Consider the following 71873-nt stretch of genomic DNA (forward strand, 5'->3'; position numbering starts at 1 on the left):
CGCACGCCACGCCGCGAGTCTGCACGTGCCTGTTGTGACCAATCACATTCGCGAGGCACCGATATATGCCTTCCGGGTTGTCGTCTCGGAAAGACGCGGGGGAGAGGCGTTAGCGGATGGAAGCAACAGTACTTTGATACCGCCGTGGGTAGATGCGTGAAGGCTCATATGTGACATCGCACGTAGTGAATGTGCAGGCTCGTGGTGCCCTGGAGAGACCACAGCGACACCACTACCTTGGATGGCGAGCTAGGCCCAACGAGCCAGAACCCCAGCTACAACTTCCTGCGGTCTGGTAGGAGGCTGCTGCGGCCTACACTCTCCCCCCCTGGTTTTCAGTCCCCTAAATCTCACTTCCGAGATTTTAGTCTTGGAATCTTAGTGCTGATCATCACACTTCCAATTTCAACCTGTTACAGACTGTCATACGCGTTGGACTTATATCAATTATGAAATAAACTTTATGGACATTGTTTGCCAGAGGTTGGACGAGGTTGCTGCACCGCTGTGCAGCGGATATTTTACAAGTTTGAATTATGGTTTATCTTTTTCCTGTCTGCAGATTTTGTAAATATTGGTATTTGGTAATTGCACTTTATTTTCACTATAAATAATAACTGTAATCACAATATCTGTGGTTGTATGTTTTTTGTACTTCACTCACCTCCTAGAGCCGAATCTGATATCTTCTGAATTAGCCCAACTACTCATAACCAACTCAATTTACTCTTTAGCTTATGTACTTGCTACAAACAGGTAAATTAACATTTTTTTAAATTATTTGAATATATATGAGTGCTTGTGTATAAATACACAAACCATACACATATGCTTTCAATTGTGTAATTTAAGTGATCTAGGTAGCTCTGTTTTGGAAGTTCAGTTAACACTAGAAATGTCTTTTGGAGTTTGTACTTGCTTTGTCTCTAGGGGCCACCGCATATATTTAAATATAAACATATATAAATAAAACCACTTTTTTTTTTTTTTTACATTAGTAATTCCTTTTGTGCATAATTTTATATTATTGTTAATAATAAATTAATTAAAGCAACAAAACAACCTGAAGAGCCGGTTCGGCTCTTTTTAGTGAGCCGGAAATCCCATCACTAGTCCTATGATTTACCACTTAAAGACAACTACTTTACATCAATGTTATTTTCTTACAATGAATATTTTAGATGTTGTGTTTTAAAATCAAAACCTTTAAAGTGAACTAGATTGACAGTCTGGACCATCATTTTCAGTGAGAGGTTTGTGAAAAGACAGCAAGAAACGGCAAGTACAAGCAACAAAGCTCATCAAGTAGACTACATGGTTGCTGACTGACTGCTCACTGGTTCTTTCACTTGGTGTTGTTGGTATCGTATCACTTCCTGTTTTATGGCTTCATGGATAGATAAAATACAGGGATGTCTTAAAGACAAAGACCTGGACAACCTCTAATTTTCTGCTTCTAAATTGAGATAAAACTTGGGTTATTGTACTTGGCCTTGAAAAAGTAGAATGGGAGGGAGAGCCTTCAGTTTTCAGGCCCTTCTTCTGTGGAACCAGCTTCCAGTTGGGGTTCGGGAGACAGACACTATCTACTTTTAAGATTAGGCTTCAAACTTTACTGTTTTGCTAAAGCATATATTTAGGGCTGATTATGATTATTACCAACACCACAGTTTTTTTTTTTATTACTAGTACATCAGAAATATTTGCCTTATTTAAAACAAAAACAAATTATTAAAGTGTGACAGGGTTTTTTTGTTTTGTTTTGTTTACAACAATATTGTTATGGCGAATGATTTTAGCAGAAATAACTAGTTAGTATCTTATTTTAAAAGGCTAGATGCAACAAGTACCTGTGAAAACAAAATGTATAGAAGTAAACTGGCTGCTGTTTCACTCTAAGTATATTACTCAACAACTGATCTCATGTTTCTGTAAACTCAAAATACTTAATTTTAAACTGCTTACTACATATCTTGGGTACAAAATGTTGAGTAAATTGTTGAACCTACCGTTTGGTTAGGCATTTTCTGTATATATACACAAGCAGAACCCCATTTTAAAAACAAACAAACAAACAAAACCTACGGTTACATACATGTTGTAAAGTTAACAGTCCATGTTGTCTTTTGTGTTATTTGTAGAGATCCCCTGTGCGAAGGTCAGGAGGCCATGGAGTGAAGCAGAGAAGACGGCAGTGCAAAGACGGCTGGGAAAATTTGTAGCAGAGCGCAAAGTTCCAAAAAAAGAACACTGCATGAAATGCTTAGAAGTGGAAAAAGACCTAGCTAATCGCTCATGGAAAGATGTTAAAAACTGTGTACAACACGATTGTTACTCTGAATTGAAGATCTGCTTGTAAAATTCTTTTTTAAAGACCTCTTCTAAAATAAGTTTACCTTGATAATGTTAAGACGTTATTTAAGTTAAGATTTTGTTTTGTCTTCTCATGTTTGGTTTGTGACTGACTCTGCAACAGTATATAAAATGGCATGCAGAGGCTGGGGACCCTTAGTCAAAATTTGTGTGAATGGCAAAGCAAATGGGATGTGATTACCAAAGGTGCAGAAAGATGGCACATTTCCTTTAATGAACTGGAAGTGCTTCTCTGAGCCCTCACACACCCAAGACAGATTAGGAAGAGAGGGGAACCACCTTGCTGCATGAGTAGCTCCGCGGTCAGGTTGACTTCCATATGGTTTGCTGGGGACGCTGCCAGGGAGGAGAATGTCAATTTTACAAGAGCGTCTCGTTCCTCTGGGCTGGAGGGTGGCGGATAAAGCTTTGGTGCATTACCGTGAGGCGAAGGCCATCCATCACAGCTTTTTTGGGTTAAATAAATGAAAACCATGTTTTTGTAATAATTCCTGTGACTCCTCCTGCTTTTTCAACTCAGCCCATCACACGTCTACGTCTCTCCTTGTTTTGTCTTTTATTTTGAAAGGGTTGTGTTTCCATGTTCAGTGTGTTTCATTTTGCTTCCCCTGTGGTGTCAGGTTCATTTGTGTCAGCTGTGTTTCCACTTCCCTCCTTTCTCTTCTGTGTATTTAAGTCCGCTGTCTTCCTCTGGTCAGTGTTGGTGCGTCTGTTTTCCTCCGTTCACGTTATTCCAGGTTTCAGGTTATCTCCTGATTCTGTTTAGGTTCATGTTTTTCCTGTCATAGTTGTACCGAGTTATTCCCAGTGTAGGTTTTAGTTTTCACCCCTGTTTGCTGGGCCTTGTTTTGTGTTCATGTTTTTTCAACCTAATAAATGGTTTGCTTTTTGTTAAGATTCAGTTCCATCTCTCCCTTGTCTGCTTTTGGGTTCATACTGCAATCACATCAGCCACAGTGACAATATTATGTATATATAAACATTTTGCATCTTACAATATAAAGCCTGGATCCTGCACACATTGCACTTTGAACTTGAACTGTGTTGTCTGTTTATTGGAGATTGTACTGCTTGAATTCATTATCCTGGTGATATAACACATTAATTCTCCATTTGGAATCAATATAGTATATAATACAGTATCTAATAAAATATCTGTCTATCCATCTATATAGCTATTGAATTGAACTGGAGTGAATGGAAGAGAATTAAATAATGGATTTCATGTTTATCTATGTTGTAACAGTGACGCCTTGAGACATCTGTTTGGCACTATATGAAGAGAATTAAATAAAATGTAAATAAAAATTATATTAACTGTATTTATACATTTTATATTTTTGTATGAGACACTGTCAGTGTGCTGTTATATAACTCTGGTATTTTTAAGGCCTGACTGGTGGCATTGGTGCCCATTGCTTTACTGTGCTGTTGGATGTGTATGTGGGCTATCCCTTGTACCTGACATTTGATTGGGCATCACTGTGCTGCTATGGTATGATCCTGGTAGTTGTTGTTAATATAACAAATTCAAACATTGCTGCATTCTTCTGTCACTGAGGATTCCAAACCTGCACTCAGTCTCCTCATTACTTTGGTATTGAACAGACAAACTTTGGAGCTCCTGCAAACTTTATTCACAAACTGCAACTATTTTACACAAATCTGCGACTGACAACAAGCACAGAGACTTCAAACAATCACTGAAGTAAGGACTGAAAGATTTACTTTTAAACAATAATGATTAAGACCTTTTTCATAAGGTTGTTTTCCCTTGATTGCCAGCTGTTACTGTTTTTATCTTCATATCTTTCATATTTGTCCACCTAAACAACGCTTTAATGATACAGTTTGAGAAGTTTGATATGAATTTATCCAACTGACTTGAAAATGAAACTGACAACTGTCCTGTAATGTTACACAGAGAAACCAAATCCTGCGTCTTTGCCTTGACAGACGCCTAAAATGGCTCGAGCTGTGGTAAGTTACCCTTCACTGTGTCTGTTTCTAAACATTAAATTGTGTGAATTTTTAAAGAAAAATCCAACAACAACAATAATAATATGTAACAGAGCAAAACGTCAGATGACTTGAATGTTTCTCTGCAACACGAGATCCCTTTGGCTCAAAGTCTGCCTCCTCCACGGGCAAAGGAGAAGCTCCCACACTCATCCAGTGCAGACCGTTGTGCTCTGGACAATGAAGTTCCCGCTTTCATGTTCAGACCTATCAGCGCACCTGCATGTGAGCTCCTAAGTCCACCACCTGCTGATGCCAGCTTTCAGTCAAAGGACACAGACAAGATCATGCATCCAGATTTTAAATATGATTGTTCATCCCTGGATGATGATTTGGCCTTTTTAATGTGTCCTCTGCCTCTGACACCTCCACCCATTGCAGAGTTAGGTCTGGGTAGAAAGCGCAGATATTCAAGTGTTATTTCTGTGGAGGATGAAGAGGAACATTTGATGCCTAAACGCATGAGGCTGATGACTTGGGATGTTCCAGTTTCTTCAAATCCTCCACCTGCTGATGCCAGCTTTCATTCAAAGGACACTGACAAGATCATTCATCCAGATTTGAAAAATGATCGTTCATCCCTGGATGATGAAGTGACGTTTTTCATGTGTCCTAGTGATGTTCCTCTGCCTCCGAGACCCATGCATCCAGATTTTAAATATGATTGTTCATCCCTGGATGATGATTTGGCCTTTTTAAAACCTGAGTTACCTCTCAGCTCCCTCCAAGGCGTGGATAACTGTCTCAAAGTGCTGCTGTGAAATAAATGTCTTTATTTTATCAGCTGCCTGAGCTGAAAGAAGCTTGATTTTACCACTGCCTTAATCTGACTGCCAAGCTTCAGTTCAGAGTTCACTTTGACCTCCATGTTTGTCACAGCTGGTTTAACGTACTGTGCCAAGGTATCTAAATACACATTGGGGGTCTCAGTAGGGCTACCAAGAGATTTGAGCCCCGGTGGAGGAGACCTTCTCAATAAAAGAGTGTTTAAAAAAACGTTTACAGGCTGCAGACGAGGCTGCAGTCAGTATGTGGTGCACTAAGAACAGAGTTAATGGTTTTAAATAAAACATGCAGGTTGCGACAGTTTGACGAAATAATGTCAGATAAGTGTTGTCTTTTGGCATCTTTTACAGTTTTTTGATATTGATGCCAACAGTATGGAACGCCAGGACTGCCATAATGAATTAATTAAATACACCATTAAATAATTAATTAAATGTGGCAATAATTAATTAAAATTGGAATTAATTAATTAAATAAATAGTTATGACACATTTAATTAATGTATGTATTTCACATTTTAATTAATTATTGACACATTTAATTAATTATTGACACATTTAATTAATTATTTAATGATATATTTATTTATTTCATTTTGGCAGTCCTGGCGCCTGGCTCTCATCATGAAATAATTTTATCTGTCAGCCTCACCCATCACGGCAAGGAGGCGGGGTTAACACCTATCGAGTCAAAAACTATTGCTTTGGTCTGGAGTGGCTCCTTGCAAAACATGGCTACCGTCATGGGGGATTTTCGTGAAATCACTCTCGAGTTGGTAAGAGATATTTTAGACCTAGCAGATAATGTTGAAGCAGGAATTGCTCAGCTGGAGCATGTGACAAATAAAACTGAGGAATTTATTGAAATTCTTGGACTTATTTCCGCACTCTCCAACCAAGACATTGATGGTAGAGTGACTGCAAACTTACATGAAGTACTCCAGCAAAGCATCGCAGAACAGCGGCAAACTCACGGAACGGGACGCCCCGCTTTTGATATACCGATTGACGTTTTAGAGCATCATGTTCTCTGTGGATTGACAGCGAGTGAAATTGCGACGAGGTTCGGAGTGTCTGAAAGGACAGTCAGGAGGCGTATGGAACAAAACGGCTTAAGGTATTTACTCACTGAGAATTGAAAAACTGTCTAAATTCTGTAATAAAATTATCAGCGTTGCTCCTTTACCAGGTGCAACAATTAAGTTTAACATCCAGGTAGAGCTGGGCGATACGAGATTTTTTCATATCACGATATGTTTTTTTCATTTCAGGCGATAACGATATATATCACGATATAAGCCAAATAACTATATTTGTAAGATTTAAATGTGCCGTTGCTCACAAGTAAAATGTGAAATAATCAGCAGCTTGTTTTTATTTAAATATTTATTTCCCATAATAAGTTCAACAGGGTAGATGTACTTAAGGAACATGAGACTTTTTCAGATAAATAAAGGCAAATATTACAAACTACACAAAAGGCAGCCGCTAAAGCGGTTAAGTTTCAAAATAGAACAAACGAAACAGACTACTAAATTGTCAATTCCACTTAGAAACAAAATATTAATTCTAAAAATAAATCTTAGTTTGTTTTACAGAAGAACAGACAAAACTGACTAACTTTTGTCAATATCAAATAAACTGAGAACTAAAAGGAAATTCTCAATCTCTCCTTGTTGTATAGCTTAGCTTTTCAAACAGTTTTAACAGTTACTTTAGTCTGACAAAAGCCGAATGACGAATTAGCGCTTCCAGTCAGAGACTGAGGCTACGTCCACACGTACACGGGTATTTTTGAAAACTGAGATTTTCCGTTTTCACACACATAAAGGCAGAAATGAAGGAAAACGCTGCTATGAACATGCCAAAGCAGCAGGTGGAGCTAGATTCCTAACCGTGCAGAAATGTTGGCCAATCAGAAGTCTAGAAGCCTCGGTGGGAAAAAGTAAAAGCTGGGGCATAGAAGCAGAACCGAGTCGTATGTGTGGAGGGACTAACTGTGTGTATATGTAAGCATTTAAACACTGCAGAGAGTAGAATTAACAGTAACAGTATTGTAGAAATGCATTTCACCGAAACAATAACGTGGCGCACAGTGTGACGCATGTACCAGTTTATTGTATTTCCAGACTTGCTTTCGGCACAATTTACAGTGCACGCTACTCTGTTTTTTGTCAGACTTGAAATAGCCGAAATACCTTCACACTACGGAACTTCTATGGCTCTTCCGTTCGACAATCTCTCCGGCGTTGGAACCATCATCTGTTTTCTCTTCGGTCACGCTCGGTTGATTTTTCTAGTCGGCACACTCATTTCCTCCATTACGCGCTGGCTCCATTACCCGCTGGCTGCTTCCCAAACAAACACACGTGCGGCTTGGCACTTGTGCTGTACATAACAAGTCACGCGACGTGACGCTGCGGCTGTGATTGGTTCGGCTCTGCGCTACTTAATTTGGATTGGCTGACCTTTTTTTTTTTTTTTTTTTAAGAGGACAAGAGCGGTGAAGTCTATCTAAATGACATCAGAAACAGCAGTATGCGACATTACGTGATGGCAGAGCTTCAGTTCATCCTTTGTTCATCCTATCGCGATAGTTTAATTTCTCTATCGAGTAAAAGTTATATCGCGATACATATCGTTATCGTTCTATCGCCCAGCTCTATATCCAGGCATCCATGAAAACAGAATTTATGAAATTTAACGGAGTTAGAAGTTAGCAGGAAGTTAGCTCGCTAGTTTCCATCTAAGTATAATATTGCATGTTCACACCAAGAGATTTTCTAAATCAAATTAAGATGTACAGCTCTGCTATCACTTCACATAAATGAAGACAGGAAAGTAAACGTTTTGTGGGGTTAATGAAGTTGGGCTAGCTGGTATATAATGATGTGCTATGTGATCGCTAGCTACACAGCATAGACACAGTGAAGCTGGAGCACGCTAACTTTTCTCGATGTTTAGGGCCAAAATGCAATCGCATTGCAGGATTGTAAATCAGGGGTCTCGAACTCCATGCCTCGAAGGCCGGTGTCCTGCAGGTTTTAGATCTCACCCTGGGTCAACACACCTGTATCAAATAATTAGGTCATTACCAGGCCTCTGAAGAACTTCAAGACATGTTGAGGAGGTAATTTAGCCATTTAAATCAGCTGTGTTGGCTCAAGGATAGTGATGTGCGATACCACTGATTTCCTTTCCGATCCGATACCAAGTAATATTCAGGGTGGTATCGACGATACTGATCCGATACCGATACTTTGTACAAAACGGATTTTATTTATTGTATCTCAAATTATAGCGTCATAATGATTACAGGACATCAGAATACCTTCTTCTTATCACTTAATAATGCAGAGTTCATCATATAGAAATAAAAAAACTAAAGTTGTGTGCTATTTGAACACCTTGCCTGCCTGGAGGACTAAAGGACTCCGTGAGAGACTCTCACCCTAGCAGCACCTGTCCCTCTCCTCCTCTTCAGTTCGCCTCAACATACGCTCGTCATATTTTGTGATATGATTTACTCTGAGGTGTTTGACAAGGTTAGTGATGTTGCCACAACCATACATGCCAACCCTCCCGATTTTTCCGGGAGAATCCCACCTTTCTCCAGATTTTCCACCCGGACAACAAAGTTGAAAAACCATATCGCAGAATTCATAGCGCGGCCCAGCCAATTCCAGTTTCCAACAATGACGGCAGCGACTTAGTTTTAATATCACTCTTATTTCTCTTTCTGGGTCGCAAAAAAACTTTTAACATATTTTCAGGTGAGAATGTAGCTGTGTAAACTTCAAATATCTGAGCCGACCGACACATCGTCTTCAAACCCCCGCGGTCTTTCACCACTCGGGTTAAACATGATATATAAGTCACTTTGATAACTTAAAAATGTTCTTGTTTGGCTTTTTCAGTGTTTTATTTGTTCGTGAGTAAATCGGTTTGGCTGAGATTAAAGTTATTAGATTAGATTAAATTAAATTAAACTTTATTATTCCCTCGGGAGGGTTCCTCCGGGGTTTTCACACAGCTGAATAAACGTCAAACAGAAAACTGATTAAACAGAGTTTACGTCAGTGTCCGGTTATATTTTAGACAGCAAGGAGCAGACGGCAGAGTTTCACTCCACCGAGGGAGCTCGTGACGTACTACCCGGCTTTCTTTAGACCGCGAAGGCCGGTCCTCAGGTGGAAGCAGCCTCTGAATTTGGACACCCCCGCTGTTTCCGGGCCGGCCAATAATAACGGTGACATTTAACGTATTTTATCCGATAAATAAACCCTGTAAAATATATTTATCCGCCCAAACAGCCCTTTTGAATGTCTCCCTAATTCTGAGGTCTCAAGATTGGCAAGTATGGCCACAACACCTCACTTTTTTTGCCACATTTATTGCAAACCACGGCTCAGCTGTTTGTGGAGGTAAAATACATCCGCACAATTACGCTCAGCCATTGTTGTGAGTGCGCACGCCAAGGGGCTGCGAGACATTTATACAGCTGTATTTCGCACATGACTATGAAAGGCGGAAGAGGAAGTAGTTCCTTTGAATGTAGGCAATCCGAATGTTATAGTTTCTTTCCACTGTGTTCCTGTTAATGATAAACTACAAATTTACTCTAAATTACTAAAATATCGATATTTTAATGTGAGAATCGATTCTAGAACATAAATGATTGGTATCGGAGGAATCGATATTTCAGGATCGATCCGCACATCACTACTCAAGGACACATTTAAAACCTGCAGGACATCGGCCCTCAAGGCCCGGACTTCGAGACCCCTGCTGTAAATGGACAAAACTTCAGTCAGGAGAACAATCGAGATAATCCACCCAGTCATTAATATAGGTTAGTCATTAATATACTGCTGCATGGGCTGGGCTGCAGTTACACCCAGGTTTTAAAAACTGAGTTTTAAAATCAACAGTGGTAATGAAACCCTAGAGAGGCCGACAGTGATCACTGACTGTTTTTAGGGGCTTGTTGAGATTAGATAGACCAAGATGCAAAGCATTAAAACGTGTTAAAAGCACAACAGCCTTAAAAAACACAGATCAGTTTGAGCGTGGAAGCAGGATTCATCACGTCATCACTTATAGACCTGATTGTCGACCAGTCTAAGATAATATTTCGTAAACTCCAACATTACTCAGTGTTTTTCATCTGTGTAGAAAGACAGACCTCTATTCATCTGTTACTGATGAGGAGTTGGATCGTATTGTAAGTGAAGTCCACAGAAGCCATCCAAACACCGGCTACAAGCTAATGCATGGATTTCTGAATGCAAGAGGTGTGCGTGTCCCTGGTGAGTATAATAAGCCTGTTATTGAAATTTATGAATAAGTGATCTGTTAGTGAGCTCAGGAGGAAGCATCTCCCAGCCAACCCAGAATTTCATCAGTTGGGCCAGCCAGAAAGTCAGAAATGGAGTTAAGAAAACATTTAGTTAATTGTTCATCATGCTGCAGAGAATATACAGTGAAATTGTGAATTTCATACATTATAACTTTCAATGCTTATTATCAAGCATTTGCAATATGAGCAATAGCTTTATTTAAAAAAAAAAAAAAGGTGCCTATACCGGTTTCAATGAAGATCCGTAGAAATCCAGTGATGCGGCACATGGACTCAACATCAAATTCCTCATCTTCATCACTATCCTGAGCTGCCCATGTGATTTTGTCTATTACCATCTGATAGAACATGGAAGAGGACAACTTAGTCTACAGTACTGGTGAAAAGAATATATATTTTATCATTTTTATTAATAGGAAACAACAATTTCAGTATATTATATCATGGAAAGTTCGCCAAATACATTTATAAATAAGGTCTCATAAATCAGTGGTCCCCAACCCCTGGGCCACGGAACGGTCGGTGAGTCATCAGGTACAGGGGCTGTGAGAGTTGATGCTCAGGTGTGAAATTTATGGTTTTCAGGGTTTTTATCGTTAACTCTGTTTCCTTGGTTCTTTACCCGTGTGCTATGAATACATCTTTTTTTGTTAGCGGTACTGGTTTTATTTTGTTGTATTAATCCACTACAGATTTAAGGCTGGTCTCTAAAAATACTGTCGGACATAAACCATTCCATGGTGCAAAAAAGGTTGGGGACCGCTCTTATCAGTGATGAGAAAGAACTGGTTTACCTGTGGTGTGAACTGCATTTCTGCCATTCGTGGGAGAAGAAGCGGGACAACATCTGGCCTACTCGTTAGCAGGGGCCATACCATGACATCCTTGATTCCCTTTCTCTGCTGTTTGAGTTGGCGCATGGTTCTCCCAATAACCTTCCAGGCAGAGAGACACAAGCCATAGTATAAGAACAAATATCCTCCTGAATTCTACACAAGTTGGCACGGTAGAGGAAATTTACATGAAGACACACTGACGTGCTTTGCCATATCTATTTACACTGTAGTAGACTGTATACACCAAAGACAAATATAATAAATTTGCACAGTTTACAGTAATATACACTCAACAAAAATATAAACGCAACACCTTTGTTACTGCTCCCATTCCCCATGGGATGGACGTAGAGACCTAAAATTCATTCCAGATACACAATATAACCATCCCTCCCAAACAGTGGTCACAAATCAGTCCAAATGTGTGGTAGTGGGCACATCTGCTATATTGAGATAATCCATCCCACCTCACAGGTGTGCCACATCAGGATGCTGATCTGACATCATGAGTAGTGCACAGGTGTACCTCAGACTGCCCACAACAAAAGGCCACCCTGGAATGTGCAGTTTTGTCTCACAGCAAAATGCCACAGATGCCACAAGCAATGAGGGAGCGTGCAATTGGCATGCTGACAGCAGGAATGTCAACCAGATCTGTCGCCCGTGCATTGAATGTTCATTTCTCAACCATAAGCCGTCTCCACAGGCGTTTCAGAGAATATGGCAGCACATCCAACCGGCCTCACAACCGCAGACCTCGTGTAACCACACCAGCCCAGGACCTCCACATCCAGCAGGTTCACCTCCAAGATCGTCTGAGACCAGCCACCCAGACAGCTGCTGGAACAATTGGTTTGCACAACCAAACAATTTCTGCACAAACTGTCAGAAACCGTCTCAGGGACGCTCAACTGCATGCCCGTCGTCCTCATCGGGGTCTTGACCTGACTCCAGCTCGTCGCCGTAACAGACTTGTGTGGGCAAATGCTCACATTCGATGGCGTCTGGCACGTTGGAGAGGTGTGCGCTTCACGGATGAATCATGGTTCACATTGTTCAGGGCAGATGGCAGCTGAGAATGTCCCAGTTCTTGCATGGCCAGCATACTCACCGGACATGTCACCCATTGAGCATGTTCGGGATTTGCTTGACCGGCGTATACGACAGCGTGTACCAGTTCCCACGAATATCCAACAACCTCGCACAGCCATTGAAGTGGAATGGACCAACATTCCACAGGCCACAATTGACAATCTGATAGACTCCATGCGACGACGTGTTGCACTGCATGAGGCAAATGGTGGTCACACCAGATACTGACCGGTTCTGGGTCCCCAGACCCCCAATAGCGCAAAAAACTGCACATTCCAGGGTGGCCTTTTGTTGTGGGCAGTCTGAGGTACACCTGTGCACTACTCATGATGTCAGATCAGCATCCTGATGTGGCACACCTGTGAGGTGGGATGGATTATCTCAATATAGCAGATGTGCCCACTACCACACATTTGGACTGATTTGTGACCACTGTTTGGGAGGGATGGTTATATTGTGTATCTGGAATGAATTTTAGGTCTCTACGTCCATCCCATGGGGAATGGGAGCAGTAACAAAGGTGTTGCGTTTATATTTTTGTTGAGTGTACTTTTCAATTCACACACACATCTTTTATGGGGGCTTTGTTATTTTCCCAACATCAAACCACATTCTGCAGTAAAAAAAAATAAATAAAAAAAATTGCTAAGGTAACCTTTTTCATTAACTACAATGTGTCTTTAATTCCTATTTAAGTGCAAAACGTGGTAATGCAGACTTGAGATAACTGTTCTGCTGAAGGCATAACTGATGGGTGAGTGGGCAGATTCCCTTTCTAAATCAAGTAGTGATTTGGAATGTGTTTATTTTAAGAAGGGAATTTTAAAAACACAAACATACAGTAAATTTTTTAACTGCTGTCAGTATACTACAGCCTGAAGATATTTTGTAACGGGATTTCTGTGTTTGAAGTTTCATCTTGTGTGCGCGCATTTGTGGAATTAGGGTGTGAGTGCCAACACTTCCAGGTATGAAGGAAAAGGTCAGCTTTTGGTTATGAAAAACTATGTGCATGATTTAAGAAGAAGAAGAATTTTAACTTGACTGGGAGAATGGTAAATTTTAGTGCTTAAAAACCAAATATTTACAAAACTAATTTCGGCACTAATAAAAAGGGGGGGGAAGGAAACATGACCATTGCCTGCCAGTGTTGAAGAAAAAGCTACTCTATACAAATCCGTCTGCTTATTAATTTCAACAACTACAACAATGTCTTTGATACTTAACCAGCAAGAACCTACCGCATGCACTAGAAGTTTGTTATGCAGCCATCTCCTATTTGTTTTATTTACTGCTGGGAGATCCCAAGACAGGGAAAGATCAGAGACTGTGTCTTGCTGTTCCTGAGTAAGTTCTTCGAGTTCAAGCTAAAATTAAGATTAAACAAGTTATTATGGTAGTCCACACACTAATTGTAATTCAATTATTTTTTTAATTTTACATACCATTTGTATGATACTCCGGATGTGCAGATCAGGACAGTCTTCTATAACAATTGTTGCCAATTCCGGGTCACCATTGAACAGCACGTGAATTATTGCAGGACTTAATCCTGTGACACGGGGACCATCATGCAAAAAGGTGTGGGCCAACATCCTTCCTGCAACCCGGAAGAGGCTGCTCTCGATAAGTACCTCTGATGTTGCTGGGACCAGATGGTCCGGTTCACCCTCAAATAGCAGTGTTCGACCCATTCCTCCTAGAAGTACCAAGAAAGCAGGGTTTTCTTTATTTTACTTTTTTAAATTTGCCAGTGCTTTATGTAAAACTGAATTTTCAAAATTATCACAAGCTTTAAAACAAGGAGAGTAAGGTAATTATGATAATATATACCAATATTATCCTTTAGTTAATTTAAAAAAAAAAAAAATCCAGACACAAACACCACATAAGAGTAAAATACATTTAAAAGTGGTGAAATACCGTGTATAGGAATTTATTTTACTTATGTATTAATCACATTATTTTATCGTATAATGCCTTGGTGCCACTGGATTTTAACAAGTCTCACACTCATACAGCAAGACAAATGATGGGGGTCTAGGTAAGGAAGTTAGGGGAGCAGACGACTTCACAGGAAGAGTCTTTTGTCTCTTCGAGGACTCTGGGAGGTAGCAAGGGAGTGTGAACCTTAAGGTGTGAAACAGTGTGTACTGCCTTTTGTTCCTGGAGAAGGTATTTAACTGAGAGCCATGCTGGGCTCAGAGAGACTCTGCTGACCGTCTGTCCCGCGGACATGCAGGCTCCACCAAGCTTGGTTGTCTGTTCTTTGTGTGTTTGGATTAAAGAATGTTAGCTACCGCTCGTCTGCAGGCTTTATTTAAATGGAAAAATTCCACAACAAAAGCATATGAAAATAGTGGTACACTTACCAAGATCTACTCTGAATCCAAACTGGAGTTTGGATATTATTGTTGTCACAAAGTACCGCATCACCCCTTGTCCAACAGCAGCATCACCTGGAATAAAATACAGATGATTACACTGTACAAAAAAAATTGCTGAGTATTATTGCCAAACCTATTTAATTAAAAACATTGTTTATTTATTGTTTTTTTTTTTTAAAGAGAAAGCAATATTATTTTGGTTGGAATCCTAGAATTCTGACCCTGCCAGAAAACAAAAAAAGAGGAGTATTGTACAATACACATTTATATTAATAGTGGTAAGGTATATTATTTAGGACCACTGGGCCCATTCACAACAAACTTATTAACCTGTAACAAATTAAATTTATTTAATATTCAATTCAGTTTTTCACTGTAACAGGGCTACTTCTGTGTGATAGAGTAAAAACACTATAACTGTCATTGTAGTTAGCATGATTGGCCAACGGAGCTCATCGTATGATGCATTTCAGCCACATGAAATCAGTAAGCCACTAAGACAACTCCATTAAAAGACATTTAACTAATTAAATTTATTTAACACAATATATTTCTATTACTTTTTTTTTGTCCAATATCCCTTATAAATGTAGACCTTAAAATAATCTGCAAAGCTCTCTCAAAGAGACTGGAGAAAATAACCCCCCTCTTAATTCATCCTGACCAAACTGGTTTCATAAAAGGTAGGCACTCATCAACAAATACATGTAGATTACTTAATTTGATAGACTACTCATACAGTAAAAACCTAGAAACTACAATATTCTCTTTAGACGCAGAAAAAGCATTTGACAGAGTTAACTGGAAATTTCTATTTGCAACTTTACACAAATTTGGTTTTGGATCCTCTTTCATAAACTGGTTAAAAATATTATATAATTCCCCAACAGCTTGTGTTAGAACAAATGACCAGACATCCTCCAGCTTCTGTCTCTTGAGGGGCAGCAGGCAGGGATGCCCACTCTCCCCTTCACTATTTGCAATTTTTATCGAACCACTAGCAGCAGCAATTAGACAGAATTCAGTAATTAAGGGCATAAAATGCAAGAACGTGGAACATAAAATCAGCCTTTATGCGGATGATGTGTTACTCTTTCTCCAAAATTCACAAACCAATATCTCTGGGGTGATTGAATTGATAAACTCTTTTGCAAGAATATCAGATTACTCAATTAACTGGTCAAAATCTACAGTCCTACCGATTAATTGCTCCTTCCATAATTCCTCTTCTACACCACTGCAATCGGGAAATATAAAATATTTAGGTATTAATGTTTCTCCCAAGCTTGCAGATCTAACTAAATTAAACCATATCCCACTTTTAAAGAAGGTAGAAGATGATCTGGCTAGATGGAAATGTCTACCCATATCACTCATGGGAAGGGTTGCCGCTATAAAAATGATGGTCTTACCAAAAATAAATTATTTATTCTCAATGATCCCAACTAAACCGCCACAAGATTGGTTCAGATCTCTAGATTCATGTATGTCCAAATTCCTTTGGAAAAATAAACCCCCACGTATAAGCTTAAAAACACTACAAAAGACCAAGGATAAAGGAGGACTAGAACTGCCTAACTTTCAGCACTACTTCTTAGCCAACAGGCTTCAGTTTATCTCAGGATGGCTAAAACACACCCTCTTAGATGAACCTTGGCTAGATGTAGAACAAGCACTCTGCAATAATCTAGAGATCTCAGACCTACCATTTATCAGCTCAAACATCCAACGACATGAATGCTTTAAAAGCATCAACATCAGCTCTTCTCTGACAGCATGGTGGGAGTTTCTAAAATTGACGGCGTCTTCATTAATCCCATGCAAACGTACACCTATCTGGAACAACCCTGACATATTACAAAACAATAATATGATAAACTTTTCAGATTGGAGTGATAAAGGAATCAAATATTTAGAACATATACTAGAAGGAACAGAATTTATTTCATTTGACGGACTAGTTACACAATATGGGATCAACAAGAAAAGATTTTTAGAATATCAACAAATTAAATCCATAGTAAAAAAGAAATTTAAACCGGGTCAAGTTGAACTACAAACACCACCAAGTGTGGTTCAATTTCTTACTCTTAAACCCCCCAAATTACTATCCAAAATATACAGAATGCTTTCTAAAACAGATGAATCAATATCACTTCCTATTGCAAAATGGGAAGCGGATTTATCAGTTAACTTAGACCTAAACTTCTGGTCTCAGATTTGCTTAAAAACCTTTCATCTAATTAGAAATCCCAGTCTTCAATTAATTCAATACAAAATATTACATAGAGTGCACTATACAGGTCATCGGATGTTCAAGATGGGCTTTACGTCTACCAACAACTGCTCACACTGCCAAACCAATTCACTGGACAATTATATCCACGCTCTTTGGTTCTGTCCACCAGTTCAGAAGTTTTGGCGCGAGATATGTGAAGACTTATCGAAGTGTCTGAAATGTAACATTCCAACTTCCCCCTTAGTGTGTTTGTTGGGGAGCTTAGATAATGTCACTTCAGAAAAGAATATAGCCCATATGGTTTTCACTGCCCTATGCATAGCCAAGAAAACAGTCCTCATGAACTGGAAAAATAAAAATAATCTTAATTCTAACCAATATAGAAATTATCTATTAGATTACATTAGTCTTGATACAGCCTCTGCCACCACATCAGATCAATTGCTCTGGGCTCCTTTGATCAGCTCCATCACCTAGTGGGGGTGGGGGGTCATAGTTTGGTCCCGCCTTCACTGTTGTGATTGGTGTGGGGGTAGGGACAGGCTTAGGGCGTCGGGGGGTTCCCCGGAGGCATCTTCCTTGGGGGGCTCAACCCGGGGTAGCGGTCATGTCCGGTTAGGGGCTCTGTTGGCTCTCAGGTGACTGTTTCCTCGCGGCTGCGTGCAGCGGGGCTAGGGGAGGGTCTGTGCTGACGGACGTGGGTTACTGACCTGGTAGCCTGGCTGCCCCTGGGTGGGTCCGGGATGGGCGTGAGGTTCTGGGGGCGCTCCGTCTCTGGGCTGGGACCCGGACCGGGCCTCGGGGGCTTGGGTCCTGGTTGGTGTGTTGCCGGGGTTGTGGGCGGGTGGGTGCATGGGGGCCCAGCCCTGGAGCAGGGTGCCGCCGGTGCATCGAGCCACCTGGGGGGCTCTTCAACTGGTGGGGGAGATTGTCACATCTTGCAGGAGCTTTCCTCTCCTCAGGAGCTCCCTCTGCAGGAGGGGGAGATACAGGAGAGGTGGAGGAAGATCTCAGCCTGGGTGTTTATTGTCTTATGTAGTCTGGAAGATGAGTGGATGGTGGGGTGGGTGCAGTTTTCTCTGTGGTGGGGTTGGGTGGACTGTCCCGGGCTCTGTGGGGCCGGGCGGCGCTGCTGCACTGGGCCCCGGTCTGGATGGGCCTGGGCCCCCTTTCCCTGGTGGGTCGCGGAGTGTGGGGGTGCCTACTGGGGTCAGCGGGGGAGCTGACCCCAGGGAGGGGTCACTTGCCCCTCCCTTCCTTCCCCCCCTATGTCCAGCTGCCTCCCTCTTCCCGCTCCACCACAACCACCCACACATGCAGGGCCTTGGAGTAGGGGTATGTCACCAGGGTGCAGAGGAGGCTACCCCCCCCCCCTCTGTCCCCTTCTGGCTGCCTCTGCCTCAATTTTATCCCACAACTTAGACATTCACATTACTCACACTCTCATTACACATACATATAGGATCTTGGGGGTGGGCACGATACACGGAATCCAAAGTACCATCAGGGTGTACACCCCACCCCTGGCGTCGTTGCCCACCTCTCAAGGTTAAATACACGTAGACATTGAGGGCTAGCAGGAGGGACCATGCGCTTACCTGCTGCTCTCTGGCAGGTAGCTCCATGCCCTCCTGGGTTTTAAATGCACCTTAAAACCATCATGCATCAACACTACAATGAGCGGGTGGAGGGAGGTTTGGAGTCTTCTCTCACCCCCATTCTCTGCGACCTGCTGGAGCAGGGGGGCTAGGAGGAGGAGTTGGCCGTCCGACTGCGGTCTGGAGTGTGGAGCCTTCCTGCTGCTGCGGAGTCGGGGCGGTCTGCCTCCCCCCACCGCAGGGAAAAGGGAAACACCACCTGGGTCTGGGTGCAGTTCCCCCCTCCAGGGGCGGGGGCACCTAGACCCGGTTTGTAGAGTACGCTTGGGGAGTGTGATCGTGTGTACAACGTCTCTTTATGTCTGTCTCCACGTTGGTTGAGTGTGGAGTAAGTGCATATGAGAGCATGAGGGTGGGAATGGATGTTTGTATCTGTGTGTGCCTGTATGTCTGTGTCTATATGTCAGGTTGGGTGTCAGGCACCACCTCTCTGGGGACATCTCAGGCCCTCCAAGGTTTGGAGGCCTATCTCCCCCTACCACCACTTCCCCTGCCAGTGGCGGACCCCCTCAGACATCGGTGCGTTGGTGGTTCTTTGTGTCCGGGGATGGGCGTCCAGGTACACACCAGCTCACTCCTTGGCGGCCGCTTATCGGGGCCTGGAGCCTGGGGCTCGCTCGGGCCACTTCGGAGGTGGGGTGCCCCCGGCCTCTCGGCCTGGGGCTCGGTCACTCAGGCGCAGCTGGCTGCCGGCGGAGCTCACGGGCGCGTCACTGCAACTCCCCCTGGCTTCTGCTCCGCGGCTGCTGAGTGAGCCCTCATCTGGGACTCTCCTCAGCTCTTTCCGGGACAGTGGCGCAGCTGCCCCTCTGTTGGTCTTCCTTGGTCTCTTGTGTTCTGGGGGCCTCTGGATGTCTGGAGTTTTGATCTCCTCCACACCTGCTTCATGCCCTGGAGGACGGGGCTGTGGCCCCCCCACACCCTCTAGCAGATTATTACATGAAGGAACCTTTTAAAAAACAAAAAACAAGCGCGTCCATGCTCACAGGTGTACACACAGGTGATCACACCCACAAACTACACCCTTTTTGGCTCCTACCTCAAAGCACACTGTGTTCTGTTGATCTTATGTGCTGCACAATAATGTTTAACATTTAGTATTTACTGTCATATTCCCATATATCATTGTGATGTTGTTTATTCTATTACTCTTGTTCTCTTCTGCTTGCTTTCTTTTTTCTTTCTCAGCAGGTGACCCAGGTGATTGATATATGCATTTTTTTTTCTCTGCCCGTTCTGTTGGTTTTTGTCTTTTGCCCTTCTCCCCCGTCCCTCTTCTCAGCTGTTTCTCTTTCCCTCTTTCTTTCTCCTCTTCTTTCCCCCAGTCAAGTCTGTCCCGTATTCAGTAAGTGAAAATAAAATAAACAATAAAAGGTGAATCAAATGGACCATTACGGCAAGGCTGGGATGGTCAGTTTGGTAAAGTAAATCCGTTGGGCATCCTTCTTTGCCTTTAGACAACAATTCTGAGGGCAAAAGAGCCAAACGGGACAGGCCAAAAAAAAAAAAAATAAAAAAAAAAAAAAATATATATATATATATATATATATATATATATATATATATATATATATATATATATATATATATATATATATATATATATATTACTAACCATCAAGGGTACAATGAAGTGGACATGCCCATTCTTGTTGCTGTTTATAGAATGAGAGAAGTGCCCGGTCTCTGTCCTCCTCAGAGTCCCTCACATCCATCCTCAGCTGAAGTGGTGTCCCAGATGCATGTTCCCGAAGTAGATTTTCTCTGAAAACTTTGGCAGCATGAGCTGGATCTTTAATCACCACCCAATCTAGACCGCAAAAATAAATGAAACAATTACACATAGAAAAAACCGTCTTAACATGTTACATGCAGATATGCATTCCTTTACAGTCAAAGATGAAGAACACCTGAAAAATGTCATTCAGTGCAGCACCAAAAGGCAAATGGCCTAGTACCTATATAGTGTTTTACCACGAACACTAAAAGGCCTTTATACTACAGTCGCATTCACCCAATCAATCTTCTAATACATATTACCAGAAATATTCTAAATATTCCATTTCTGCACAGAATGAGGTTTGATTCCTGGTTTCAGTTACCCGAGCATCACTTTCAGGGTTTCCAAACAACATTAAGAACCCAAGAAAGTATTTTAACATTAATAGTCATGAATTATATTGTTGATTACATGCAGTACTATTTATTTTAAAGTAATTTTATTAAAGGTAATATTTTATTACTGAATGAATGTAAGTTGTTTGCAAACTTATAGCAGCTCTATGTGTTTACACAAACCATTGTCAGGTTCTTTGTGAACAAATTCCTCAGTACCGGTTACTACTGCACTTTGAGCTGAGGTTTCTGATGTTTCAGGCCTAACTGGCACACTTTCACTGACTGTGGCTGGCTCTCTATCATTTTCTTCAACATGGCCTCCCTCTCGTTCTCTATGTGATTCCTGCGTGGATGTCCTTGAAGTTAACAAAATTGACATTGTCATACTCTCTCATTTTCCTAATGTAAAATGAATATGTAGTACACATATGTCTTTGTTAGTACTTACCCAGCACAGCTGTCTCTGTGCATTTTTATTTCAGAAAAGGAAAATTCCTTCTGACAAGTAATACAGGAGATGAGTGGACCAGAGGCATGACCTGAGCTCTCCTAAAAGATAAAAAACATCCATTTATAAATGTAAATTCCACAATGCTATTTATTTATATTATTATGTGTGAAATGATGACAATATAGATTTATGTACACAATCAAAGTGTAAGTCCTGTTGAAGTGGACGGATGTAGATTGTAGCCTGCCCAATCACTGCAGATGGGTCTTTCAGATACGCAATGGTATATCCAGTGCTGGGACATTGAAGCAATGCAAGATTTCGACTACGAGTAGATCCTGTAATTTTTAGAAACTCAGATCCTCCCCCTTCTTGGAGCTTTGGAAACACTTCCATCAGTTTAGTTCTTACAGTCTCGGGATCATTGTCATTCCCTGTATTTAAAAGAATAAACAGATAATCTCCATTCAATCAAACACCCACATATTTGAAAACAAGCCAGTACTATCTAATAGCCACAAAATAACAATCACACAGTTGAAATTTAAGTCCAATTTAAATTAAAATGACCAAATATTTATCACATTCACGGTAAAAATTATAAAAACAAAAAACAAACAAAAAAACCCTACAGTGAACCACAATCAAAACTGGGCTCTGGTAAATTTCTACTATCAGACTTACCTGAAAATGTCACTTTTTGCTCTCCAAGTCCTGCAGCATGGAGGTCTGCTTTAAGCTGAATGCTTGGAACTTTGTTAGCCTTGTGATCAGCCAAGCAACAGAACGTATGTGTGTAGCTTCTTCTAGGTACTAGGCTCTGTGCTGACCGTCTTATCATATTTCTTCTACTCCCACCATTATACGGAGCAAAGAGCCTTGCTAGCTCGGCTGCAACACAAAGAAAATATCCCAGCGGAACAGACCACCAGTCAGCTACAACAGTCTGAACTTTCAGCTTAGCATCATTTTAAACGTCACTAACGCTACACATCAGCACCAGGCATGGTGCTGCAAAATAAGGGCGTTTTACTGACTATCTAGTTTCATGCCCCATCCACACACAACGAAAGTGAGTCACACACAAAGCATAATTAGCTAACTACCACACATAAACCTAGGTGCACAACCCCCACCCACTGAAATTTAGATGCTCATATGAATTGCTAAGATTTAACTGTGTGCTAAGTCATCAATTAGTATAACACGTGGCTGACGTTACTTACTTTGGACAGGTGTATGTAATGGTGCCGCAGGTATCTGCTGTGTCTGAGCTGACGGAGTTGGGGAATTTGTCCTCAGAGCTTCTTCAATTAAATTCGCTGCTTCTCTCAGCAGCTCCGGACAGCTTTTTGACATTTCTCGTACACGTCGTGCAATGTATCAATTGAGGTACACAACTATTGTCAAGTGTCTTGATTTTTATGGCGGCAACTTCTTGCTTCCAACTGCATAGCGCATCCAAGCAAAGTTAAAAAATGAATATCACCACCTAAAGGATCGGAGTGAGATTTAATGGGAGTACATCAATCATCAGCTTGTGGGGATAGGTTAATTGGATAATCCAAATTGCCACTAGGTGTGAATGTGTGAATGAATGTGAGTGCGAATGGTTGTCTGTCCCTGTGTGTTGGCTCTGTGACAGACTGGCGACCTGTCCAGAGCGTACCCCGCCTCTCACCCTATGACAGCTGGGATAGGCTCCAGTGCCCACCGCGACCCTGAAAAGGATAAGCGGAAGCGAATGGATGGATGGATGGACGGACATCAATCTATTATCAGGGATCGATCTGTGTGGACTTGCTTTACAGTTTAACCAATCAGATGTCAGACAAGCTACAGGGAGAGCGTTAACCCCGCCTCCTTGCTGTGATGGGTGAGGCTGACAGATAAAATTATTTCATGATGAGAGCCAGGCACCAGGACTGCCAAAATGAAATAAATAAATATATCATTAAATAATTAATTAAATGTGTCAATAATTAATTAATTAAATGTGTCAATAATTAATTAAAATGTGAAATACATAAATAATTAATTAAATGTGTCATAACTATTTATTTAATTAATTATTGCCAATTTTAATTAATTATTGCCACATTTAATTAATTATTTAATGGTGTATTTAATTAATTCATTATGGCAGTCCTGGCGTTCCATACAACAGGGCTTTAGCATCTGGAATGACACTTGTAGCTTGTTTCCATTCACACTCAGCTCGACAGCACTTGCGTCTGACAGCCTTCAGCCAGGGGTCAGATTTCGTTTTAGGCTGCCTGGTTCTTAACGGAGCCACAGTGTCCAAAGCAATCTGGTAGTTGAAATAAAACCATGAGCTCAGTTCCTCAGTCTGGCTGCACAAAAACTCTGGGACTTTACAGTTCTGGTTAAAAACTGTTAAAAACTGCTCAGCAGTGGGTCAAAAATACGACAGCGGCGAGCAGCAGCGCGGTTTAACTGAGGTACAGACAAGAGGAACTTGAAGCATCACAGGACTGTGGTCAGAAAACACAGCATCACAAATCTCTACGTTAAAAACAGAAACAAACAGAAAAACCATGAGATAAAACAAGATCAAGTGTGTGTCCATGTTCATGTATGGGACTGACTGAATAACACAAAGTTAGAATGCTTAGTATGTTTTTTAGGCTATTTTACAGTATGAAAATAAATAACTTATTAAAACAGATCATATACACATCCAATAACTAAGTGAAAATGATTGTTTTTGTTTTTTTATTTGCTAATAAAAGTGTCAATGCAGTCAACCATCGTTTTTGTCCTCGTGCATTAGTTTTGATTTAGTTATCAAGTAAAATTTAATAGTAATTTTTTTACTTTGATTTTTGGGATGTAGGATGATCGTTTTCATTTCTGTCTAACGCTGTGACATCTTTTTGTTCCAGCATGATTTCTTTCTCATTGACATTTGATGGGTTTTCAAGGTGTTCCATTAACATTACATCTTATTTATTATAATTTTATATGTGCGTGACTTGGGGCATGAACCAGAAAATATGCAACCCTCGTGGAGGTTTTTTGTCTCTAAATGATCAAAATGAAAAATCTCGGTATCATTGGGACCTCATCCATCTAGTCGAGGAGCTGACTGCGGTCTAGACTACACTAAGCAGCAGCAGTGTATTCCTAGTATGTACAATGCATCACTATGAGACATAAATGCACACTTAGTGTAATGTATTCTTCTTTCAAAGGTCTTTTTATTAGACAAAGGTTCCAATACAATGTATACAATAACACAAAATGCTTCAGAATATTCCAAAATTTCAATCTTGTTCCCACCCTAACCCTTAAAACAACAAATAATTGGCAGCCTGCTGCCCAACTAAACCAAAAAACAAACCAAAAAACAAACAGAAAAAAACAAACAAAAGCAAAAAACAACAAACAGACTCATAAAAGAAAAGAAAAAAAAACAAGACGGGGGAGGGGGGGGGGGGGGTTCCTTGGACTACTCAGTAACAGTAGTTGTGGGCCTTTCAAAGAAGTCCAGAAAGGAAGACCACAGTTTATAAAATTTATTTTTGACCCACGAACTGTATATCAAATTTTTTCTAAATCCATACAAGACATTATATCTTTTAGCCATTGTGTGTGTGAGCGGGGAGAAGAGTCTTTCCACTTAAGCAGTATAGCTCGCCTGGCCAACAATAATGAAAAGTTTCATGTTCTGAGTCTGGAGTTGGACAGATTCAGATTCTGGACCGGACCAAACATAGCACAGAGTGGCTCTGGTTCAATTTGATGCAGCAGGACTTCAGACATGGTATGGAAAACAGATTTCCAAAAGGTGGACAAAGAAGGGCAGGACCAGTACATATGAAACAATGTACCAGGAGCACCCCCACACCTTATACAGGCTGGGTCCACCCCTGGGTATATGTGTGCCAGTCTATCCCTGGACCAATGCCCCCGATGAATCTTAAATTGGATAAGTGTATGTCGAGCACACATTGATATATTGTGAACCTGGCCAAGGATAGAGTCCCACAGTTCATCCGTAATATGAAAGGTAAGGTCCTTTTCCCATTTAGATTTAATAGCAGCTACTGAAGAGCCTTGTAAATTGGAAATTGAGCTGTACAAGGCTGATATTATGCCCCTTGAGGTTGGGTTTACCATTAAAAAATCATCTACTGGATTGTGTGGAGGCATTTGGGGGAATTCTGCTGTCACACTCTGCATATAGTGTCTGGCCTGTAAGAACCGAAAAAACTGAGTTGCAGCTATGCCAAATTTGGTGGATATTTGAGAGAAACTTACAAATTGTCCATCTTCATATAAGTCTGCAAAGGATTTTAGGCCCTTTTTATGCCAGATATGAAAAGCATTATCTGCCATTGAGGGAACAAATAGGTGGTTTGCTGCAACTGGGCTTTGAAGTGAGAAAGCCCGGAGACCCAGACTCTTCCTAAACTGAGACCAGATTCTAAGAGATTGCTGGACAACTCTATTGTTACTGGGTAGAGGCAATGCCAAAAGGGAGTGATGAACCTAAAGTCGCAAGTAGAGAAATTTTCCCACTTGAATATGACTCCATGGCAACCCAAACTGGTGGTGACGGTTCGAGATGGTAGTGTCTCCAATACAACAAACACCTGATATTGGTGGCCCAATAATAGTACTGGAAATTAGGGAGGCCTAAACCTCCAACCGGCTTGGGCCTTTGAAGAATAGATTTCTTCAATTTGGGAGGTTTACCATTCCAAATAAATGAAGTGATTAGTGAGTCTAGAGATTTAAAAAAATGATTTTGGAATCAGGATAGGGAGGCATTGAAAAACATATAAGAATTTTGGAAGTAGCATCATTTTCACCGAGTTAATCCTACCTATTAAAGATAAGGATAATGGGGACCATCTGGACAGCATGTGCTTGCACTGTTCCAGCATGGGGAGGAGATTCTTTTAAACAAACAATGAAATTGCTTTGTGACATATATCCCAAGGTAATCAAAGTGATCTGTGACTATTTTAAAGGGAACATTTACCAAATCCAGATTTCAAGCACTCTCGTTAATCAAAAACAGTTCACTCTTATTTATATTAATTTTGTGTCCAGAGAGGTGACTAAAAGCATTCAGTATATTAAGTACAGCGGGTAAGGAGGTAAGCGGGTTGGAAAGAAATAGAAGAAGGTCATCGGCATACAGTGAAACTCTATGCTCAATCCCCCCCTCCATATGCCCTTTATGTGCCCGCTACCATGGACTGCAATCGCTAATGGCTCAATTGCAAGGGCAAAAAGCAAAGGGCTTAAAGGGCAGCCCTGTGTCGCTCCATGGTGGAGCCTAAAATGGTCAGAGTAGCGACAGTTAGTTACCACTGAAGCTGTGGGGCTTGCGTAAAGAAGTTTGATCCATGAGCAAAATAAGGGGCCCATTCCAAACCTTTCTAAAGTAAAAAACAAATATTCCCACTCCACCCTATCAAATGCTTTTTCCGAGTCCATAGCAATAAGGCATTCAGGCACAACATGGCTGGGGGCATAGATAATATTAAAAAGTCGCCATATGTTAAAGAAGGCGTGCCGATTTTTTATAAAGCCAGTTTGGTCGGGAGATATTATAGCAGGAAGAATTTTTTCCAGCCTGTGCGCCAGCAGCTTAGACAGAATTTTAACATCCATGTTTAACAGAGATATAGGTCTATAGGAAGCACAGTCAGTCGGGTCCTTGCCCTTCTTAAGTAACACTGTGATACAGGCCTGGTAGCATGATGAAGGAAGTGCCCCAGAGTCTAGCGACTCTGTAAAAACTTCGCAAAGGAAAGGGGCCAAATCGTCCGAGAATTTTTTTTATAAAAGTCTGCAGAAAATCCATCAGGGCCTGGAGATTTCCCAGATTTCATAGATGCTATTGCCGCCTGAATTTCCGGCTTTGAGATAGGGGCTTCCAGAGTCTGTCTGAGCTCTGGGGAAAGCGAGGGCATATCAATGGAGTCAAAGAAACCATGTAAATCTTTTACATTAACAGTAGATTCTGATGTATATAAGCCTTCTGATCCCTAGTCACCACTCCATCGTCTGCCTTCAAGCCAGTTATAATTTGTTTAGCCCTAATACCACGCAGTTGGGTGGCCAAAAGCTTACCGGTCTTTCCACCGTGTTCGTAAAAATCGCTCTTGCTCCTAATCAGACATCCTTCCACTTGTCGAGTGGAAAGTAGATTGTGTTTGGTTTGTAAACTTAAGCGTTCTTTGTATAGCGCCGGTGATGGTGACTGAGCGTACTGCCTGTCGATGTTTAAAATCTGGTCTGAAATAAGCTTCTGTTCCCGCTGTGCACACTGTCTTTTAAATGCTGCCACTGAGATGATTTCTCCTCTCAGAAATGCCTTCAGAGCCTTAAAACAGGCGTTGAAAAAATTGCATATCATCAAAATTGGGTGCATAAAGATTAGCCAAAGTCACAGACCTGTCGCAGAGTTTGCCAGACACTATTATAAACCGTCCGTTTTTGTCTGACACAAGATTAGATGGAACAAATGGGATGTTCCGATCGATAAGAATAGCTGTACCCCTAGCCTTTGCTTTAAAATTAGAGTGAAACATCTGTCCTGACCAACATTTTGCCAAGCGTGAGTGATCTGAATCCTGCAAGTGAGTCTCTTGCAAAAAACCTACCCCGGGCTTAAATTGCTTCAGACGTGATAAGACTCTCTTTCGCTTTATTGGGTGGTTCAACCCCCTCACATTCCAGCTAAAAAAGGTAAGATTACCACTCATCAAGGAAGTCCCACATTTTTATGTACAGAGTTGCCCAAGGAGGGAAGGGAGGGGACCAAAACAAAACAAACAAAAAAAAAACCATGACAACCAACCCCACCCCAGAAAGAAAATGCAATACAATAACATATCACTGTGTAAAAAAAAAACCCTAAAACAATACCACCCACCAATATCCCCCAGCAGGTTGCATTAAAAAGCAACCGCGTAAGCCCCTGCTTTCTTCCCATATTAGTCAAGAACTCCCCGTACCACTAGCATCATACCTGCACCCTTGAACAGTAGCCCCTAAACTCGAGCCAGAGACTCAGTTTTCAGGCCAGGAAGAAGAGAAAGAAGAAAGAACAAAAAACAAATCAACCAAACAACAAACCAGTTTTACCTTAAAATGGACAGCAAAGAATATATTGCTATGCCAACAGCACGGCTGTATAATGTCAGTCACAACGAGGACGCCACTTAGGCTAGTCCGACCCGTTATAGTTGCAAATTAGGGTGAGTGCTCTAACCGGCTACAATGTCCAACTCAGGATGGAGAGCTTCGGTTTTCTTCCATGGTTTGAATGAAGCGAGAGGCCTCCTCAACTGACTCCAATCGCCGGATTTTCCCATCTGAAAGAGTAACGCGGAGCCTGGCGGGGAAGAGAAGGGAAGGACAAAGGCCTCTCCAGTATAACTCGGCCATAACATCCTTATACTGGGCTCGCTGCTTCTGGACGTCGGCGTTGTAATCCTCATAAAACTGGAGTTTATGTCCGCAGTACTCCAACATCCCTCGGCGTCTCCGTGCTTCCCTCATCAGCAGCTCCTTAATCTGGAAGCGGTGGAAGCGGATAATGACTTCCATCAGGGCCCGGTTTGGGCATAAGGCTACGGTGGGCTCTGTCAAGCTCCGGGGGGATGGCAAAGTTTGTGCGCCGAAGACCTCCACCAGCAGCCGGGAAAAGAACTCAGTTGGCCAAGGACCCGGCTCCACCGATTCCGGCAAACCCACCAGACGAATGTTCTGCCTTCTGCTTCTACTCTCCAGGTCAGAAAGTTTAGTTTTGAAAAGTTTGTTTTCCTCCTGTAGTGAATCATACTTAGCTTCGAGCGCTGCTAAATGCTGAACAACATCAACTGCGTTTGATTCAAGCTCACCAATACGTAGTTCTTGATTTGCAACTTCCGCTTGAATCTTGTCCAACTTACCGTTAATCACATCCGATGTAGTCTTAAAATCTGCGGCTATGGCTGTTCTGTGCTGTTCGAGCAGGGCGACAAGCGCCGGGTTCAGGGCTGCACTAGCATCGTCTGCTGCGCCAGCGTTAGCACAGCTCTCGCCAGTAAGGTTTTTCTCGGTTTGTCTCCTTCCCTTGAACATCCTTCCAGTGTGACACTTAAATGACCCAAAAAATTCGTATCGAACAGCAAAATGGGGCTCAGAGAGTAAAATTAAAAAAAAAGTTAGGCAGGTGCTACTGGCCGACACACCTTACTCCATTGCCGGAAAACAGATGTCCCCTGCAAACCTAACCTCGTGTGATGTATTCTTAACAACTTTGAATAATGGAGTATGAAGTGAGAGGCATTTAACAGCGGCCTCCCATGGACGAACGTGATAGAGCCTGCCTGAAACTAGGAGAAAAATTGAAACGGGAGTGGCATTCAGGGAGGGAAACGTGGGTGTACGGGGCGCAGGAGCCAACCCTGATGCGTGGCCTGTGAAATGCGACCCAGGGGTACTCTGGGACCCCCGGGGTCCGGAGCTGCCCCGAAGGGGAGCACAAGGGTTAACAGGAAGAAACCTCCGGCAGAACCAGGCTCAGGGAGGGGCGGCCATCTGCTGCGACCGGTTGGGGTGAGAGAAGGAAGACAGGATAAAAGACATGCTGTGGAAGAGAGACAGAGGTTAATAACAGATATGATTCAATGCAGAGAGGTCTATAGCTAGGTTTCATTTGACGTAGACGTGACGTCGACGTAAAGCGCGAAATTTGACTGGCGGTCGGAAGTGAAAAAGATAAGCGCAAAATCACAGACAGACAGTACGCAAAATGCCTATGTCCTGTTGTGTTTACGGATGCTCCAGTAGGTCGACCAGAGAAACTGATAAACGGTATTTTAGGGTACCAAAAATAGCCCAACGAAGAGGAGAAAAATGGAAAATTCTAACCGAAAAACGTAGGAAAAAATGGATTTTAAATTTACGTTTACAGTCGGTAGGAGCAGAGTCTGCCAATGCCCGTGTCTGCAGCGACCACTTCGTCAGAGGTAATGTTATGTTTGCAAACGAACTTATTAGCATTAGGTTGTCGTTAAATTCTCGTTTACTTAGTGCTTTTAGGTTAGTAGTCTAATATTGACTTGATTGGGACTATAGGCTGCCCAAGTGCTTTGGATGACGAAGACTGGGCTCCGACGGTCAATCTCGGCTACGAACGAAAACCCAGATCGGAATCAGTTCTCAAACGAGAGAAAAGAATGAAGCTTAAGGCAGAACAGCATCGATGTGCAGAGGCAATTTTGGATATGCAACAGACGGCTGAGAGCCCGGATTTGAGCCTAGTGACAGTGGAGAACCCCGAACTGCAGCTTCCAGCTGAGAATCCACAACCAGAAGACTTCAGTGTGAATGAGACATTCACTTATCCAGGTAAGATATTGTGCTGAGATGTAAAACAAACAAGAATCATGTCAAAGAGAAAAAGATGCCATTATCTGTAATGATTATGGTCCAAGTTATCACAGAGTAAATCCATACCATTTTATTCAGAAAAAAAGAAAAAGTGGCACTTATTACCGTCAGGCACACACCACAGGTTTTTGTACACTGCTATGGTTCTTATATTGCCAGATTCCAGACAGTCTCCTTTCACAGATAAGTAAAGATATCCGTAATGTAAGGTTTCTGTGGTGAGAAACATATAAATATATTTTTTGTTTAGACGCAACATGTTTTTTTGTTGATTAAAAAAAATAATTACATTAAATTAACATAGTGAATTAAACACATTACACCAGATTCTAATAGCCCACTAAAAAACTCCTACAGTGAAAATGAGTAAAAATTGAGGTTGCCTCTATTATGCTGATTATGCTCCCCCACTGTTATATTGCAGGCTGTGCGGATGCTGGATGCCAGACAGAGCTGACGATGGATGACATCGAGAAGATGGAGGATGTTTTGAGACAGAACACAGCAGAGCTGGTTGATCTTCGGAGCAAGGCTCTGGACACACAGTTCAGCCAGGAGGCTTTTGAAAAAAATGAAGACAAGACAAAGTTCTACACAGGGCTCCCCAACTTCTTAGTTTTAATTCAGATTTTTGAACTGTGCGAGCCCTATATCACCTCGGGACCTATGTCTTTGTTGTCCAAATTTGAACAATTCATACTAGTTTTGCTGAGGCTGAGACTAAATCTGCCCCTGAAAGATTTAGCTTTCAGGTTCAATATTTCTCTGTCCACTGCTTCTAGAGTTTGGCATAAAGTAATTGACATACTTCATAAAAGGTTAGAGTTCCTAATTGAGTGGCCAGAGCGACATGTTCTTCAAGCTACGATGCCACTGAGTTTCAGACAGGCATTTGGATGTAAAGTGGCTGTGATTGTTGATTGCTTTGAAGTCTTTATTGAGAGACCATCTAATCTTCTTGCACAAGCTCAAACTTGGTCCAACTACAAGCACCATCACACTGTAAAATTTTTGATTGGTGTTGCCCCCCAAGGCTACGTCACTTACATATCTTCTGCCTGGGGAGGGAGAGTTAGCGATAAGCAGATCACAATAGAGAGTGGCCTCCTAAAGAACTTGTTACCTGGAGATATTGTCCTTGCAGATCGTGGGTTCAATATTGGCGATAATGTGGGGTTTTACTGTGCTTCACTACAGACACCGGCATTCACTATTGGCTGCAGACTCCCATCTCTGCAGGACCTGTACACCTCCAGGACACTGCGGCGTGCAGCCCGGATCTCAGCTGACCCTTCTCACCCTGGACACAGTCTGTTTGACCTGCTCCCCTCAGGCAGGAGGCTCCGGTCCATTCGCACCAGAACCTCTCGCCATAAGAACAGTTTCTTCCCCTCTGCTGTTGGACACATGAACAATAACCACATGATTGTCCCCGCCAATAACACATGACCCTACGCTGTGTCACTGCATCATTTCATGTTTGGCACTGATCACCACCTGCACTCATGTATATATCTTTCTACGTAGCACTCACAATTCTTATTCTCATGTATATATCTCATGTATATCTCATGCACATATCTTTCTTTCTACATAGCACTTTAATTCTTATTGTCTGCACTGAAGCACCGCAGCAATTTCCTAATGTTGTAAACCTCAACATCTGGCAATAAACCCATTCTGATTCTGATTCTGATTCTAAAGGGAGAAAACAGCTGTCAGCCTATGAAGTGGCAGAGACAAGGAAAATAGCCAATTTGCGTATCCATGTTGAGCGAGTCATAGGTTTAGTCAGGAGGAAATATCAAATTCTGCAGAGCAGGGCTATGCCAATAGAGAACATGTCCACAAAGCCAGGTGAGACACATGCATTGATCGACAAGATTGGGGTAATTTGTTGTGCCTTGTCAAATCTCTCCGAGTCTGTTGTCCCACTGGAGTAAGGGGGGTGGGTGGTAATCAATCAGTTAAAAAAAATTAAATGTCTTGTCACTGTCACGGCTCACAGAAGGGGGTGGAGAGGAAGAGTAGTGTCCAGTATCTGCTGCTTGGCTCTGGTGATAAGTAGAACAGGGTAGAGTAATAGTAGTACCTAAGTCCTGACTCCTGATTAGTCTGTAAATGTTTTCAAATGAAATATTTTTCTCCAACTGTCATATTGTGCTGGCAGTTTGTACAGTATTATACTGTGAGATGGATTGCAATCTATTTTGTTTATTTGTTTAAAAGTCTAATCTTGTAAATAAACCACCAATGTATTATTATGCTGCCTCAATAGCATTTAATCATTGTGTAGTGTTACACAACACTTAAATGACACAATTAAATGTACAATAAAATTAAATGACAATTTGTGCTCTAATGCTACGTCAGAGCAAATACAATAGCCAGAACTCATAATGACTACCATCAGGTCATAACAATATTCAAAATGTCATTATGTTGTCGTCCTTTTATCACATTACACATGTATGTTTGTAACTTGCTGTCCCAGTATTTCTGGGAGTATACTGTTTCTAAAAAAACACTCAAATTTAGGAATCGCATCATCCCAAAACTCAAGGTCAGGCAAAATCCTTTCAACAAATATGTCATTGCGGTTCCACACAACAAAGTCACAGTACTCTGCATTTGCAATGTGAAGCTGTTCCTGAATTTGGTAATAGTAGTCATGAGTTGGGTCCAGTGTGACATTATCCCCGTCACTGATGAGGCAGAAGCCCTTCTCCCCAGCACGCATGCGCAGGTTGACCGCATCTTTCTGAGAGTGTGGGCACTAAAATCACAGTGATGAGAACAACAATCAAGATTTATCTGATGAAACAGTGAAGAAGCAAAGATGATGGGTGTGGTCTGTGTTATCATAATCTCTCATTGCCCAAAACAAATGTCTATTTGACACAGACAATAAAGCCTCCTCTTATCTTAATTGAACAATAGATTAGAAATTAGAAAAGGTATTTCCTGCATTTTTACTCAGTTCACTGATTCTTATGGAAAGATGTCACACCTATGGCCTTGACTACAACAGAGTCAATACCTTAATCTCGCAGATGCCAGTTCCATGACAGTCACAAGTGACTATCCCATCAGGGGAGGACCCCATGTATGGCCACTTGGGGTTCAGCCAGAGACCGCTGTTCCATACATGAGAAGCCTGCATGCTCCTGGCTCATAAGCTTCTCATATGCTCCTCTGGCTTGTGCTTCATGTTTGCATCCATAACTATAAACAGTACACATGCCAAACATGAAAAGGAAATTATTACTTAGTATTGGATGTGTAAAACAGTAAAGTGATGTATTATACAATATGCCATTACCCTAAACTATACTTAGTTCTTACCCTGTATAACCCTAGCCGTATAAGCCTATAACTAACCTCCATCTTCATAACACTTTTTTAGTTACAGTTATGGACAGTTTCATACCCCAAATCTTAACTCTGCCTTACCCTACATCAAACCCTAAATACCTTGTAGCAGCTGTGGTGAACCTATATGCCTCTGGATAGCATATGGCCTTGATCAAGCTCTTTGATGGTTGCTGGGGGTTGGTCTTAAGAACTTGTTTCAGCTTAGAGGCAGTTACGCATCCAGCTCTTTGCCTAAACCAAATACTGCTTGCACTCTGACTTCGAGTCGCCCTCTCTACAGCCTGGACTTGGGACAGGGTGAGCTCTTCAAGGTCTTTGGGGGGGAGCTGCAGTGTCTCTGGTGTTCTGTACTCAGGCACAGTTTTAGGAAGCATGCTAGACTGGGGGACAAATTCTTTGTGGTAAGGTTCCCTAGACATCAGTGCTGCACTCCTTGGACAGTTTTTGCTTAAACTCTCAAAAAACCTACAGTATGTCTCTGAATCTCTCTGCACTCTTGGGCATGGAAGTGATTTCCCAACCTTTTGTGTACTTGTGCAGCCATCAATGGAACACTCAAGCTTTCGTTTTTTTGACTTTGCTGAAGAGAAGTCAATCAGAGTTACTGGGCAAGCAGGAATCTGGAAAAATTAAGCCAAAGAAGATCATTAAAATTTAAAAAGCTCTTTTCCAAAACGCTATATATTCGTTTCCAAAAATATTCGAAATTGAACAGTGCTGGCAGTGGAGTGAGTATGTGTGTTTTAGGCTGGGTATAGTGGTTGGTTGGCAGTGAAGTGTGTGTGTGTATGTTGGGTGGGGATGGAGGTGCCATGTGCTGGGTATAAAAGGAGTGGAAAGTAAGCAGTTCCATGTTGATGAAAATGTGGTGTGAGGAGTTGTGAGTATTGAGGAATGCATGAGAAATGTGAATATATAAAGTGCTGCAGTCAGGTGTGTGTGTGCGCAGAAAACAAGTGCTAGGGTGTTGAGGCATGCATGAGAAGGGTGTGATATACAGTATACGGTTCTGCAGTCATGGTTATGTTAGTCATGAAAAAGGAAATGGCTTTTAAATGCTGTTATAGCGTTTTGGAATAGAACTCTTCATTTATTAAAGTACTGCCTTTTGTCTGACCCCTCACCTGCAACCTGCCCGGCTTGATTAGATCTACCAGGAGCTTGAAGCCCCCGCCGGTATAGCCTACAGGGTCATTGAGGCACTCAAGCTTCCCCACCACGACAAGGTAGCAGTATAGGGGAAGATATTTTATCCTACTGTCACATGAAGTCCCAATATAACATTCTTTATCCTACATTTTGCTTTTTGGCTTACCTTTTTAACATGAGATGGCATCAGCCACTTGCACTGCTCTGATGTGCATGTCGCTCTCATTTTCACCCCAGCTTCAACTGCAAAAAGAACAGCTCCAACGTGCGAGCATGATTCTGATAGTCTGGAAATAGAGCACATAATCTTTTTAACATGAAATGCAATATTTACAGTACATTTTGATGATGCATAGCTTACTAATACTAATGTGCAATGGCACTTTATTTGAAGTAACATGTTTATTCATTAACTCTTTCTCAACAGCCTATAGAGAAATCATTATCTAGGTGATGACATGACTGAATAGTTCTACCCTCTATCTGAAAAATGCATCTGAGTGTCATGAGGGATCTAAGGCAATCACACAAATTCTTAGCTGATGAATTCTTAGCTAAAAGAAAACACTCTCTCCCCACTACTACTGAAGTACACCTGCAAAATGCTAGCAGTGCCCTATGTGTGTGTGTGTGTGTGTGTGTGTGTGTGTGTGTGTGTGTGTGTGTGTGTGTGTGTGTGTGTGTGTGTTCTCATTGCAATAACATCCTACTTAATTAGGCTACTAACCCTGCCATACAATTGCAATGAGCTGCAATCACTTCTCCATCCTCCTTTGCAATTACCCAAGTCTTCAGAGGTGTCTCGTTAGACCGCTGAGAATGGTTTACCTTGAAACAAACAACTGTCACTCTAACGAAGTCCTAAGGATGTGGCATGTTTGTTGACGTTAAAGCCGCTACCGCTAACTGTTAGCGTGTTTAAGATAAAGCAATATAAGAACAAACACTCACCCTTGCAAACACCAAACTGTATCCATCACGGAGACGTTTTGTTCCAAGGTTGTGGACCCACCCGCTGACAAAAAAATTGTACGCCTCCAGACTCTTGAAAGCTTTCATTTGCTGCCTAGTGTAGTAAGAAGTCTGGAGGACCAAGTAGTTGGTGATATCCACAGCCTCGATAGTAGGCAAATCCTTTACTTCTGTGGTGTATTCGGACATTTTCAAAGAATACGGATCACGTCCGATATATTTTTTAACTATCTGTTTATATCTCTCCCGAGAAACGGGGTCTAAAGTTGCACAATAGCTGCTCTCCTGACTCTCCACAGTGTCCTCCATGTTTACTTCCGCCCTCCACTCAAAAATCGCGCTGCCTCCGCACGTCATCAGAACCACGTGACCGCAACCCAACTATTAACACATAGTGAGTGAGAAAGGTGACTGGAAAGGAAAAACTTTCAGAAAAACCGAATCCAAACTGGAAGCTGGTTCCACAGAAGAGGGGCCTGAAAACTGAAAGCTCTCCCTCCCATTCTACTTTTAAATACTTTAGGAACAACAAGTAGGCCTGCAGAGCGAGAGCGAAGTGCTCTAATAGGGTGATATGGTACTACAAGGTCATTAAGATATGATGGGGCCTGATTAATTAAGACCTTGTATGTGAGGAGCAGGATTTTGAATTCAATTCTAGATTTAACAGGAAGCCAATGAAGGGAAGCCAAAACAGGAGAAATCCGCTCTCTCTTTCTAGTCCCTGTCAGGACTCTTGCTGCAGCATTTTGGATTAGCTGAAGGCTTTTCAGTGAGTTTTTTGGACATCCTGATAATAATGAATTACAGTAGTCCAGCCTGGAAGTAATAAATACATGAACTAGTTTTTCAGCGTCACTCTGAGACAGGCTATTTGTAATTTTAGAGATGTTGCGCAAATGGAAGAACACAGTCTTACATATTTGTTTAATATGTGCGTTGAAGGACATGTCCTGGTCAAAAATGACTCCAAGGTTCCTCACAGCATTACTGGAGGCCAAGGTAATGCCATCCAGAGTAAGAATCTGGTTAGATACCATACTTCTAAGATTTTCAGGGCCGAGTACAATAACCTCAGTTTTATCTGAATTAAGAAGCAAAAAGTTAGCGGCCATCCAGGTCTTTATGTCTTTAAGACATTCCTGCAGTTTAACTAATTGGTGTGTGTTATCTGGCTTCATGGACAGATAGAGCTGGGTGTCATCTGCATAGCAGTGTAAATGTATGCTATGTCTTCTAATGATGCTGCCTAAGGGAAGCATGTATAATGTAAACAGAATTGGTCCTAGCACTGAACCCTGTGGAACTCCATAATTAACCTCAGTGTGTGAAGAGGACTCTCCATTTACATGCACAAACTGGAGTCTATTAGATAGATATGATACAAACCACTGCAGTGCAGTACCTGTAATACCTACAGCATGTTCTAATCGCTCTAATAGGATATTATGGTCAACAGTATCGAACGCTGCACTGAGGTCTAGCAGGACAAGCACAGAGATGAGTCCACTGTCAGAGGCCATAAGAAGATCATTTGTAACCTTCACTAAAGCTGTTTCTGTGCTGTGCTGAGCTCTGAAACCTGACTGAAACTCTTCAAATAAACCATTCCTCTGCAGATGATCTGTTAGCTGTTTGACAACTACTCTTTCAAGGATTTTTGATATGAAAGGAAGGTTGGAGATTGGCCTATAATTAGCTAAGACTGCTGGGTCTAGAGATGGCTTTTTGAGTAAAGGTTTAACTACAGCCAGCTTGAAGGCCTGTGGTACATAGCCGATTATTAGAGATAGGTTGATCGTATTTAAGATCGAAGAATTAATTAATGGCAGGACTTCTTTGAGCAGTTTTGTAGGAATGGGGTCTAAAAGACACGTTGATGGTTTGGAGGAAGTAATTATTGAAGATAACTCAGAAAGATCAATTAGAGAAAAAGAGTCTAACTTCACATCAATGGTACTAAGAGTAGCTGTAGATAATATTACATCTGTGGGATGATTATTGGTAATTTTTTCTCTAATGATAAAAATTTTATTTGTGAAGAAGTTCATGAAGTCATTACTAGTGTGTTGTCTTCGTATAGCTTTGAATAATTACACAGCATCCACTTGTGTTTCGCGAGCGTCTGCTCCAAACAAGGCAAGATGAATAATTTTTAAAGGTGAAATGTAGAGGTAAAATCATAAGTAGTCAAAAACGGCCAATTATACCCACTTTCAATTCAATTCAATTTCTTTATTGTCCCACAAGGGGAAATTAGTTTAGCAGCAGGAGGATAAGAACAAACAGAACAATACTATAAAACAATAATAACAATAATAATGATAGAAAATTCAAGGACAATTATTTGCCATTAAGGAGACAAGACGCAGTAGGGATAAAAGAGACCTGGAGTCTTTTAGTCCTCCTCGGAGGTACTCTAAAACGGCGGCCGGAAGGCAACAACTCAAACTCACTGTGAAGTGGATGGTTCACACAATTAATAATAGAATGAGCCTTTCTAAGCACATTTCTATTGTAAATGGCCAAAAGTCCATCTTGCCAGCGCCCTGAAATTTTGCTAGCAGTTTTTATCAGAAGTCCCAGCCGATTCTTATTCTTCACCGTCAGGTTACCAAACCAGGCAGCGATACAAAAAGAGATCACAGATTCGATAAAACTTCTATAAAACAAGGACAACATCTCAGATGAGACATTAAAAGATCTCATTTTCCTTAAAAAGAACAGTCTTTGTTGAACTTTTTTAGTAGTGGCATCAGCATGAGATTCAAAACACAGTTTATGGTCAAGTACCACACCTAGATATTTATAACTCTCAACGATCCCAATATCGGCAGTTTTAATGATAGTGGGTGATGAGCTATAAGAGGACTTCCTAAAATCAATAATCATGTCTTTAGTTTTTGACACGTTAAGTGAGAGGAAGGACTCATCACACCAATTCACAAAATCATCTACAACCTGTCCATGGCCTGACTCGTCCCCCGCTAGAAGACTGACGATCACTGTGTCGTCAGCAAACTTCAGGATGTGTCTGTTTGTGAAATTGCTGCGACACTCATTTGTGTACAGAATGAACAGAAGGGGAGAGAGGCAACAACCCTGGGGTGATCCAGTAGAGGAGGAGAGCACATCAGAAAAGACATGATTTACCCTCACACATTGTGACCTATTAGTCAGAAAGTCTGTCACCCAGCCGACCAGACTAGTGTCAAGCTTGAAATGATTGTAAAGCCTGTCAGCAAGTAAGAGGGGTTGAATTGTATTAAATGCAGATGAAAAGTCAGCAAATAATAATCTTGCATGGGTGTGGGGGGCCTCAAGATGCTTATACAAGAGATGCAGGAGTGTGACAGCAGCATCCTCCACACCTCTCCCTGCTCTATAGGCAAACTGGAAGGGGTCAAGATGGTGTTCAACCTGCATTAAAATCTCCTTCTTAATTATCTTCTCAAATGTCTTCATCACTAAAGAAGTCAGAGCCACAGGCCTAAAATCATTCAGTGCCTTAGGAGAACTGCCCTTAGCAACAGGAACAATGATCGCATGTTTCCAAATCTTAGGTACCGTCTGTAGCTCTAAAGAAAGTGAGAAGATATAGTGAAAAATCCCACTCAGCTGATCAGCACAAGTTCCATCAAAGTAAGTTTTCCTGACCATTACTGGATAATAGGTCATCACTGCACCAGATACATATTCATGCCATTTGCTAAGACAGGAGGCACCAATCACAATTTTCCCTGGGTTAGAGCCTTTGGTGGACATGGAGACTCCGTAGTACCTGGCTGAACTGTTATTGTTCTGAGAGATACAGATGGTGGATGAGACCAGAAGATTTGATTCCAAGCTGTTAACAAGATCTTGTAGACTGTTCTTTATTTGTTCTTCATTCTCAGGATTTTTCTGCCGGACGATCTGGAAATGGTTACAGATATTGATGTTACAATTCTTTTTCCAAATTTCCATAACTATTACTATCATATCAATACTTAGAATATGTTTTTTACCAGTTATCATGAAATGAAACTCTGTGACAGCCCTGTTGGATCATGACATGCTCACAAGTTTAAACTTTATGCTGAAATATTTTGCTGTGTCTAAGCTGATTTTAAAAAGAAACAAAGCAGTGGTATGAGTGCGTGAGAGAAAATGCACTGGATGGATTTGTGGGCAATGTAAATTCAGAAATTACACAGGGAACAGTATTGTACACATGGAGAGTCATGACACTAGCTGATGTCTCAGTTAGATCAAATTAAAGTCAGCTGGTTCAGTCCCACCTACCTATTAAAAGGTTTCTTATTACCAGATTGTCACACAAGACCAGTGTTGGGACTAACGTGTTACAGTAACTACATTATTATTGTGGTAACGAGCACGGTAACTAGTTATTATGCCAAAATCAGGACCGCGTTAATCGTTACTAGGATTAAGATAGGGTCGTTATTCATTACTTTGTGTGGTGGCTATCGGCTATCCACAGATTCAGTAACATTAGCAAGTGGTGAAGGCCAGCAGGTGGGTGAGGAAAGGGGACGCAGGAGGAGCAGAGACCCGAGGCGGCCCCCGGTCCGAGTGCCAGGTGAACTGAACTTCAGGTAAGAAGTTACGACCTGCAGTCTATCTGGGTCAGATATAAACCAAGTTTAGGTGGAGTTTATTTTCGTTATGCTGACTTTTTCGTAATGGGTATTAGCTAGCATGACAGAGTTTCTATACAGCTGGGTGGGTGCTATGATGTTACTGATGTTGAACTTTATTTTATTCATAAAGTTAATTATTAGAGTTTCCAACCGTCCCATAAAAAATGGAATCGTCTCGTATTCAGAGAAAATATTATGTGTTTCGTATTGAGGTGAAAAGGAACAGTTTGTCCCGGACTTCAGCTACAATGAAAAAAGACACAAAGCTGGAGTTATTCTGTGTTTATGCTGCACAGCTGCCTCTTCTTCTCTCATTCTCTCCCCTCTCTCTCCTGTTTCTACTTCAATCATGAAACTGATCAATGATCAGCTGATCAGCTTTTCTCTCGCCCACTTTGTGCCAGAAAGAGGAAACCAGCGGATGTCGCGCTAAACAACAGCAGCATGTTTAAGCTTGGTCAGCTGTTGTTAGAATTTATTTGATATTCATTCCTAGTATCAGCTGATGTTTGCTGGAGCCACAGCTGTAAAGCTGCTGGTCATGATGTCGGTTTGGTTATGTGGTGAGAGGGAAACATGAAGATGAAACCAGGAGATGTCCTTACTGAATCATCAGAGCTGAACAGGTGATGGAGAAACAGGTTTACCTTTTAGGTGACATGAATGAGTTGAAGGGAAGTTATGAACTGTTTCTGAGAGACAAATAACACCAGGATCCTTTTCTAAGTAGCTGACAGCTGGTAACTGTGCAGGGGCGGGTCTAGCAAAGTTTTGCCAGGGGGGCCAGGTAGGGAATTAACAGGGAAAGGGGGGCACAAGGAAATACTTTTCTTTCTTATTCTCATTTAAAAGCTTTTAAAAAATAATTATCTGAATCTTACAACAAACGATTGATAGATTGATACATATATAACATGAAAACAGTGTGCATCGCTGTCACAACAGCGTTTGTTTTCATTCAAAGGCTTTATGATTTTTCCTATAATGGTGGGCCGGTCTCTAGTCAAAACGCCCGGGCTTATTTTTTTGTCCCAGTCCAGCCCTGTGTGCAGCTCATCTGCAGTCTGGTGTTACCTACATCTTCCTATTCGGAAGGCAGAATTTCCGAGTTCTGAGTACAATCAAAGCACCACGACTGCAGTTTTTGTGTTGGATGTAAAAAGCGCACATGATGCTGTGATGTAGGCTAAAATCATGGCGGCGGTCAACGACGGTCGAGGCATGGGATTTCTCTCGTGGAAATATGCACATAATTTTTTCCTTTCTATTGGTAGAAAGGAAAAAATAATGTGGCCTTGTCTAACCCCCACAAAGACAAGGCCACATTCCTGTCCTGCCAGAAGAGAAGAGAAACTTCAGAGTCTTCATGCAGTTCAACCACACCTGTCATATTCCGTATGACAGGGGTCTCAAACTCCAGTCCTCAAGAGCCGGTGTCATGAAACTTTTCCATGTGTCCCTGGTGCAACACACCTGAATACAATTAGTAGGTCATTAGCAAGAGTATAGAATTTGACTGCATGCTGAGGTGGCAACCCCTAACCCCACTCAAGTAAATTTAAGTAAATGTATGTATTTGGGAACATATACTTCTAAAATAGTTTTATTGCACCATGTTCATTCACTCATGAGCTGCTGTAACATGAATGAAATGGCTGAATTGCCACCTCAGCATGCAGTCAAGTTCTTTAGTCTTGCTAATGACCTACTAGGTGTATTGCAACAGGGACACATGGAAAAGTTGCAGGACAGCGGCCCTCGAGGACTGGAGTTTGAGACCCCTACTGTATGGTGTTCATGCAGTTTTCTACCCAACAGTTACAGCATGTCTGACTGCCTGTTCAGCATGTGCAAAAATATATGAATTTAAGCATGTGATGACAAAGGCCTTCCATTATGGTGTTTGTCATCACATGTCACAGACATCTGGATGATCATTTGGAATAAACTAAAAACTAAAAACTTGTTACTTCATCTTTTATCTTTATTATTATTATTTTTCTTATTTTACATTTTACATTGTTAGGCATTAGGTTTATTTATAGTAGTCCTTTCCAACTTCGTTCCCTCTTCCATGTTACTGTGTCAGCTTGTCGCATCTATTTGGGTTTGGAAGTGGAACAGAAAGTAAAGAAATCCAAAGTGCCATTAAAACCAGGAGATGTTCTTATATTTCAGAAGAAGGGATTAATTCAAAAGAAATGACCTCAATGCCATATTTTATTTAGGAACCCTGGAGAGCACTTTGCAAAATAACACATTCTTATAATTTCACCCTCAGATGAGCCAAGCTACGACTGTCAGGGAAGGTGATGTAGGTACAGAGCATATGAGAGTGGTTAAGTTAATGTCTCTTGTCTAGATGAAGGCACAAGAGGGATGGATGGCAAGGCGTAGAGATTCAGTATCTTCAGTCTTCAGTGGACACTCCATTTCTGGCACAAAACACCTGTAAAAGATGGTCGATTTAGGAGGTGACCCGACAACTTCAGCCTGTCAAACATAGTAATGGAGTAGTGTGTTAAAATAAAACCTAATTAAGCATGCAATCAGTACCCTAAGAATTATTATGGTAGTTAAACACAGTGACAGTCACATAACACTTCAAACAGAGGTGATCCAGTAATGCTGCACTAATGAATTAGACTAACTATTCACTTTAGCTAAAGTTATTAAGTTAGCTAAAGAGTTGGGATGCTGTGTAAGACATAAATAAAGCTAAAATACAAAGGTTTGGACACCGTTTTGCATGTTTCTCTACTGTAGGGGTCTCTGCAAGCATACAGAGGGGTACTCTGAGAGGGTCCAAGATGACAGCTTTGGAATTCTACTAGAAACAGTCGATCATATTTGTTGTCAAAGCTGAATTCAGGGCAAACTACGCTAAATTACCGTTTTTAGCTAACAGCTACAATAAGCATAACAGTTACTGTACGGCTATCATTTGTTAACATGACGCTTGTTCTTATACATGTAGTACATTTATTACCAACCTGAGAGTTTATCCGCTGGTCATTCGACATGACGAATGACTTCTGAAGTCTTAATTCAGCTCAAGACGCTGTAGATTCCCGTCAGTAACACTTTCGGTCCGCTAGTAAAACGTAGTTCTATTAATCTGCGCTTGAACCGGAACTGGATGTAAGTTCCAAAAAACAGAATTTTGGAACTGAAATTGAATTGTAGAACTGAAACTGAATGGTGAGAAGTGAATCTGAAATTATTCGAGAGCTAAATTTTCAAAGGATAAAATGCAGTTTCAAAGCAAATCAATTCATTTTCAAAATATAAAATTCAATTTCAATTTAGTGATGATCATTTTCAAACCAATAAATTGAATTTCAAATTAGGATAATTCATATTCAGTTTTCAAAAGCATTTATTCAAGTTACAATTCAGATTCAATCTGAGCAATTCAAATTCAAATTTAACTTATTCAAATTCAGTTTCTAATGGCACAGATTTCTGCCCATATCACCTTCTGTTTGGCACTGAACCATAATGTACAGAAGGTGCTTTAGTTTTTCTTTGGATTTGATATTAATTTATACATGAAGTTTGAGTGAAAATGAATCATTACTGAATGAAAGTAGCAGTCATATTTTCTTACCATGTCAAGCACACAGGAGAACGGACTCCGCCTGGGCAGATGAGTGGAATAGAGTTCAAAAGGCCTTCGATAGTCTTGCCTTAAGTTTTGAAAGATCTCCGTATCAGGGATGATGTCTTCAGGAGAAACTGATGTTTGCATGATATTTCCCAGAAAGAAGATGCTGTGAAGCATCTGTTTGCACAAAAATATATCATTTTCCATGCTGTATAAAAATGGTGTGTTCAAAACACGCTGACAGTACCATTCATTATGTCCCCATCAGATAAAGTACCTCATCAATCAATGTTGTAGTGTCTTGTTGAATCGTGGTCTTCAGTTTCAGCATTTCCTCAATCATTATCAAACTGTTTTTCTTAGAATTATATGCTTCAGTGTCTTCACATTCTCTTTTAAAATGATGAACAACAGTTAATTTTTTTAGAGTTAAATAAAAAAGTATAATGCTCTGATAAACTTTTAAGACCAGTTAATAGATACCTGCTGTCTTCCATAGAAGTCTAAAGCAATACGGAAGAAAACAACACATTACCAAATTAAACATTTCAGTGATAACCCAAAAAGATATTGAAGATATTTGTTTTAAAAAATAAAATAAAATTGAAAACTGCATAAAAGCAGAAACTCACCATTGCAAGTGCACAGTAAATGAAACTGGAAATGTAGCTCTCCCACTTCAGTCAAACTATTCCTGCCTACATACTTTGACGTGACACGTCACATTACATAGTTGCTCTGGGTGCATTCTTGTGCAACATGTGGCAGGATAAACAAATGAATGCACACACAAATGTGCCAGTTGCTAAGCAGAGGAATTACTTTTGTTTTGTGAATAGAGCTTGAATGAATTACCATTTAAGGGCTCTGATCTTGCACAACAGAAGATTTGCATTTCAATTAAAAATTGTAATGCAGTGACAAAGTTTTTAAATAAGTTGACTTCAGCATTTGCCCACTATGGCAGTCTGAAACAATGAAAAACTAGATGATGCAATTGCTGAAAAAATTGTGGTGGGATTGTCTGTTGATCGGTGTTTGGAGGTAAACAGAATGGTTATAAAAGCTGAAGGGATGTTACAGCACTAACGGCAGTGATAACTGCAAAAAGTTCAAAAAATGTAATTAAAGTCTTTCATCTTAGAAATAATGTATTGTGGCTCAGACAAGGAGGAGACAGAGGTGTCGTTTGGTCTTGCTTCCCGCGAGTTAGCCCGGGAGCACAGCCGTTTATTAGCATTCAACAGAAACACAACAACAACAACAAAAAGGCGCTCTCTCCACCCAGAAACACACAGTCGCAGAGAGACAGCGTCACCTGTAACCATGGCAACATAACCTGCGGCCTGGAACAACAGAACATAGCTGTCCCACCCCAAACAACCCTGACCCACTACAGTATGCTGATAAACTCCTATAACACATTGATAGCTTATATTGTACAATTTACAACATGTGATGTATATTGGTCGTCCATTATAATAATGAGGGCCTTAAATTTGAAAATCTGACACATGAACAGTCCCTGCTGTTACTCAGCTGTTGTCTGGTGTCCATTAGTATGTGTGAGAGAGAGAGAGGCAAACAGAAGCTATTTTAAATTGTGGTTGTCAGCTTTAATACTTCACGCTATGATAAATAGGCTCCCAATTTTAGTATGACACAAACTGACTGAAAAAAAATATATATATATTTTGTTTCCTACACTAAAATCAGTGTCAATACTCAAAATCACATGACAGTCAGGGACACTGACAAAGAAATAGATATGTTTTCAAATCAAAGATTTATCTTTCAGGTAAATGGTTGAATATGATTAAAGAACCACGCTTGAAATGAACAAATTTTCAGTTTAGCTAAACCACCATTAAGTGCATCCACCCGATTTAATTTTTTATTTATACAGAACCTTTCCAGTTGCTGCAGCTTGTTGTCTGATTTCTGTTATTTGCCTTAGAAAATGCAAATTAAACCCTCACAAAGGTTAAAACAACAAATATAACTTTTACAGTTGGGTATTAATTTTTTATGCAAAAACGGAATTATACTATGGAGTCCTCCATTCACCTAGGTCATCTTAGCACAAAGAGCAGAAGTCACCAAAACAGAACCTAGTGGTACACATTAAGTAAAACAAATGGAAAAGGACTTACACTTAAAAATGTATTTAATAATTACTGTAAATAACTGAAATTTCAACTGTAAATGACCATCAAAAAGAGTAAATATTTGTAATGGGTATGCTAAATTACTGCAAATTGACAAATGATAAATTGCCTTTATTTTTACACTGCTAATGTGCTGAAAATACACTATTTTACAGTAATGCGGCACATTATCTTTGAAAACAACCTAAAAAATTTGTAACATTATTTGCAATTAATCACCTTACAATTTGAGTGCTCTGGAATGCACACAGTCTTTGCAGACTACTAAGAATCAGACATCCTATCAATATGCAATCAATTATATAACTCTAATCATTAATGAGTATATGTTTCTAAGCATAAATGACAATCCAACAATATAACTCTGACCACAACTTTTAAAAACTTTCAGACTTCTGTTTTCTGCTGTGTTTCAGATATTCCAGGATGCTGGATTTCCTTTCTGCCACCAGCTTCTTATACTCTTCGTCCAACCTCTTGCCCAAATTGCTCATGCTCGTGTCTGCCCGATTCTCCCTGGGCTACACACAACAGACAATAACATAATTTAGTGACAGTGTTTACAGATGATCATCTTTATTAACGAACAAGTCCAGTAAACAAATTTAACTTCTCACCATGTCTTTAAAGGCCTCTCCCCTGTAATAAACCGTGGAGCCTGGATACTCCATTCCCTTGTCACGTAACTGCTTCATGCTTGAAGCCACCAGATGCAGCTCCTCTTCATCATAGGCATATACCTGTTGGTCCTCACAGGTCATCAGAACGAGCTGCTCACATGGGAACGAGATGCCCTCGACCACACCAATAACCTGCATGGTTACAACCTTCGGAAGGTAGAATTTCCCCCAACCGTTCACCACAAGAAAATTATCTTTGTAAACGGTGTCCTCAAGCCTTGCTTTCCTCAATGTGGCACCAGCCGGCTTCTTTAAGGGGAAACGCTCACCTTTATTTGCAGATACAATCTGTGAAACACCTGCTGGGGAGTCATCCTCACCTGCAACATATGGCAACACATGCAGTTTCTTTAAGGATGGAAAATAATTATTTCAGCCTTCCTTTTACATGAGACAGAGATGATTGTACTGTACTTTTTTCTCTTTTGACAGGTGGGACATGAGACACAACAGGAAGGTTATGTTTCAACCTGAAATACAGAAGATATTATGATTGTTATAAAGTTTATAAGAACATTTTTCCTTTTACAATCCATTGTCATCCTGTCTCTCGTGCTCCTGTAGCCCAATCAGTCAGCCTCACTGTATGGAGCTTAATGCCAAATAATTACTGTTATGTCTATCCTCCTGAAGTCATAGCATCACAGTAATTTGTTTTGTATGTTCAGAAGCTTTGTGCTTGGGATATAAGTTGCCATTTCTGCACTGAACCATCTACAATCCTGAGTCCATACATCCTGTGAGTGTTTGGTTCAAGGGTTCAGTCTACAGTCAGAGTCGGGTCCTCATCTTCAGTCACAACAGTGGTTGTTACTGTCTGTCAATGTTTCTGAATTATTTAAGTATATTTCCTAGAAGTATTTGTTTCATTTCACTCCTGTGCATCTCTTCTCCCTCTGTGTGAAAGGCAGTCTTCAATAAGAGGTTAAGTCAGTGTACAGATGTGCTCCATATTCCTTGATTCAATCGGAAATTTCACTTTTCAGTTAATCCAGCTCATTACAGGTTATGTCCATGATGCTTGGATTTCATATCACACTCATGCCAATTTACAATCAACAATCAACTGGTGGGGGAGGCTGTTACATCTTGCAGGAGGTCTCCTCTCCAGGAACTCACTCTGCAGGAGGGGGAGATATTGCAATCCCCCCTGGCTTCTGCTCCGCGGCTGCTGAGCGACCCCTCATCTGGGACTCTCCTCAGCTCTTTCCGGGATAGTGGCGCGGCTGCCCCTCTGTTGGTCTTCCTTGGTCTCTTGTGTTCTGGGGGCCTCTGGATGTCTGGAGTTTTGATCTCCTCCATACCTGCTTCATGCCCTGGAGGACGGGGCTGTGGCTCCCCACACCCTCTAGCAGATCATTGCATGAAGGAACCTTTTAAAAACAAGCGCGTCCATGCTCACAGGTGTACACACGGGTGATCACACCCACAAACTACACCCTTTTTGGCTCCTACCTCAAAGCACACTGTGCGCTGTCGATCTTACGTGCTGCACAATAATGTTTAATATTTAGTATTTACTGTTATATTCACATAGGTCATCGCGATGATGTTGTTTATTATATTGCTCTTTTTTTTTTGCTTGTTTTCTCTTTTTTCTTTCTCAACAGGTGATCGAGGTGATTGATATATGTATTTTTTGTCAGACAATAATTCTGATGGCAAAAGAACCAAATGGGACAGGAAAAAAAATAAATAAATTTACAATCAACAATAATTATTTGTTACTTTCTTTTGTTTTGTTTAAACATCATAAACTCCAGTTTACTTGTGCTGCAGATCAAGTACCATAAGTACACATCTCTAATCCTCACTACATAAATAAATCCACAGGTCAGAAAAATTACATGACGAATAACACTATACTCATGACAAAACACAAAAACCTCACAGCTGGAAACATAAACAGAGCTGAAGTTTAATCTGACAAATCAGGTGTGTACAGCCTAAATATCAGAAAACTGCTTCTTACCTGTGACGTTTTACAGATGGAGCCATTCTGATTTTCTGTCACCTAAAAAATTAAATTACATCATTAAAAGCAGTGGTGGATAAATATTTGAAAACTTTATTGGTTCACTAAGACCACAGTGAAATAATATAACAAGCTTTTCTGCCTATTTATATCACTCAAAAAACTTTCAGCCAATCAAATAGAGTTACTTTTTCTGTTGTTTGCATCTATGTGGCTTTGCGTCTCCAATAGAAACACAATCACATACAAAAACACACACACAAACAAACAAAAAAAGCAAACACTAAAATGTAAACCATCAAGACAACTGAGCTTAAAGTTGGGAACTGCAAATGGTCAACAGAACAACAAAGTAAAATAAATCCCAAATCAAGTCCCAAAATAATAATTACATAGGCTGCAACAACGGAACCCATATTCCCATAAAACGTCCCTCCACCCCAGATGCTGAGGAACAGGAAATAGCAAGAACTGGTTTTCCAGTGATTTCCAAGATCTATACATGGTCCCGGATTTTTTTAAACTCATCACTGACTGCTCAGTTTGAGAGAGGAAATCATAATACATTATTGCTTGGTGACAGTGGGTATCCTGTAAGGATTTTTTTGTTTACACCATACTTCCACCTAATTACACCTGTGTGCACTTTGGGTCTGGTGGAGCGCATGTTTGCGGCAGAGATAAAACTGGACGCACCTGCAAGTGCCAGCAGCCGGTGCGGAAACCTGTGGCGAGGAGAAGTCGCAGGCTGACTGACGATGTGGACGCTTCTTACTATGAAGACAGAAATAACAGAGGGTGCACTAAACTAAACGGTCATGTTTTACTAGTTTTACATGGGTTTGCTTTCATATTAGAGCCAGTTTTTATTAAATCTTTTCTGCACAGTATTTTAAAAATATGCATGTATATATCATAAGTAAGTCAATATAAAATATATTTTAAAACATTTTAGTAAAATCTAAATTTAATAAATCTGAATCTTTTTTACATTTTTTGTTTGCCACCTGTACACATGATTTCTGTTGTGCATATTGTGAAATGTCAAATGAACAACAAGACCCAAAGTGTAGCTTCTGTTTTCTTGTTCAATCTCGCATGCGACCACGCTGAGTGTTTACAAAAGTAAAGAAAAAAACTCTAGCTCTGGATTTTCATAGAAGAGATGTATCCAACAGTTTTTACACGAGCAGCCAACACGAATTTGAAATAAAGGCATAATTAAATAAAACCCTTGCTCACTACTGTTTAACAAACAAGTAAAAGTTGCTGGTTACCACAGCCGAAGAGTCATAGCTTTTGCTGCTTTGACCGATATAACGATATATTTCGCACAGTTATGCTCGAGAATGTGACGCAGAAGCTTTTTAGCTGGCTGCCATGAGCTTATTTTACATTTATTTTGGTTTGACAGAAAGGAATCCAAAAGGGGGAAACAATATGAAGATATTGGACAAAATTACCAATTGTTTTTTTAAACATACCATAAAGAATCACAACCAAAGTCCCGCGTGTGCACTGCTCAGAAAAGACAACTTTAGTTCAGGTAAGTCCTGCTCTGTTTCATCAACATCATCAACAACATGGCTCAGCTCTCACCATGCGTCTCCCACTTTTCTTACAAATGTTAACATTTGTAAAAGTTAAAAATATGTGTTTGACCTCAATTGATATTCGCCACAAAGTTATAGAGGACACGAGCATCATTATTGTTGTTACAAATAGGTAATAGAAATCTGAAAGCAAAAATTTTGTGATCAAAATAATTATTTACTCAAGTTTATTAAATAAATAAAAGACAATAGTTACCACAACAGTAGAACTGTGGGCTTGGCAGTCATCTTGGAAAAGGATACCTAAGCTTGCTGTGCAGCTTTTATTCACTGCAGCCACTCCCAGTTAGACAACCTTCGTCAGTGTTTGTATATACAGAGCCAGTATAATAAATAAATATTTAGCACAATCAGTATAAAATCCTGAAAGCTACAAAACATGGGATGGTTCATTTACAAACACAAGTTTCACTCTTTTTTGTTGAAAAAATCAAATTGTTACACACTTAAATTTACAAAAAAACCAAAAATGTTAGAAATCTGTACTGTCATGAACAAAAATGTAAACCTGATTGAGGTCCAAAATATAATTGACTGTTTTGGACTACTTTTGATTTTACATTTGTATTTCACCTTCAAATAGTTTTATTTTAATATTTTCAGCTTGCCTTGCTTGGTATCATTCTTTTCAGCTCAACCTCATTACATAAAAACATAAAATCCTAGTAGTAGGGAAACTTTGTTACTGTAAAAACCACAGACATGTTTAGTAAATTATGCTCAACATGTAAATTGTAAATTCTGAAAACTTATGCACAAATTTTGTAAACAGACTTATATACAACTATATATCTAAAAATGCAGCCAATGTATCTGGCTTTGTTTGTTTGTTTGTTTGTACACCCATTTAAAAATACTATGATAACTAAAATGAGAGAACAATCTATTGTCAAAAGGGAGAAAGGTTGGGTGAGCCCAGGCCTCAGGAGGGTAGCCAAGCTAGTGTAACACACCCAAAGAAAGATTCTAGGTCTACCATGTTACACTAGTGTTCAAGAAAGTGAGAAGGACAACCCAACCATTGGAGTGATCTGGAGGTGAGTGACGGGCAGGAGGGCAGGTAGATGTGGGCTCCGTGAATGTTTCCAGAGAAGATAGCCATTGGAGCCTTTTCAGGTGAGCAGTCTGGAAAAACCATTGTTGAAGTGACGGCAGGTGAAATGAGTAATGGTCCTGAATTTCGTAGTGGAGAGCACTAGAGTAAAATTCAAGTGTGCACCAAGTTCGGACTGGGCCTCAAATTACTGATTTAATGTATGTATAAAAGAAAATACCGAATGTCTCATTGTTAATGTTGGATTCTGTTGGATTCTGGATTGTTAAGACCAGTGTAAGCTAGTCACCCAACTTAAACATGGAACGTCTACTTAAATAAATGTTGGCCTATTCTTTGATTTAAAAAAAAAGCAGAAAGAACAGACTGCTGGGTGAGTTAAACTTGCTCACATCAGCAGAGAGAGAACAGCCTTGCACTGTAAAAACATCTTGATAAAAAAATAAAACCGCTCTAAATGTTTAAGAGTTTTGCGTAGCCTTGTTTTGGCCATCACAACCTTCAGGGAGCTTTGAAGGAATGTCCTTTCATGGTTCCCTGAAGGTTACAGATTGTTGGGTTATGTGAATAAAACAGAGAACTTAGATGTATTAGGAGCAGCTGGTTGTTAGGGAGCCTCTGCTCATGTTAGGCAGACAGAGTGCTGAAGTGTTGCTGCCCTCTGCTGGACTGTGTGTTGTATTCAAAAGTCTAAAATTAAGATACCCATGTAATCCCTACGTACTATTAAAGTGCGTCAAGATTGAAAAATGCTACTCATGATGCTGAAACAGTTTCCTCCTGTGAAAAGAACAACTCAGTCTCCAGATGAGAATACGTTTGACTCTCTCTGATCATGCCCACTCTCACTTTCCATCAGGGTCTTTATTAAATCAGTCACCTCGATCACTAATCCACAACCACCAAGTATCCACCTGGTTATAAAAAAAACTATTTTGATTGTGGAGGGAAAGTTTATTATTCATGGCTTTCATGGATGAAAGGTTTTCTGTTTCCCTTGTTTCCCACATATTTTTTGCACAATTCCTCAGTGGTTATGACCGATGTATATTCTGTTCTTTCCTCAAGAGCGACTCTTTTTGCCAACTGATCTTCATCTGCACTGCCATGAACAAAAACATGCAAACATTGGAAGCCAAACAAAAACCACCTTATGAATAAACTGACCAAAACTATTTATCAAAATGAGGTCGGACATGAATGTAACTTCCTTTATTGTTGTCATTACTGTTGCTGAGTCACTGCATGTGTCCGAGTAGTCATGCTTATTGTTCTCCACCTAACACATCTCTGCTGTAAATACTGATATATTGTCAGAAATTCAGCATATGCCTTTTTAATTCATAAATAATTACCCCAAATTCCACGTTTCCATAAATCTATCAGTACTTCTCATTGTGATTGATTTCCATCTGTTATGTGTATCGCTACTGGCTTCTGGATCTGAGGGTAGCTGTTCAACAGACAGGAAGAGATTACAGTGCATTACAGTGAATAACAGTCATTTCATTTAGTTCGTTTAGTTTGGTTGTTGTGGTTCTCAAGGGTTTCCAGCACTGATCTTGCATAAAGTTAGCTCGAAATATTTTACTTTGACCTTTTTATTTCATGCACCATTTCAAACCAAGCTTATAACATTAAAGAATCAAAAACAGATTAACAAAGTAAAACTAAGCCCCTCTACTCTTGAACAATATCGTTTTTTCCCCTCCCAAGTAGTGAGTGAGTTGCTGATCTGTATAAAGCCATACACCCACTGTCGGTAATATTTTAGGTCTTTGCTTGTTATATCATCATGATTCACTCTGTTTACCCTGAATGCAACATCTGCCTCACATCAAACAACACTTTTCCTTCTAGTTTGCACTTCTTGATGTTCTTTTTTCTAAACATATTCTGACATTTTCAAGATTTCTGTAAGGGAACATATGAAACGGTTAAAAACTATGCTGGTCTTTCAACTACAAGGTTTCTTACAACAACATCAGCCAAGACAGGAGTGTTGCAAGGATCTTAAAACATTGAGGGTTTAGCCCAGCCCCGAATTCTTTTGGATTTTCACTTTATTATTTTTACAGAGAAAATAATCTAAAATGTCATACATTATGCCTTACCTCAAGGTTGAAGTCAGAAAAGGATACTAAAAGAAACAATCAGTGCAATTTGATTAGCTCTTGTTGGTTCCTATTTTTTTATTTTAAACAGAAGGAGTCAAATGAAGACTTCCCTTTGTGCAAGTGAGCTTTGACATTTGTAACTTTGAATCTAAACACTATATAGTACTGATAGATTACTACTCAAAATTTATTTACATGGATGAACTGAAACACCACCGCAGTCGTAGTGTCATTGAACGACTGAAAGCCCAGTTTAGTAGACATGGCATCCCGTGGACAGATGATCCAAAGTACACTGCAGAAGAGTTCAAAAGCTTTTGTGAGAAATATGGTATCTCACATCAAACTTCATCACCTCACACGATTCACGCTAATGGAGATGCTCAGACGGTGAAGAAACTGTGGAACAAAACAGTAGACAATCATTTAGCGTTGCTGGATTACCGTACCACCCCCCCTCAAATCAGTTGCTTTGTCACCTGCTCATCCACTGATGTGCCTGCAGCTAAAAAGCTTCTTGTTCCAAAAGCATACTGACAAGGCCAACCAGCTGCTACTACTAAAAGTTAGCATACTGTGGGTGCATGAATCAAAGCTCTGTTTCTGCTAGGGCTACACCTCCCTTTATTTAGCTACATTTGCACCAATCCAGAGTCCAGTGGCTGACACCACAACAGATACATGTATACTTTGGAAGCGTCTCTGTGCGATCACAGCATATTTAATAGCCCAACAGCCCAACGACTGTAACTGGCAGTGAAAAGCACAACATGTTTGTAGTTCCAATGTTGATAAAACCTCAACGTGTCAAACTTAAAATGTGCAATCCTGCTTAGTGGGTTTAAAATGGACTTGTATGGTTTGGAGGTAATTTACTACAGGGATGTTCAGCCTGCAGCTGACCAGCCCTGATCGTATAAATACAGCAGACAAAGTGGAACAAGTATCCATGAGGGTGAAATGGTGGTTTTCCTGTCTGAAATCTAAAAAAGTATGACCATAAAGTTTTCAAAAGGAAGGTACTATCATCAGAATAATGATGAGAGTTCGAGTCATTATTTAAGGAGTTGGAGCAGGTGGACAATCAGTCAATCAGTGCCACCTAAAGGCATGAACTGACAAGTAATTCACCACAGTATTTACATGATCATATCTTACCACAAGAGGTCAGTAAAGGGATTAAAAAAAACAACAACAGTCAAATTAGTTCCCAGAGCTTAAAAATGTTTTGGAAACTTGTTGCCTCAAAAAACAAACAAACAAACAGAAAAACAGTACTGAGTACTCACTCTACATCCTGACTCAGGAGAGTGAGAATAGAACAAAAGATTAAAAAAGGAAAACAACACACAAACAAACAACTAGTCACCACTTAAGTTGTTAAGCTCCCCTATTTGAAACCACAACCTTTGGCTGTGTTATGTCTTTGTTGGAAATCTTCTGTTTAATCAAAAACATTTTTAATTCAGTGTCTTTTACTGTTGCATGTCATCCATACTCTGACGGATTTTGCCCCCTTTCAACAACTTTGTGAATAAAAATGTACAGGCACAAAGTCTGGTCAAAGTGTTCGTGCTTAACACGGTGCTGATCCTAACTCAGTAAGCTGTTGTGGAAATAACAAAAAAAAGTAAATAGTGCACAGCGTGCGGTGCCTTTTTGTTACCCACTGATCACCGGTTACAAGTTGACTTCTTAAATTAACCTGTTTTTATTAATATTTCAAACATCTTGTATCTGCTTTTGTCTCATCTCTCGTGCAGATTTCAGACAGGAGAATCACCATTTTACCCTCATTCTTGCTCCACTTCATTTGCTGTATTTGCTTTAAAAGCTTCGCCTCAGTGCCGTGACCCGGATTCGAACCGGGGTTGCTGTGGCCACAACGCAGAGTACAAACCACTATACGATCACGGCCGGTCAGCTACAGGCTGAACGTTCATGTAGTCGATCACCTCCAATCCACAGGAGTCAATTTTAAACCCACGAAGCAGGACTGTACATGTTAAGATTCACACGTTTAGGTCGTATCAACAATGGAACTACAAACATGTTGTGCTTTTCACTGCCAGTTACAGTCTGGATGTTGCGTTTTTTTCTTATTCCACCATAAAAGCCTGGAATCTGCATGTAACAGCTGACCTGTACGATGTGCAGAAGAACACCAAAATGTATTTACAGTCAGACCACGAGACGTCCTAGTGTTAATGCAGATACTGTTACTGTGCCATGTGAGTAAATGAGTGCATCATTGACACAGATTTGAAAGAAAGAAAGTGTGTACATTATTGAGCCACGTGGGGAAATTGCTCTCTGCATTTAACCCATTCACTCAGTGAAGCAGTGGGCAGCCATTGGGCGCCCGGGGAGCAGTGTGTAGGGACGGTACCTTGCTCAGGGGTACCTCAGGGTAGCTGTTAAGGGGAATCGAACCCCCGACCTTCCGATCATGGGGCAACCACTCTACCTACTGAGCTATCCCCCCCCTTGAGGATCTATATGAAGAAGAAAAAGCACAATACAGACTGTAAGTGCAACAAAAAGTCCAGGTCCCTGTGTTCTGCAGGGCAGTTTCTGCTCTCTGTTCAGCAGCTTCTTCTTTGTGCAGATACTCCGGTCTGGAAAGTTGAGGAGATCTTTTGGAGAGAATCCTGCTGACAGAAGGGATTAGTGTACTCACCAGTGTCACCTGATCTCTGACATCACCACAAGGAGACCCCTGCATTGAGCATTTACACTGGTGTATGATAAATAAAGATGTGGACTTTTACACCAGAGATGTGTCTTTCAGTCCACCTGCTCCCACTGCTTATGAAACATATGTGTAATTTAAAAATGATTGAAACTGTAATCATTATTCTGATAGTACAAAGACAACAGACAGGGCTGGACTGGCCATCGGGCATACCGGGCATTTGCTCAGTGGGCCGCTCGTGATTTTTCGTTTTTATGGGCCGATGGGGGTTTGTTTCTTTTCTTTTTTTAACGGTGTAAATGAATGGTGGTGGATTGGCCAGTTGGTCATGAATGACTCTGGGCTGGACCAATTACAGCCGAGGAGGTTGGACTTTAAAGTTGAGGTGAAAAGGAACGTGATTTGTCCAGTACTACTTCACGTGCTAGAAAGTTGCTAATTCAATCATGAAACTGATCAATAATCAGCTGATCGGCTTTTCTCTCTGTGCCAGAAAGAGGAAACCGGCTAAACAACAGCAGCACGTTTAAGGTGGATCAGCTGTTGTTAGGATTTATTTAATATTACTTTCAGGGGCGGATCTAGCAAAGTTTTGCCAGGGGGGGCCATGTAGGGCATTACCAGGGAAGGGGGGGCACAAAGAAATACTTTTATTTCTTATTCTCATTTAAAAATGTCTAGCTTTTAATAAATAATTATCTGAATCTTACAACCAAAGTTTTCATCTAATGTAAAATGTATAGAAATCCATTATTGTATTCAGTAAATATTAAGTCTAGTATATACCCTAGTAAGTTATATTATTCTTTCCTTTGGGAAGGTACCATCTGTGCAGTCTGCAATTCTGTTGAAGAAAGATGTTGAATCTATTTAATTACTTGAGAATAATAATCGATTTCTATGCATTTGTTTTATATGTGCATTAAATTAAAATCGGTTTTGTCAATTAAGCATCTTGAGGTAGAGGGTACGGGAGTGGTTCCCTATTTTTCTTCTTTTCTTTTTGTGCTAGGAGTTGGCAACCCTATTAGTTAGGTATATGTAATTATAAATTAGGTTGTTTTATATTTTTGCTGAGAACTGTTTAGAATACCAGAATAGGGAGGATGGTGTAGGTTTAAGTTTATTATAAAGGCTTTATGGCTTTTCCTTTAATACCATGGTGGGCCAGTCACTAGTCAAAATGCCCGGGCTGATTTTTTGTCCCACTCCAGCCCTGGTTGGTAGTTATATACAGTCTGTATAAGTGTGGTTAATATAATATAATAAACATTTGTAAGGAGATGACAGTTACTGTGAATTTACAGCAGTCACACAGTGATTAGTAATAAACAGAGCCAGTGAGAGTGAGTGCATTTAAGAAAGTGAGTGATTCAGGTGTGTCAGTTGGTTTGTCATCTGTTTTTGAGTGTGGGGGAGAGTTAGAATTTCTTGGTTTTAAAGCTAAGTTAGAAATATTTATAATGTAATTTCCAAAACTTGCATATGATCTGTAATTTGTTGCAGATCTACTGACTGTCACGTAGCATCTGGAGCAGTCTCAAATGGAGGTCAGTCCACTACTGCCACCTGTGGCCAAGTGCCATAGCCTACTACTAGATTAACTCTTGACACATCTGCAGTAGAGGCTGAGTGGCTGCACTTACATCTGGATCATTCAAATCGACCCACAAACATGTTGAAAGATACGATGCCAGCAATGTGGATTGTCAGGACTAAAACCAGTCATTAAGCAAAGACAACAGAGATCATTTGTTTCTGTTTATTTAGCATGCACAACATTTGTAGTCGCCTTCCGTACAGGGGATGTCCACGCACAGTGTGTGGTACCACCTTCCGCAGAAGGTGCATTCAATCTGTAAGAAAAATTAGATTGTCACAGTCATGCATCTAAAGTCAGGCTGTTGAGTGAAGCAACTAAACATGTTTAAATGTGCAGATACTGCAGATTTCTGTCCAAAAGTCTATGGATCACTCAATGTTTCCATGCATCCCTTAGTTGCTTCAGTGTCTTTAAAGTGCAGAGGCACACAGGTTACCTCAACTATAATTTTTCTGTTGGTGCATCAAACTGACATGTCACCCAGCAATATTGAAGTAACCCATTCAGAGTGCTTCAGGCTCTGGTATTGATTTGGTTATTTTACACACTCATCGGTTTCTGCACTTGAACTTCTCTCACCACAGGCATGGCATAGCTGGGAAAGGTCTTTGAAAACATATGCCAGAATGAGGATATACATATAAATGCTGACTATACTGACAGAATGTGTTGTGAGAACACTGATCAAATATTAATGTATCATATATTTGTGAAATAGGTATTTATTTTGTTTTTGCTGTGAAATGATATACACAAAAGGAGTGGGGATTTGTAAAACTTCAAGTTTTAAGGTGAAAATACACAATTGCATGTCATGTAGTTGAAGGTTTTTTTTTTTTTTTTGAAAGAACGGAAAACACTTAAAGTTCCAGATGTATTGTGCATGAAATGAATTCAAACGTGGCAATAGAGCCAGGTGCAGATGTGTGTCAAAAGTTAATCTGGCTGTAGGCTAGGCTATTTGCTGTTTTGTCGGTAGCGGCTCCTGAAAAGCAAGTCTACCACACATCTGTTTGATCAACGGCAGTTGATCTGCAACGCCAGTTAATCTGGAACACCGTTATCGTCACTCCCAAAACTCCGAACTTTCAACACGGGCTGAAAGACTCAGCGTGGCTGCAGCTTGTTGTTATGTCAGCTTAAATCAGTCATGTGATTTGGAGGTGCAGCGTGTCCGTGGACCCCAGAGGGTTAGTAACATATTAATTAACATATTAATTGCTTGGAAAATAAACTCATCCTGAAGATCAAGAATTCCCATCATGGAGAAGAAGAAAGCTGGATGCCAGAATCGCGGGTGCCTTGAAGGATGTTAGTCGTCTAACAGAGGCACAGAAGGGCATCATGAGATACGGGTCCTGGATGATGTAACAAAACAAAAACAAAAAAAGTCAACAGCAGAGGTTGAACGATTTAATGATTTAATTGATTGATTGATTGATTGATTGATTGATTGATTGATTGATAATACTTTATTCATCCCGAGGGAAATTGGGTTAAGGCTGCCAGCCGTGCCAGCGCCATCTTACCCTCCGACCTCCGACCATACATACATTACACAAAACATCACATGGGGAAGACAGGTCAGAGAGGTATAACAATGGAAAATGCACCACATGAGGAAAGATAAGGAGAAAAAAATAACTCCCCCCAGACTGAGCTCCAACAGGGAGATCAGTTTGAGAACAGAAAAAAAAACACCTCCATTTGGTCTCCAAAGTCCCATTCAGGGTTTATTCTTAGCTGCATGCAAGAGTGGAAGAACAAATTTTTCCCCCAGTGGCCCTAATCCTCTTCCATAGGACCGCCCTTCTTCATTCCACCAACCTTATTTAAACCCAGCAAAAACTGCAGTTAGACTCATATCTCCACGTAGTCCTTTGCTCCGTGTAAATCAGGTAGTCCTCTGGATTTGTCCTCGGTTTTGTGTGTGTATAGTTTTACTTTCCTTTGTCTTTGCGTCTTGCTTTGACTTTCTCGCACACAGCAAGTAAAGCGTTTTATGTGTGTATCACTTTTGAATAATGTGTTCTTGTGAATAAAGTAGGTTGTACTCTCATATAAGCGAGCAGAGAGTCGCTGTTGACAAGTTTCTGAAACGGGCTGCACCGTGTCCAGTGTCTTAGCTTCAGTGGGTGGGGCAGCTCCGGCTGTTGTTTCTGTATGTATGCACTCTCCTAAAAAAGTCACTTTTTCTTGATGCTTTAATCTAAAGTCTTTTGTTGTGTTTCCTGTATGTAACGCTGTAGCAGTTTAACGGTTGTTTGCATGTTACAGGAAAACACGATCAGCTATGTCCGCCGTCAGCAGCTCAAACACAGCCTTTGCCTTGGAGCGGTTCCACACTCTGAGCCAGACAAACCCTGCTGGGAACGTCTTGGTCTCTCCTCTGAGCATCAGCTCAACCCTGGCCATGGTCTACCTGGGAGCTAAAGGAGACACTGCAGCTCAGATGGCTCAGGTCAGCTCACTGTTACTTGTTACCTGCACCACCATCAGTTGATCAGCCAGCATGATCCCTGTGCAACTTCAAGCCCTCGTTGCGTTTTAAAAGCAGTTATGGAAGCGTTGAGCTGCCACCCAGGCAAAAGAAAAATCGAGCCATATCACATTATAATGTCAAAACTTCATTGTTCTAACAATATACCATCATGTAAGTACAATATACTTATTCTGAAGAATATGTGAGATTTGTTGGAGTTAATGCTACTCCAAAAGCACTCACAACAAGAGAGGTTGAAGAAGCCTCTGCTACAGACTCAGAATTAACAGAAGTGCGAAGAGCTATTGAAAACGGACACTTTGAAAAATGCAAAACATGTGCACCCATTGCAAATGAACTGTGTGTCATCGGCTACATAGTTTTGTGGGGAACTCGCATTGTATTGCCAGAAAACCTCAGAGCTCAAGCACTTTCACTAGCTCATGAAGGACATTTAGGAATTGTTGGAACCAAACAGCATCTCAGAACAAAAGTTTGGTGGCCAGGGATGGACAAAGCTGCAGAAAAATTTTGTAAAGCTTGTCACGGGTGTCAAATAGTAGCCAGACCAGATCCACCTGAACCACTGAGAAACACACTTTTACCGGATGGACCATGGCGAGATGTGGCGGTAGACTTACTGGGACCGCTACCTTCAAACCACTCAATACTTGTACTGATAGATTACTACAGTCGGTACTATGAGTATGATGTAATGTCATCTACAACTGCTGAAAAAGTCATTGACTCCGTGTCTGCTAAATACACAGTATTTAGCAGACACGGGCTACCAGTTACCATCAAATCTGATAACGGCCCACAGTTCAAATCTGAGCTGTTCGGAGAATATTGTGAAACTAATGGAATCAAACATATAAGAACTACACCAAAATGGGCTCAAGCAAATGGAGAAGTGGAACGTCAAAATGCATCATTGATGAAAAGAATCAGGATTGTACCAGCCGAAGGACTTGTAACAGTGTATCGCAGCATTGAACATCCAACCACAGGCAAAAGTCCAGCAGAACTCCTGTTCAACTGCAAAATGAGAGGAAAGTTACAGAACATCAGTGAGGCAAAAACAACGGAATTGGACGTGCGTGACAGAGACGCTGAACAGAAAGGAAAATCTTTCTGCTGATGAACGAAGGGGAGCTGAGTATTCAAAGGTTGACACGAGAGACACAGTGCTGGTTCAACAAAACAAAGTGGACAAGTTTCCAACACCATTCAATGCAACACCACACAAAGTTGTAAGCAGAACTGGAAACCAAGTCATTATTGAATCACCAACAGGAGCTCGCTATCACTGGAATACGACATATGTGAAGAAATACGAGACAAATGAGACCAGAGAAAGACACTACGAACAAAACACAATACCTGAAAGGGAGGAAGATGAAACACCCACAAAGACTGACACCTTCACTCCAACACCACAAGAGGGCTCCCAGGGGCCAGAGAGACCAAGTAAATCACAGAGGGCTAAAAAGATGCCTGAGAGGTTTTGTGATTTTGTGGTGAAATGAACTATAATATGTTAAGGTGAAGAGGCAACTTAAAATTGGCAAGTTCCAAGTTCATATGTGTATGTCGACATGTATATATTGGAAAAAAAAAAAGGTACATGTGTGGTGAGACAGTTAGAAAATATAACTGTTAGAAAGTAAGACAAGAAAGAATGTTCAATGTTGGAAAAAAAAAGACATCAAAGTTATTACGACTAAAGTTTGAGTCTAAGGAAAAGGGGGATGCCGTGTATTGATATATGGCTATGTCTTATTGTGGTGACTTTTGAACCGGATGTTGTTGTCAGAAGGAGGCCTCGTTAAGTGGCTAGTTGTCAGATCGACAGTATTCAATAAAGCAAGATAAAGACTGATAGGTTTGTAGCTTGAACCTATTCGCTGGAACGTTGAGGACAATATAATTACACAGCAAGCAAGACCCGAAGTAGGCAAAGTTCTTCATGTTACTCATGCATGAGGGAGACCTGCCTGGAGCCAAGTGTCGTTCCACCACTTGACCTCCGTCAGACTCTCAGCCAGGTTCCCCATAGCACTCCTTTTATTGTGGTTACATGAATATGCATAGGGTCATTAATATATAGCATCTTACATAGGTATACATGTGAACAAAGAATACTGTGTGTGTGTGTGTGTGTGTGCGTGTGTGTGTGTGTGTGTGTGTGTGTGTGTGTGTGTGTGTGTGTGTGTGTGTGTGTGTGTGTGTGGTACTGCTGATCAAAGGGTCATATAACATGAAAGCACAAAAGCAAACATCCTTGGTCAGGAAGAGGGTAGTCTCCCCCTCACCCTAGATGGTTCACCCTAGATAACATGGTGAGGAAGTCCAGCAGTTAAAGCACTTAGACTAAAACAGACGTAGCTACGTTAATCCTACCATAAAACAATAAGACAAGGTACGACCTCTCTCGTGCTCCCAAAGTGCTCTCTAATGCACACAAAGTTTGCAGACTATCACTACACAATTGATTATACACCTCTAAGCATATATGGTTAAATATCTCTAAGCATAAATGACAATCAACAATACAAAACCTAACAAAGACCGTGCTTTATGTCCTGATTTAATTCAGAGTGCTCTGCCTAATTCAGTAATAAGGTGGGCACACAACAAGTAGGAATCAAGCTCTTAGAATTTTGCGAGGCGTCTGACGACAAGGGGTGTTCGCATGAAAATGATAACAGCAGGTATTGGTGAAGGGGGACTTTTAGGGGCGTGAAAGAGGAGTGGTCCCGCTCCTGAAATTCAATACACTTATTTAGATTATTGCAATGATGTTGTGTGTATTGTGTTGCTCTCTTTTTGCTAGTTTTCTCTCTTTTTTTCTCGAAACAGGTGATTGTGGTGATTGTTTTCTTTTTTTAAGTCCCTTCTCTCACTGTCACTCTTCACCTCAAATAGACCAATACGGCTGTGATGATCCACTTGGTAAAGTAAATCCATTGGTCATCGTTCTTGGCCCTCAGACAACAATTCTGATGGCTAAAGAACCAAACAGGACCGGCAAAAAAAGAAAAGAAAAAAAGAATTGGGTATTGATATGGTTACATCCTGGAATTAATACTATATGTTATGTTAATTCTGACATAAATGAAATCCAATTAGAAACTTCTGAAATGCTGCATTTTCAAATTGTGAGCTAAGTAAAGGATGGCTACAACAGAAGATGAACAGTGAATGAGGCCTATAAGAAGGCGTAGAGTAGCCGAGACAGACGGTTAGACCAGCAGGTGTTTTGGAAAGCAGTGGCCATTCATATTTCACAGTTCATACACTCCAGTCCAGCATAACAGCTTGGGTGATGGGTAATGCAGTAGAGGGCTTAAAGCTATAGTTTTATTACTTGCTGTTTCAAAAGTGTGTTATAAGACCTCAAATACAGTTCTTATTGGTCTCACACTTTGTGTAAAATCTGCAGTAATGTTCTCGTCTCTGTCTGGGCAGGAGTCAGCCAAATCATGACATCATGGTCTGCCACTGTCCATCATGTCTGTTTGTTTGTTTGTTTTCCCCTCCACTGTAGCGCATTCTGTTAAATGCAATCTGATCTTGTAAGCTGGAAACCGGTGCTGATGTCATATGTATTTGAACAAATGCAATTTGGTGTCAAATTGTGCAAATGTGCCTGAAAACTAGAATCCATAGTGGAATGATAAAACAAATTACAGGACTGATAAAATGAGAAGCCTTTGTTATGCTAAGAAATTATGCCAAGGTAGTATTGGAGGTATAGGTTTCCTAGTCTCCTTATTATTTTATAAATAAACATGTTACTTCTTTAAGAGCATTGTAGGAAATGGATATTTGGAAAGATAAATATTATAAAACAAGAATTGGAAATTATTTTGAAAAGTGACATTAAACAGTGTCTCTCCTGTTTTTTCCAAAGCAGATATTGGCAGTAGGGAATGTTCATGGGAAGAGTCTTCTATTGAGATCTTTAACCTTTTTTGTTTCCCATTGCAGTGAAAGAGTCATGATATGATGGTTTCATCCAACACATCAATTCTGAGGATCCAAAGCAACACCAAGGGTGGGAACCTACATGGTTGCTGTGCTCTAAAGAGGGCCTACACGAGTAATATTTACAGGAACATGTAGAAAGTTGCTGCATAATGAGGTTTGATACTCTCATGCTGAAGAGACACTACAGCCTCTGCTCACAGTGATGTATGATGTGATCCCTGCACAGCTCATATGCTGAACAAAAAACTGCTAGGACAGGTAATCAGTCCCCTGCTGGGGCAGATTGGGGAGTAAGCAGTTCATTCAGCTTCTTAAAATAAGGACGTCATGTTCTCTTCAATGATTTTGTGTGTTTCTCCGTTAGTACACAATTGGTCCAGTACAGATTCCAATTGTTCAGGCATTGTTCCTGGGTCTGAAATGCACTGAGATGTCGAGCTTGGAAAAAACTCTCCTGAGTTTCTCTGATACACCGGCTACATAGGGGACGATGTTCCCTCTAAGCTGCACGTGTGCACAATTGTGCACTGCTGGCACAGTCTCTACGCACAGAAAATCTGCGTTGCGTACAAAAAAAAAATCGAACTTGATTTGAAATTAAAACTAATACTTTAACATTTCTGTTTTGCAGTGTTAGTCAGTAAGTGACTGGCTGCTCCCGTATGGGATTACAACGATGCCACTTTATCCCATAGTCCAGCCAATGATGCGATTCGCATTCGTATATACGCAGCTAATCAACATCGTTGACAGGATATGACAGCGTCCTTATGTACCGACACTGATGTTTTAGCTAGCAAAGTGGCATGGCTGATGTGGAGTGAAGCCACGTTAATGACAACGTGTACAACCATTGGAGATGTGAGCAGGACAGACGGAACAACTGACGGAAAAAGTGTGGACTTGATAGGCCATGTAAAACCAGAGCTATGATAAAAATATCTGCAATGTTTGGTTTTCTTCCTGAATACTGTCGTTGTTTATATTTACTGCAGGAAGAAACAGTAAAACCGGCGTTTTATAAGGAAAACGCTTCAAAGCTCCGCCTGTGAGCAAAAACAAAACCAAATATACCCCCACCCTTTCCTATTGGTCGAAAAATGTATCATGTCGACCAATCAAAAAATGATATGGCAACATGGCATTTAGTTGTTTAGGAAGGGGGAAGGTTTAGGAGTGACGGCGGTGTTTTGAGATGTGAGAGATTTTCAACATTTAGTGCAAATCTTGTGTAGTTAGTGTGTAGTTAGTGTGTAGTTAGTGTGTAATGTAGTCAATAGTTTTGTTGTGTGTGTCAGAACAATGAGGCGACTGCTGAATGTTACAGGTGTTACAGCAGTGATACATCTCCTGTTGTCAGGCCTGCAGGTATCAGGCTGTTGTTCTCCTTTATCTCATAGTGGACAGAAATAATTTTTTGGAGTTGCACAAATAATTTGTGTGGCATCAGATTTGATGCAGAACAGCTGATGGTTCTGTAAATAGTTTGAAATGTTTATTTAAAAAAACGCCTTGGCTGCATTTTTAGGTAAACAGCTGCAAAAAACTTTGTTGTTTGCAAAACTCAGTTACTTTTTTGAAGAAGTAACTATATAATTAATTGCCCAACATTGGTCATTATATACTGTATTTTGAAGACAGAGTTACAGGACTCTCTCCCAGACCACAGACTCATAATACAAGTCAGAGCTTTATAAAAAAAAGAAAAAGAAAAAGAAATTCTTGTTTTCAAAATTGGAGTTCAAGTTATTTTTTACTTCCAATAGTGTTAACATACTACACAGGTCAGGAACAAGATTTTTTTTTAATTTTCATTGTAAGTGGGCTAAAGCAGTTAATTAAAAGTAGTCTAACATAAATGTAAATGCTGTAATTTGATTATTTTAATAAACCATGTAACTTGGATGGATTCAATGCTGGCGTGACCACAGTGCACACGTCTGCTGTTGCTCACAGTGGTAGTGATCATAAATTCGATTCTTTTTACTGAATCGGGTTTTAATGAGTCACTCACCAAAGTGAATCGCGTTTCTTGAGTCATTTGAGTCACTGAGTCAGTTGACCAGAGAGTGCAAAAATGTATATTTTTGCACTCTCTGGTCAACATTGATAGGGGACGACAATGTTGTTGCGTCTGTCTTTCTTATCCTCCCTAGCTGCTGTCTGATTGTCACCATTTGACCTTAGAACTGAAGAAGCTTCTCGGATGAGAGGTGAAATGTCTTCAAGCAACTTAAAGAAGTCCAGACGCTTTTCTTTCCAAGCTCCTTAAACTACAATGACCTGGATGACTGAGAACCTTCACAGACATACGAGATAAGGTAAACCAAAATGTGAATCAAAATGGCAGGAGACACTTTATTTTATCATTAAAATATAGGTATACAGGTCATTTCTTCACACAGAAGGAACTAGATTCCTGATTAAGGTTTTAAGGATAATTTATATCTTTTGATATTTATTTTGTGGGTTTTTGTGGATTTGTTGAATGAAAAAGAGATCTGTACCCACTTCTCAGACTTGTGATAATTATTAGCACTCTCCACTGGCACATCCTGTAGTGATCTTGGCAGCCTGTTGAGCCAATTGTGTAACCCTACAGTGATGCACACACTTATGTAGCCAAATGTGTTGCATTTTGTGACCTTGCACCATGTGCAGCCAATCACAGATGCCTGAATAATTGTCTGAGACTTTGCAGCCTGTGGTGAAATCCAGCCTGCTGAGATACCCACAGTTCCATTCAGAAGCAGAATCCTACTAGAAAGGAGGTCTCAAGACCAGATTTGGCCATTTCTGTCCTCATATGATGCACATGGTGTAAAATGTTGATGAGGCTTGCTGCATATGTTTGGCTTCGAATGGAAACATGCGCATGTCATGGTCCCTGTGTCTACCCAGCCTGCCCCGCAAGGCTACTTGTGTTTTGTGTTCTCTCTCTCTCTCTCTCGCTCTCTCTCCTTCACTGCTCTGCCTGGGCGGAGCTCACTGCGGGCTCCCGCCCTTGGCCCACACACCTGTTCGCGATTAGTTGTCCTGTTGTTGTTGTCCAGTTGTCCTGACCTGTCCACTACTTAAGGCCAGGGGTCCGTTCTTCGTACCTCGCTAAGTAAGTTAGCTGGATTTGATTGTTGACGATTTCGCATGATCTTGGATCGTTCGGTTCCCCGAAGCTCATCCGGGACTTGCTGTCATAGCAACAGAGCCGTAAGCGTAAACCTGCTCGGGAGCAGGTTTACTTTATGTAAACAGGATTAGATCGCGGCCACGCAGGTATGTCCGCGTCATTTATACGAAAGCAACAGCGATATTCCACCACTGTTTCACCATAAATAAATAACATCAATGTAACTAAAGATAATGCAGCACTTGATCCTTTTATTGATTTCACACAGATACATACAGGTCATTTCCTAAAAAAGGGAAATGTACTATTAACATTCTATTACATGTATGTGATTATTACAGATTTAATTCATATTTCAGAGTAGTAATTGTAAATTACTTCGTGTAATCAAGATGAGAGACCACGGCTATAAAAGCGAAGGTGGATTTGGGAAGTCTGTCGCAGCCATGTCCTGTCCGTTTACGCGAGCAGCCCATTGCGGAAGGTGCAAGATTGATAAGGAGAGTTTTCAGAATCCAGCGTATATATTGCGGGACAGACAGGATCCTTTAGCTCAGCGCGACAGTGTGCTCATTGAGAGATATCGATTTTCCCGTGAGGGTATTATTCACTTAACCAACTTGTTGACGAGGGGGTGCAGGACCACCACCTGTCTTTTTTTGCTCTGCCCTTTTCTTGGTTGCTGTTATGAACAAACAAACAGATTGTTTCAGGGTCTCTTTCCAAGAGACGAAAAGCAATATAAGTGATAAATATTACCATTCTATAGAATATTCTTATATTTCACTTTTACTTGTTCCCATGTTCTAGTGGGTCCTGTTGTGGCTCTAATGTGAAAGGGGATATAATATAACATAATATAATATAATGTAATATAATATTTGATAATATAGTGTGATATGAAATTACTTACGAGTTTAATTTGTCAGTAACTTTCTGCCAGCCCTCTCTCCTTGCTTTTGCAGCCTTTGCAGTGTTCCCTTGCGTTCTGATTAAACTCTGAAACTCCTGAAATCCCTCACTCAGGAGTTCTTGCTCTGCTGCCGAAAATTACCGAACGCGCTCCTTCGACATTTTCGCCGACCAATCAAAGGGTTGCCGATCAATGTTTCTACTATCGATGCGTAGCCCCTTTTACGACACCCAGTGATCTCACATTACTTCATCCAGCTGTACTAATCGTCAACAGCAGGTGTGTTCGGAGAACCGGATTAGCGAGCTCACGGTTAGCGCGATGATTCGGTCTTGGATGTGTCATTTGATCTTGGATGTAGTAAGCGACGTACGAAGAACGGGCCCCAGGACGCAGACCTTCTCATCTCTGGATGATTGTGCTAGACACGTTAGTGATCCTCTCAGCTCCCGTGAATCTATGCTTGTGTATTTTGTGACTTTGAGTAATTCCCTTCTCCTATGTGATAGTTTTCCTCCCCGGACCTGTGACCCTCCTGCTGCGTGGACATGTGTGTTTGGATGTGGAGACGGGAACGAGTGCGAGAGAGTTTTCCCTAGGACCTTTGGAACCCCGGATTTTCCCCCTCAGTGTATATATTCTGCACTGGTGTTGTAAATAACTGTTTGGAAACGTCAACCAGGGGTCCGTTCTTCGTACCTCGCTAAGTAAGTTAGCTGGATTTGATTGTTGACGATTTCGCGTGATCTTGGATCGTTCGGTTCCCCGAAGCTCATCCGGGACTTGCTGTCATAGCAACAGAGCCGTAAGCGTAAACCTGCTCGGGAGCAGGCTTACTTTATGTAAACAGGATTAGATCGCGGCCACTCAGGTATGTCCGCTTCATTTATACGAAAGCAACAGCGATATTTTACCACTGTTTTACCATAAATAAATATTATCAATGTATCCATCCATCCATCCATCCATCTTCATCCGCTTTGTCCGGGGCCGGGTCGCGGGGGCAGCAGCCTAAGCAAAGAGGCCCAGACCTCCCTCTCCCCAGCCACCTCCTCCAGCTTATCCGGGGGAATACCAAGGCGTTCCCAGGCCAGCCGAGAGATATAATCTCTCCAGCGTGTCCTGGGTCTGCCCCGGGGCCTCCTCCCGGTGGGACATGCCTGGAACACCTCACCCAGGAGGCGCCCAGGGGGCATCCTTGTCAGATGCCCGAACCACCTCAGCTGGCTCCTTTCGATGTGGAGCTGCAGCGGCTCTACTCTGAGCCCCTCCTGGATGGCCGAACTTCTCACCCTATCTCTAAGGGAGAGGCCAGCCACCCTTCGGAGGAAGCTCATTTCTGCCGCTTGTATCCGCGATCTCGTTCTTTCGGTCACTACCCACAGCTCGTGGCCATAGGTGAGGGTAGGGACGTAGATCGACCGGTAAATTGAGAGCTTCGCTTTTACACTCAGCTCCCTCTTCACCACGACGGACCGGTGCAGCGTCCGCATTACTGCAGCTGCAGCCCCAATCCGTCTGTCGATCTCCGGCTCCCTTCTCTATTATCAATGTAACTAAAGATAATGCAGCACTTGATCCTTTTATTGATTTCATACAGATACATACAGGTCATTTCCTAAAAAAAGGGAAATGTACTATTAACATTCTATTTCATGTATGTGATTATTTCAGATGTAATTCATATTTCACAGTAGTAATAGTAAATTACTTCATGTATTCAAGATGAGAGACCACGGCTATAAAAGCGAAGGGGGATTTGGGAAGTCTGTCGCAGCCATGTCCTCTCCGTTTGTACGCGAGCAGCCCATTGCGGAAGGTGCAAGATTGATAAGGAGAGTTTTCAGAATCCAGCGTATATTGCGGGATAGACAGGATCCTTTAGCTCAGCGCGACAGTGTGCTCATTGAGAGATATCGATTTTCCCGTGAGGGTATTATTCACTTAACCAACTTGTTGACGAGGGGGTGCAGGACCACCACCTGTCTTTTTTTGCTCTGCCCTTTTCTTGGTTGCTGTTATGAACAAACAAACAGATTGTTTCAGGGTCTCTTTCCAAGAGACGAAAAGCAATATAAGTGATAAATATTACCATTCTGTAGAATATTCTTATATTTCACTTTTACTTGTTCCCATGTTCTAGTGGGTCCTGTTGTGGCTCTAATGTGAAAGAGGATATAATGTAATATAATATAATATATAATGTAATATAATATAATAAATGTACCCTACCGCCTACTGGTGTTGGCCAGAGTGGCCGATGGCGCGATATGGCAGCCTCGCTTCTGTCAGTCTGCCCCAGGGCAGCTGTGGCTACAACCGTAGCTGCTTCCACCAGTGTGTGTGAATGTGAGAGTGAATGAATAGTGGCATTGTAAAGCGCTTTGGGTGCCCTGAAAAGCGCTATATCAATCCAATCTATTATTATTATTATTATTATTATTATTATTATTATTATTAGCGCGATGATTTGATCTTGGATGTAGTAAGCGAAGTACGAAGAACGGACCCCTGGTCTGCACTTGAGACCCTGCTATCGACCGTGACAGCGCAGGCTTCAAAATAAGACGCAACCATTTACTTCTGAGATATGGCCTTCTTTTTGGTTTAATTGTTTTGTGTGGATTGGCATTTAATTGCTGGTTTTGTTTTTGGGTTTAGTTGTTGTTGTTGTTATTATAGGAGCATTAATGTGTAAGAGTATGTGTATGTGTGTATAGAGCAGGTGGGCTTCAGAACAACCCTCAAGGCTCATTCCTGAGCCAGAGACAGAAAGATTATCAGATGCTGCCTGCAGCTCCTTATGTCCTGTCAAAACCATCAAATATTAAAACACTTTTAGGTCTGTTCTCTTTCATAAATCCACAGCACTGTAACCTTTTCTCCTGAAAAGCCTCATGTAGCAGGTTTGACATGATAGCTGTTAACAACTAGAGATGGCACGATACCACTTTTTTATGTCCGATA

General features: G+C 40.9%; 4 protein-coding genes and 1 pseudogene across 4 annotated transcripts; 1 reads left to right on the forward strand and 4 right to left on the reverse strand.

The window, feature by feature from the left end:
- Positions 1-10638: 10638 nt before the first annotated feature.
- LOC146644347 (uncharacterized) lies at positions 10639-20883 on the reverse strand. The gene is made up of 8 exons (XM_085395418.1): positions 20862-20883; positions 20364-20558; positions 14837-14923; positions 13910-14163; positions 13706-13831; positions 11331-11471; positions 10763-10874; positions 10639-10643 (listed from the first exon to the last, which is right to left on the reverse strand). The coding sequence occupies exons 1-8, from the start codon at positions 20881-20883 to the stop codon at positions 10639-10641; spliced, it is 942 nt and encodes a 313-aa protein (XP_085251544.1).
- An 8728-nt stretch (positions 20884-29611) lies between these two features.
- Positions 29612-33260, forward strand: LOC146644348 (uncharacterized). The gene is made up of 5 exons (XM_085395419.1): positions 29612-29623; positions 30262-30316; positions 30426-30698; positions 31165-31956; positions 32445-33260. Exons 1-5 carry the CDS (start codon positions 29612-29614, stop codon positions 32681-32683), a joined length of 1371 nt encoding a protein of 456 aa, XP_085251545.1. The 3' UTR covers positions 32684-33260.
- Positions 33167-36617, reverse strand: LOC146644349 (uncharacterized; annotated as a pseudogene).
- Positions 36618-39744: 3127 nt separating this feature from the next.
- Positions 39745-52060, reverse strand: LOC146644350 (uncharacterized). Its single transcript, XM_085395420.1, has 5 exons — positions 51937-52060; positions 50881-50903; positions 44490-44663; positions 39851-40151; positions 39745-39758 (listed from the first exon to the last, which is right to left on the reverse strand). The coding sequence occupies exons 1-5, from the start codon at positions 52058-52060 to the stop codon at positions 39745-39747; spliced, it is 636 nt and encodes a 211-aa protein (XP_085251546.1).
- LOC146644351 (uncharacterized) lies at positions 47032-49332 on the reverse strand. The gene is made up of 4 exons (XM_085396905.1): positions 49307-49332; positions 47749-47804; positions 47272-47654; positions 47032-47175 (listed from the first exon to the last, which is right to left on the reverse strand). Exons 1-4 carry the CDS (start codon positions 49330-49332, stop codon positions 47032-47034), a joined length of 609 nt encoding a protein of 202 aa, XP_085253031.1.
- Positions 52061-71873: the final 19813 nt, after the last annotated feature.

This window comes from Rhamphochromis longiceps, linkage group LG22 (genome assembly GCF_057381845.1).
Source record: "Rhamphochromis longiceps isolate RC_006_pf linkage group LG22, R_longiceps_female_GT1.1, whole genome shotgun sequence".
In the NCBI taxonomy this organism is placed as follows: domain Eukaryota; kingdom Metazoa; phylum Chordata; class Actinopteri; order Cichliformes; family Cichlidae; genus Rhamphochromis; species Rhamphochromis longiceps.

What these genes read in the sequence shown, in the direction of transcription:
- LOC146644347 (XM_085395418.1), bottom strand. Translation starts at nt 20,883, where the DNA reads ATGTTGTTTGGAAACCCTGAAA. An exon ending in GTTGTTTGGAAACCCTGAAA is followed by an intron (nt 20,559 to 20,861) that starts GTGATGCTCGGG and finishes TTTGCGGTCTAG; the next exon opens with ATTGGGTGGTGATTAAAGAT. An exon ending in TCCGGAGTATCATACAAATG is followed by an intron (nt 13,832 to 13,909) that starts GTATGTAAAATT and finishes TCTTAATTTTAG; the next exon opens with CTTGAACTCGAAGAACTTAC.
- LOC146644348 (XM_085395419.1), top strand. An exon ending in CAGCGACCACTTCGTCAGAG is followed by an intron (nt 30,317 to 30,425) that starts GTAATGTTATGT and finishes TTGGGACTATAG; the next exon opens with GCTGCCCAAGTGCTTTGGAT. An exon ending in GACACCGGCATTCACTATTG is followed by an intron (nt 31,957 to 32,444) that starts GCTGCAGACTCC and finishes CTGATTCTAAAG; the next exon opens with GGAGAAAACAGCTGTCAGCC.
- LOC146644351 (XM_085396905.1), bottom strand. Translation starts at nt 49,332, where the DNA reads ATGGCTCCATCTGTAAAACGTCACAG. An exon ending in CCATCTGTAAAACGTCACAG is followed by an intron (nt 47,805 to 49,306) that starts GTAAGAAGCAGT and finishes TCTGTATTTCAG; the next exon opens with GTTGAAACATAACCTTCCTG. An exon ending in ACCTGTCAAAAGAGAAAAAA is followed by an intron (nt 47,655 to 47,748) that starts GTACAGTACAAT and finishes CATATGTTGCAG; the next exon opens with GTGAGGATGACTCCCCAGCA.
- LOC146644350 (XM_085395420.1), bottom strand. Translation starts at nt 52,060, where the DNA reads ATGGTTTTTCCAGACTGCTCACCTGAAAAGGCTCCAATGGCTATCTTC. An exon ending in CAGATCACTCCAATGGTTGG is followed by an intron (nt 50,904 to 51,936) that starts GTTGTCCTTCTC and finishes ACGCATGGTGAG; the next exon opens with AGCTGAGCCATGTTGTTGAT. An exon ending in TCTCCTGTGTGCTTGACATG is followed by an intron (nt 40,152 to 44,489) that starts GTAAGAAAATAT and finishes AACCATTTCCAG; the next exon opens with ATCGTCCGGCAGAAAAATCC.